Genomic DNA, 71,150 nt, shown 5'->3' with positions numbered 1-71,150 from the left:
AACATGATGACACCATATTAGTTAATCACATGGTTGAGTTAGAAATATGATTTTTTTAAATAAAATAAAATTATGTTCTAGAGCTCAAACATGCTGACACCCCTTCGGTTAATCACATGGATGAGATGAGACTTTGAAAGCAAATGTTTTTTTTACGTGTCCACATCCCACAGATAGACACCTTTTTTTTTTTTTTTAATAAAGAAATCAAAGTGATAAATACTAATTGATTAAATTATTCCTTACACCCCAACGGATATGGGATGAATTTTAATTGATAAGATTTGTCATAAATTATATTTATAAATTCTTAAATGTTATTGAAAGAATTAATGGCTAAAAGAACCTAGTTTTAATGCATATATTATATGTGTTGTGTTTTACAAAGAGATGGTAAACTCCACTGGTTCTTTGAATATGGATAATATCATGAAAATTTGTATACTTTTGAGAATCAGTTATGCAGAGTGGAAATATAGGGTTGATTTGTACATGCGGGTTTTTTTTTTTTTTTTAAATTTTCTTTTAAATTAGAGTGTCCACTTAAGCCCAATGAGGAATCTGTTGAGTCGGATGAAATCTCCTATAGTAAATGGATTGAGGTGGATAACATAATGAAAATTTTGATGCTAGGATATATGGTTGATTCATTGATGGTTAGCTATATGAATTACCCTAGTGCTAATTCCATAGATGATAGCCTGGAAGTGAAGTTTGGAAAGAAGTCTAGCGCTTAGGAAAAATTCATTACATCTAAATTATCAAAATGAGAAGATGTTCATCAACATATGATTAATATGATTGCCTTAGCTAATGAATTAACCCTTCAAGAAAGATCGATAGATGATCAAAACAAAAATTTCTAAACTTGATGACCCCTTATCAAAGGTCATGACTCAAGCTGATGCAAAATTGAGAGTTAACAAATTTTCAGTTAACATTTGGACAAAAAGAGTTTGTTCCTAAAGGAAGCTAAAGGTTTAAGAAGAAAAGAAAATTCAAAAGTCATAGAAGTGATTGAAAAAGTAACAAGAGCGCCAATGTTAAGCCTAATGTCAAGATCAAAACAAAACAAATCTTTTTCTATTACTGCAAGAAACCATATCATAAAAGATCTAAATGTAATTGTGTTTTGAGATCCCGTTAGAGGCAACCTAAAGGTTTTTCGTAGTCTAATTTTCAAGGAAATTAATACCACTATTATTAAGCTTGAATTTTGGTGGGCCAATTTAAAAGTTATTGCTCATACTTCTAATATATACCTTTAAGGAGCCATTGAAAATAGATTGTATAAGTTAAATTTATATTGGAAAGGATGAAACAAGATTGAAGGTATTGAAGTTATTTTTTTGGAAATAAATCTAAATAATGAATCTAATTTTTTAAGTTAGTTGATTAGAGTTTTAGGATAAATTTATTATAGGTTTATATGCTAGAAAAGCTTGATTATGATTTTTATTTAGGAAATGAATGGTTCTTATGAAGAAAAATGATGTAGTAGTACTATATGAATTTTGAAATAATTTCAAGTTCATCTATATGGCAGCAGAGTGTAATGTTTATGTTTTTGTGAAAGATAATACAACTTATTTTTGGCACTTAAAATTGGGATATGTTAGTAAACTAAGTTAAAAAAAAATTAAGTTGGATTTTGTTAAGTGATGTCACATTAGAATATTATCCAACATGTGAAAGTTGCATTGACGGAAAAATGACTAAAAGAGATCACTTTTCTTAATTTTTGGAGTGGGTTGATACTAATATTTATGGAGCTATGAATATAATTGTTGGAGGAGGATATCATTATTAATTTTATTAATTATTTATCTAGATATGATAATTGCATATTTGATAAAACAAAAATTGGAGGCTTTAGAGAAGTTTATCACTAAAATATTTGATATTGAAAAATGTACAAACAATGTGATAAATCTATTAATTTAAATAGAGGTGGTGAGAATGTCTCAAGTGATTTTCAATTTATTGTGCTAATAAAATTTGTCTCAAATACTCCATAAAAAAGGTTAGATCTATAATAGAAATAGCATATTTGCGAACTTCATTTTGGTGTGAATTTATTATAGTTGTTATGAATATCCTAAATAGAAGTCTCACTAAAGCCTTAGGGAAAACACCTTATGAGTTGTGTATTGGTAAGAGCTAGCTTATTTCATATAAGGATGTATTGCTTATGGTTCATTTTTTATTCTAATAAGGATAAACTATTATATGAAAAAAAAAAAAGGAGTGTTATGGCAAGTGTGGGGGGTAAAAGGACCCAAGTGGGCATATGGGCCTTTGAACTGTAGCATGGAGGGCCGACCTGCTCCAGAATTAAACTCTACGAATTGGCCCATACGCCGAGGACCCGAGGGTACAGCCGAGAACGAGCTTCTCCTCAGACAAAACTTCATTATGAAGGTCAGGGCATAACTCTGGAAAGACTAATGGTTAAAAGGGGACACCCTGAACCTTCTAGATGCACCAGCGTTAGAGAAAATATCAAGTGCAAAGGCTGCCACCTCCGCATTAAAGGCTCTGCACCTACCTCCCTAGCCGCATTAATGAGGAAGTGACCCCTGAACAGTAAGACTGAAGCTTCTAGTCACTCTCCCAAATGTATCAGGGAATGAAGTATTTAAGGGGGTGGAGGTCAGAAAAAGGGGGGATCAGCAACAAAGAAAGAGACTAAGAATTGTAACTTTTAAGGAAGAAATAGCAATAATACAGAAGTAGTCCTCGGCTAACGTCCGAGGAGGCCTATTTTCAGTTATCTTTTGTTATCTACCTGTGTTTGTAACTCCTAGCCCGTTATTAAGTTCTCAGCATTTCTAATCTAGGTTTCAAACCCACGCTCTACAAATTTTATTGTCTAAGGCTCATTGGGCCTGAGCCCGTAGTTGTTTTTGGGTCCAGGTGCAATTGTGCACTTACAATTGGCGCCATCTGTGGGAAATCTAGTCTGGAAGGAGTTGGGATACTATGGCAGGCTTGGGTTCTCACCATGCAGAGTCACAGGGATCACAGCCGGAGGATCTTTTCGAGCGTCTCGAGCATCGAAGGGATCGTGAGGGAAGTGTCCATACAGAACACCCCGGGGCTAGCCATACTCATGGTGGGGGTAGCACCACCCATGAGGATGGTGCTAAAGCCATGCAGAAGGAAATTAATCGTTTGAAGAGAAAGCTACGCCGCGCCAGACGCAGGTCTTCACCATCCTCATCTGATCCTTCCTCAGAGGAGGTACGGGGAGGTAGCTACAGCTCAAGGTCATGCTCACCCCCCGGTGCAATGTCCTCTGGTGAGGAGGACGACCGGCCAGCCTGCAGATGCAAGAATCTTCCTTCTAGGGGCTCAGGGAACGATGCTATGAGTCGGGCGTTGCACCAACTCTCCAAATCTCCGTTTTCACGGAGGATTGAGAAGGGGAGGCTTCCCAGGAGGTTTACTCAATCCACCTTTACCATCTACAATGGCCGGACTGATCCGGTGGAGCACGTGAGTCACTTTAACCAGAGGATGGCGGTGCACTCTCACAACGAGACCCTGATGTGTAAAGTTTTCCCCTCTAGCTTGGGACCTGTTGCTATGAGGTGGTTCAACGGCCTTAAATCGGGGTCTATAGGTTCATTCGGGAAGCTTACTAGAGCATTCGCTTCGCGGTTCATTACGTGTAGCAGAGTACCTTAGCCATTGGACTCGCTGTTATCCATGACCATGAGGGAAGGTGAGACGTTGAAAGCATACTCCGACCGTTACTGGGAGATGTTTAATGAAATAGATGGCGACTTTGATGAGGTGGCGCTCAATACCTTTAAAGTAGGTCTTCCTACTGATCACGACCTGAGAAAGTCTTTGACTAAAAAGCCCGTCCGCAGCGTACGTCGCCTCATGGACCGTATTGACGAGTACAAGAGGGTGGAGGAAGACCAACAGCAAGGAAAGGGTAAGGAAAAGGTTATCCCGCAGGAGAGAAGGGATTTCAGGTCGGACAGGTACCACAATAACAAGCCGAGGAGAGATTACGTTGGGCAGTCCGGCTCGGCAGCACCTCAGGCAGTGAACATTGTGTTCCGAGAACCAGTACATCAGTTGCTGGAAAAAGTTCGTAAGGAGCCCTTCTTCAAGTGGCCTAGCAAGATGGCAGGAGATCCTACAAAGAGGAATCAGAACCTCTTCTACCAATACCATTAGGATGTGGGCCATATTACCGAGAACTGTCGGACCCTTTAGAACCACTTGGAGCAGCTTGTCAGTGAAGGAAAACTGAAGCAGCACTTGTGCCATCCTAGCGGGCAGGGCAGTCAATCTGGCTCAAACAATCAGAGGAATATTTCATCTCGGCCGGCGTTAGGAATAATTAATGTTATTTTTGCTGCACCTGGCAGGACCAGCTCAGGTCCCACCAGGGTGATGGCAGTTTCACATCCTCAAGCCGAGGAGTCGGGCTGCAGGCCGAAGAGGTTGAAGCTAAATTTTCCCGTCTTGGGATTTTTCGAGGAGGATAAGGTAGGGACTATCCAACCCCACGACGATGCTCTTGTAGTTACGCTTAGGATATGGAACTATGATGTGAGGAGGGTGGTGATAGATCAGGGCAGCGGTGCAGATATCATGTACCCTGATCTATTTAAGGGGTTAAGATTGAAGCTGGAAGATCTTACTCCTTATGACTCGCCACTTATAAGCTTCGAAGGGAGAGCCGTTGTGCCGAAGGGACAGATCCGTTTGCCCGTTCAATCCGGCTCAGAAACGGTTGAGGTGGATTTCATTATGGTTGACGCGTACTCTCCATATACAGCCATCCTCGCCAGGCCATGGCTGCACGCTCTTGGAGTTGTCTCCTCTACCTTGCATGTTAAGGTTAAGTTCCCCTCGGGGGAATGTGTTGAAGAGGTCCTCGGCAGCCAATCGGTGGCCAGGCAATGCATATTGGCTGCAGTGCTGCACCAGACGGAAGCCGAGTCTTTGGCTCTGATCAGCAAAGACTTATAGCAGTTAACAGCTCCTGATGCACCTGGAATGGTGACAGGAGAGGAGGTTCATTGTGAGGAATTAGAGAAGTTTCTGATATCCGATGATCCAAAGAGGTTCTTCCAAGTAGGCATACGTTTGCCACACCAGGAGAAGATGGAGTTGTTGGCATTTCTGAAGGACAATATTGATGTTTTTGCATGGGACCCTTATGAGGCTCCAGGCGTAGATCCGAACTTCATTTGTCATCGTTTGAATGTCAACCCTGCCATTGTGCCGAGAAGGCAACCACCTCGACGTTCGTCCAAAGAGCATGCCGAGGCTGTAAAGGAAGAGGTGCTCAAACTCAAGAGGGCTGGGGCTATTAAAGAAATTTTCTACCCCGAATGGTTGGCGCATACGGTTGTGGTTAAAAAGAAGAATGGAACGTGGAGAGTATGTGTGGACTTCACAGATTTGAATAAGGCCTGCCCCAAGGATTCGTTCCCAATGTCGCGTATTGATCAACTGGTGGATGCCACTGTCGGACATCCTCGAATGAGTTTTTTGGACGCCTTCCAGGGTTACCATTAGATTCCACTAGCATTGGAGGATCAGGAGAAAACTGCTTTCATTACTCCAACAGGAAACTACCACTATAAGGTCATGCCATTCGGGTTGAAGAATGCTGAGGCTACCTACCAGAGAATGATGACTAGAATGTTTGAACAACAACTAGAGAAGACCATTGAGGTGTATGTAGATGATATGGTGGTGAAGAGTAAAATAATACCTTCACACGTCAAAGATCTAGACGACACCTTCCAGGTGCTAAGAAGGTACAAGCTGCGCCTTAACGCCTCAAAGTGCTCTTTTGGCGTGGGGTCCGGAAAGTTTTTGGGGTACATGATTACTCACAGAGGCATAGAGGTGAACCCAGCGCAGGTCAAGGCTATTCAGGATTTGCAGCCGCCTCGGAACCCAAAAGAGATCCAGAAATTGACCGAAATGATTGCCGCATTGAATAGGTTTATTTCTCGGTCCGCTGACCGATGCCGTCCTTTCTTCCAATTGTTGAATAAATGGAAAGGGTTTCAATGGACCGAGGATTGCGTGTTAGCTTTTCAGCAGCTTGAGCAATATCTTTCTCGGCCACCCATCTTGTCTCGCCCTGAGGTGAACGAGGTCTTGTTTACTTATCTGGCAGTGGCTGTCCATGCGGTCAGCCTGGTCCTTATAAGGAATGAAAGCGGGGTGCAAAGACCGGTCTACTACGTCAGTAAGTCTTTAAATGAGGTCGAGGTGTGCTATTTGCTCTTGGAGAAAGCGCTTCGGGCCATAGTTCACGCCACGCGCAAGCTTCCTCATTATTTCCAGTCTCACACCGTAGTGGTTCTGACTCAATTGCCTCTCAAGGCGGTGTTACGCAGCGCCGATTACTCTGGTAGGGTGGCAAAGTGGGGAACCATTTTAGGGGCTTTTGACGTTAAATACAAGCCTTGCACCTCGGTGAAGGGCCAGGTCCTCACTGACTTGGTGGCAGAGTTTACTGAACCATTGCTAGAAGAAACTCTAAAAGAAGCACACACGGATGGAAAATCAGTTGGTGTGATCACGGCCGCAGTGCCTTCGACTTGGAAAATGTACGTGGATGGGGCTGCTAATCAGAGAGGGTCTGGTGTTGGACTTGTTCTAATGTCCCCTGAGGGAATTGTCTTCGAAAAATCTTTGAGATTGGCATTCTCGGCTACTAACAATGAGGCCGAGTATGAAGTAGTCTTGGTGGGCATGCAAATGGTACGTAGGATGGGTGGAAAGGAAATCCATGTGTTCTCGGACTCTCAATTAGTGGTCGGCCAAGTCATGGGGACCATGGAGGCTAGAGACCCCAGAATGCAGGAACATTTGGCCTAGGTCAAGCGTCAGCAAGCTGAATTTGACTCCTTCGTCCTAACTCACATCTCTAGAAGTGGAAACACCCATGCCGATTCATTGGCTACGTTAGCAACGTCCTCGGCTCATGGCTTGCCCAGGATTGTCCTTGTGGAGGATTTGCTGGAGCCAACTCTTACCCCCGCCAAGGCCGCCTGCATCCATCTAATAAGGCCTGGACCTAGTTGGATTGACCCGGTCATATCTTTTCTTAGGAATGATATCCTTCCTGAAGACAAGTCTGAAGCAAATAAGATACGTCGAAAGGTGCCACGTTTTTTGTTGTCCGAGGACCAAAAACTGTACAAACGATCCTTCTCAGGACCGTACTTGTTGTGTGTGCACCCTGAATCAACGGAAGCACTTCTGGAGGAACTGCATGAAGGGATTTGTGGAAGCCACACTGGGGGAAGGTCCTTAGCCCATAGGGCCTTGACTCAGGGTTATTGGTAGCCCAATATGCAGAGAGAGGCTCAAGACTATGCCTGTGATCAATGCCAGAGGTTCGCCCCTAATATTCATCAACCTGGAGGGGTTCTCAATCCTCTCTCCAGTCCTTGGCCTTTTGCGCATTGGGGATTGGACATAGTGGGGCCGTTTCCAAGAGCTGCAGGAAACAAAAGATGGCTTCTTGTGGGAACAGACTATTTCACTAAATGGGTTGAGGCCGAGCCCTTAGCAAATATCAGAGATGTTGATTCCAAGAAGTTTGTCTGGAAAAATATTGTCACTAGATTCGGTATACCACACACACTTATCTCAGACAATGGCGTTCAATTTGACAGCAAGGCCTTTAGGCAATATTGTGGTGACATGGGTATCATAAATAGATACTCCACCCCAACTTATCCTCAGGGAAATGGGCAAGCCGAGGCCGTTAACAAGGTCATAGTCAGTGGGCTTAAGAAAAGGTTGGACGATGCGAAAGGCAGATGGGTAGAAGAGCTCCCTCATGTTCTGTGGACGTATCGGACCACACCGCGCAGGTCCACGGGAGAAACGCCATTCTCTATGATTTACGGAGCCGAGGCGGTGATACCTCTGGAATCTAGTTTTTCCACCCTAAAGACGAGCTCTTTTAGCCTGGAGAATAACAATGGACTCTTGGAGAAAGATCTTGATTTACTTGAGGAACGACGCGAGGTAGCTATGGTCCAAATGGCCTATTATCAACAGAAGCTAAAACGGGGATATGATGCTCACGTGAAGCTAAGGCCGCTCGCAATTGGTGATCTTGTACTGAGGAAAGTTGTGGGCACTTCTAAGAACCCAGCTTGGGGTAAGTTAGGTCCCAACTGGGAAGGCCCCTATCGCATTGTTTCAGTAGCAGGCATAGGGTCATATCGGCTAGCTGACTTAGATGAAAGAATTGTACCACGCCCATGGAATGTAAATAACCTTAGAAGGTATTATTATTAATAAAATGTGCTTTTGTTAGTTAACATTTCAAAGGTTATAAGTACCTCTTACGTTTGAAATTACTATTCTTAAGAATCAAACAGAAACTTGGTTAAGTGTAGTCCTCGGACCACAAACCTTGTGGAAATTGATGTCTTCTCATTTGTTAAACAGAACCTTAGTTATGCCGGGTCCTCGGACCTCCTACTTTGGGAAAATTGACGTTTGAAATTACTATTCTTAAGAATCAAACAGAAACTTGGTTAAGTGTAGTCCTCGGACCACAAACCTTGTGAAAATTGATGTCTTGTCATTTGTTAAACAGAACCTTAGTTATGCCGGGTCCTCGGACCTCCTACTTTGGGAAAATTGACATTTGAAATTACTATTCTTAAGAATCAAACAGAAACTTGGTTAAGTGTAGTCCTCGGACCACAAACCTTGTGGAAATTGATATCTTGTCATTTGTTAAACAGAACCTTAGTTATGCCGGGTCCTCGGACCTCCTACTTTGGGGAAATTAACATTTGAAGTTACAGATCTTAAGAATCAAACAAAAACTTGGTTAAGTGTAGTCCTCGGACCACAAACCTTGTGGAAATTGATGTCTTGTCATTTGTTAAACAGAACCTTAGTTATGTCGGGTCATCGGACCTCCTACTTTGGGGAAATTAACATTTGAAGTTACAGTTCTTAAAAATCAAACAGAAACTTGGTTAAGTGTAGTCCTCGGACCACAAACCTTGTCACTGTTCTTACTCTTATCACCCGTTTTGTGGAAATCATTATCTCACCATTCATTAATTTGGATCTCAAGTTCTTCATTTTTTAAGTGTTAAACAAATTTTTGTGAGGAATGGTCTTCGGACCTTACATCCTACTGAAAGCAATATGTCAGATTACAACGGTTTAGCTGTCATGTGAGTTGTCTAACTGTGACATTATTTGATGTCTAAATTAAGTTATGTGGCTGTTTTGAAGTCATAGTGGTTTGCATGGTGGAGTTATACTTATTTATTCTGTTTTCCCTTTAACTATTTGTTATTGAAAACTTTCATGGCAAGCACAAAAAGAATAAAGTAAAATGAAGACAACATGAACGAAAGTTGAATAAAAATGTTCTTCATTAATTATATACAAAGAAGGAGAGTACAGAAAGTTCCTATACTAGGCCCTAAACTAGGGAAGGGGGGTCTTGAAGGGAGCTGCTGCCAGCCTCAGTACTCTTCAATTCCAGCTCAAAGGTGGACAAGGCTTGTTTCCCTTTGTCTGTTGAAGGAATATGGGGCTCCATGCTTTAGATCTGCTCCTTCTCGGCACCACTGCACTCGTCCTTCTCTTTATGGGAACCTTCAGGTTCTGTAGGAGCAGGAACGAGCTCTTGCACCACAGGAGGAAGGGCAGGAGAGGCAGCAACAGGAGGGTCTTCAATCTCCTGTATGTCTAGGGGAAGCCAGATGTTCTCGGGCTTCCTCAGCTCGGAAGCTTGAGGAACCCCTGCTGCATTCATGGCCTCTCCCTAGACCTGCTGACAATACTCTCGGCACAAGGCCTCAAAAGCCTCTGTCAGCTCTTCTTGCGTTCTAGCCACCCCCTCCTGATAACTGGCCTTCTTCGCGGCCTCCAGGGTGTGCTTGTGGGCGCGAGCTTCCTCCTTCGCCCGCGTAAGCTCCTTTTCCAGGTCAGAGCGTGCTTGTTGGACTTGGGCAAGCTCGTCATCCTTTTGGCGGAGAAGCTTACGCTGCCCCTCCACTTGGCTCTCCATCGTCTTCAAGCTGGCCTTGTCACCATCTCTTTCTCTTTTCAAGTCGGCCAGCTGTGACGTGAGCTTCCCGTTTTCTGCTAGGGCCTGGTCTAGGGACCTTTCTGCCTCTTGTCTTAGCTCCTGCTCCATCCCAGCGCGCTTCCGAGAGTCATCCACGAACTTCTCGGCCGTGAAAACCTCTTGGATGGACTGCAAAAATGTTAGGAGGTTAAATGCAGTGAAGTGTTTACAAATAAAAATAGAATATGAGTGTAAGATGGAACTTACCAGAGCTAAACCCCTCTTTAACGAGAGGAACAACTGCGGCTGGCCCATCTTCTCCAAGGATTCCATATCCTTGGGCAGCAGAAGAGGACGCTCCAACACTTCGGCTAAGTGGTGTGCGTGGCCCTGTTGGACTGCCCTAATGCTGGAGTGGCAGGGAATTGGCGCGCCGTCCAGCCTCAAGTCAGGAGACCAAGTGGCTGGTGCTCGGTGCACCTCGGCCACGTCCCTGATCTCCCCACTCTCAACTGAGCGGGCGCGCCCTTTGCCCTTGTCCAGCTTCTGCTGCTGGGCCGGCGGTGGCTGTTGTTTCAGCTTCTTTGGCTTCTCGCCACCAGCCCCCTCGACATCCACTTTTCTTTTCTTCTTAGAATCGTCAGTGGGAGATTTTGGCTCGGCTGGAGGAAGGGGTGGTGGCAAGGCAGGGGGAGCTTGGGACCCTCTTGCTCCTTTCTTTGCCACTCGGGCGCCTCTATCAGTCATAAGGTCCTTTATCTTGTCCATCTCTTCTTCAATGGAACTATCGTCTGGACGCGCTATCACTAGACCCGCGATCCCAGAGGCCTCGGCTTCTTCTTCTTCCTCGTCGGAAAGGATGACAAATGGGTTTCCGCGAGGTCGTGGGGAGTCCTCGAGCCGAAACTGGTCTATCTCCTCGTCCAATGTGTTCGAGGAAGACACTCGCTCCTCTGGGACAGCAATTGCCTGAGAGTGCACGGCGAGTGGGATGGCCGCGATGGGCTGTGTGTACAATACGGTGTTTGGGGCGTCTGGGATGTCGTGATCGGCCAAAAAGTGAGGTCTGGCTACGTTGATTCTCCTACGCCTTCGGTCACCCGCGATTATTGCGTTCTCGATCTCCTGGAAGTCCGAGGAGACGGGATCATACCCCAGAATCAAGTGGGCCGCCCTAAGTTGTAAGTCTCTGCTGACGAACATCTCGGAACGTAGCACTCTGTTCAAATCTGCAACGTTGCAGTGGCTCAAGCGAGGGCGTACGTTTTGCTTATCTGCAAAGAAAAACATCCAAATAAACAAACATGGTCAGAGGTGCAGAACATATAAAAAATTAAAGGTAGACGCTTAAGTAAATGCAAATGCATATTCCTAGATGATTTAGGGAGTTATGGGATGGGAAGTTAAATCCTAAGGTGTAGCACCTGGAACTCCCCACTCAACTGGGCAGTGGGGGCCGTCGTGCCAGTTGCCAGAAACGATGAGGTAGTCATCCTTCATGCCTTTATTGGACTTGGGCAAACAGGAGATCAACCTAACTACGCTGGAGCGGGATTTGATGTAGTAACCTACTCCAGTGAGTTTGTGGCATTCGTACATGAAGACGACATCATGCCAGGTGAGGTTCAGACCCATTTGCTCGTTTAGAGCGTCGACGCTACCCAAAACTCTAAAAACGTTTGGGGCGCATTGATCGGGACACAACCGGTGGTTGCGGAGGCACTCCCTGGTTACAGGCTTCATTGGGAGGGTCATCCCACCTTCTACGAAGGCTACCATTGGGATGATAACCTCTCGAGTCTTCCTAGAACCGGCCACAGCTTTCGCCGGGCAATATTCTAAACCTACGTCGCTGGGAATACGATACTTGGCTCTAAAGCCTTCCATCCCAGCGGCGGTATCAACTAAACATTTAAACTTTCCCATTAGAAAGGAATGAAAAACTAAGTTCTAAGAGGGAGAACTGTTATAAGGGGAGCCGAGGACAGGGTCCGAGGAGAAAGGGTTAAGAGAAAAGAAATGAGAACTTACAAATTTCAAGTTGTGCAAATTTCCACGGATTTCTGCAGACAAAAGGTGATTGTTGATGTTTTGATGGGATTAGCCTCTGGAAAAATAAATGAAGGCGCAGGTTCCCAAAGCGTCACGACGTGTGGGAAGCGGCCTCGAAATTGTATTTGTCCCGCCCAAATTTTCGTGGAGTAACAAGGACCGTTGGATGCTCATGTAGACGACTAAATTTCTTAGTTCGAAATAAATCAAACAAGTAAAATAGTTTCGCAAATACGAATTTGTATTGATAAATGTGTGGTACAATTCTCTGTAATTACAAAAGAGTGATCCTCTGATTCGATCTCCTTGAAAGATTTTTGATTGGAATTGTGGTAATGTGATTTTGATTTGAACATAAGATATTCTTCAATTTGGCTGAGGAATGGATCGAAGATCTTTGAAACGGAATTACAATGAATCTCTAGCTATGAGCTTGTTAGAAATTCTTTGTTCTTCGTGTTCTTCGTGTTCTTCGTGTGTTCTTCGTGTTCTTCGTGTGTTCTTCGTGTTTGAAGGTTTGTGGTGGAAGTTCTTCGGTGCTTTAGAGGCTTGATTCCGTAGAGCTTCGTTGATTTATGGTTTGTTGAGGTTTCTGGAGGCTTTTGAGCTTGATTCCAGTGAACTTTGAGATTTAGGAATATGATTTGGATGATTCCTCTTTGATTGTTCTTCGTATTTGAAGGTTTGTGGTGGAAGTTCTTCGAGGCTTTGGAGGCTTGAATCCGTAGAGCTTCACCAATTTGTGGTTTGTTGAGGTTTCCGGAGGCTTTTAAGCTTGATTCCAGTGGACTTTGAGATCTGGACGAGTAGTTTGGATGATTTTGCTTCGAATGTTGTTTGTATTCGAGGTTGAAGTTCTTGAAGTTCTTGGAGGCTTCGGGGTTTGATTCCGGCAGAGCTTCTGGATTTCTGAACTCAAGATATCTTCTTCCTTCGTCTCTCGTCCTCTCTGTCCTCTCTGTGTTGTCTCCGTTCGTGTCCGTCCGTGTGTTTGTTCTCTGTCTCTCGTCCTCTCTGTCCTCTGTGTTGTCTCCGTTCTGTGTCCGTCTGTGTGTTTGTTCTCTGTCTCTGTCCTGTCTGTCTGTTCTGTGTCCGTCCTAAATGTCTTAGGAAGGCTTCTATTTATAGGAGTTTAGGGGTAGGTGAGCGACACGTGGCGGAGTTTGATTGGTCCGCTTATGTCATCGCTTACACGTGCTGAGTGCTTGTGTCACTGCTTACACGTGCGAGGCTGCCTGTGTCATCGCTTACATGTGCTGAGTGCTGAGTGCTTGTGTCACTGCTTACACGTGCGAGACTGCCTGTGTCATCGCTTACATGTGCTGAGTGCTTGTGTCACTGCTTACACGTGCGGAGCTGCTTGTGTCATTGCTTACACCTGCTGATGCAGTTTCATGCCTTTATTTCAATGACACTTGGCAAATTTCTATTGGTTTCTGAATAGCGATGGCAAAACCTAGCAGCAGTACGTAGCGCTTTGTAATTGGTTGTATTTTGTGGACTTTGGTAGTATGATGTGTCAGCTTGTGATAGGTCGGGAATTTTCCCTCTCTACAAATGCCCCCTCGAGACTCGTTCATGCACACAGTTTTTTTTAGAGTGTGGTGAATGAATGAGTCTTGAAAGAAAGTGGATTCCTTTTTATACTTGACTCTTCTAGTGAAATAGCTGAAGGTGGTGGAGCTTTTAGCAGGATGAAGTAATTGCAGAAGAGTAGACCCACCCATATGAAAGGTTTTGATGAGACTGAGAAGGGGTCTGCCCGTATTTGAATGTACTCGTGTGACCGAGCTTTCTGAGCAAAGGTTAAGTTAAAGTAATTTCAGAAGAGTATTCAATGGTACTTGGAGTGGGTTGGTGGGGCTGAAAGTTATTTGCAAGAAGTTGGATGTACTTGCAAGATTGAAACATTTCGGTAGATGTTAAGCTGAGGTAATTTCGGAAGAGTATTTTGGATTGTTGGTGGCGATCACAGGGTGTTGAAGATAGAGAAGAGGTGAGTATGTTGGCATACAGCATGCAGAGCTCTGGAGCTAGCCTCTTATTTTTAAGGACTTCTGGTGAAGTTATATCTGAAGGGTATACTTCGGATTACAGAAAGAACATGTGGGAGTGTGGTTGAATGTGCTTGTGTCATCACATCACTCTGGTTAAGTTGAGGTAATTTCAGAAGGGATTTTGGGCATGTTGTTGTTGATGGTGAAAGAAGATGGTGATGAAGCGAAGTGAATGGGTGAGACATATGACACCATGGCCCTGACCCTGCATGTTGGGGACTCTCTGGCGTAGATGTCTCTGGGAAGTACACCTTCGGATGTGGGACTGGCTGCATGCTGAATGATGTCCGTCAGCAAGTCGTTGAATGCGCCTGTGTAACTGGACCATACTAACAGACATTAAGTTGAAGTAATTTCAGAAGTATATTTTCTGAAATTCTTCAAGCTGATCTTAAGTTGGAGTAATTCCAGAAAGTGTGTTTTGTGGTACCAGCAATGATGACCTTTGGACCCCATGATGGCGGAAACATGGGATGAGGCTTTGGGGACCCTTCACCGACACCAAAGGCTAATTTCTGATGAGCTGGTACCTTGGAGGTCATCACAAGTGTTGGATGGGAGACAATTTGTAGGATACCCCAACACTTCTTACCATCTTCACTTGATGCATTTTTATTGGGAAAGCATAACAAATGAAAGATGGAGCTAACTTGTGATCTTGGTTTTGGAAACCAGCCAAGCTGCTGTTTGTTCCGAACCACCGCTTCTATTGGGAGACCAAACAGTTGAAAAGAGACTACGGAAGCCCTGGTCTTAGGAACGGGTGTCTCTGCTGGACTTGGATTTCCTGGTGAACCAAATCCAAGAAAGCATGGAACAACGATGCCGACCTTGTTATGAATAACTCTATGAACAAACGTGGTCATTATGTGAGGAAACAAAATTTGTTTGAATCCTAAAACAGTGATGATGTTGTGAGACGGGTTGCTACTGAACCATGAAGGGGTTGATTTCAAACTGATCATGAAGTGATCTTGGTTGCTCGGTATTGAGAATGACGAGACCATAGTGAGAACTGGCTGTGGGAAGGAGGATTTGAAAATTTGAAAGAAGCAAATCTTCATTTCATGACTCAGTGTATGTGTTTTTTTTTTTCTTGATGGATTTAACGGATCCGGCCCTCCTATTTATAGTGAAGAGATGAAGAATGGTAGCTGGGTGGTTTAAGAATGGCGGATGAGACTTTTCGGTGGGAACGGTGGATGAGAATGGTAGGCGCCGAATGGGAACGGTGGATGAGAATGGTAGGCACCGACGGAAATAATAGGTTGAAGCAGTGACCCAATGTAATTTCAATTTTGAGACATACTTGTGAGAGTTCGTCTGTTTTTGAGAGGGGAGCCTTGATCAAGTCTGGAGGATAATTTTGAGGGAATCCGGACCAAATGGATGGATCTCAAATTATGATCTTGAGAGCTTAAATCTTGGATACTGCTAGTACTTTGGAGAAGCGGGTGTAGTTTTTAAGTCCAAAACAAATACCTGGATTTCAAAATCAAAGTCTTTGCGAAGACCTGATAGGACAAGGTTTTGCTTGAATATCTTGATCTTTGGTCAAAGTTTACACCAAAGCCAATAGTTGTAGACTCCCACTATTTGAGCAATTTTGGATTCTCAAATGAATAAACAGGCCCAAAATTTGGAAAGTACACGAAAAATTGAACAAGACAGGTCAATCTTAAAAATTTTGACTTTTGGTCAAAATTTGTGCAAAAGTCAATTTTTTTAGAAATTGGACTGTTGTGCAATTTTCGAGTCTCGGTTGGAGAAACAGACCCCAAAATTGGAAAGTACGCGAAAAATTGAGTGGGACAGGTCCGTTTTGAAAATTTTGACTTTTTGGTCAAAGTCCAAGTTAAATACTTAATTTGCCAAGTTTTTTTTTTTTTTTTTTTTTTTTTTTTTTTTTTTTTTTCAGGCGGTCCGGATCCGGTTCGGGTTTCGTCGGTCCGGCTTGAACCGGTTTGTGTATGATGACGTCATCAGTGACGTCACCTGATTCCACCTGGCGCGTGCACGCGCGTGTGACGCGTGTGACGTGCGCGGGACAAACCGGCGCGTATAGCGCGTGGAAATTCAGATCCAGCGCGTGTAGGCGCGTATAGGAGGAGAGTGGCGCGTGGGGGCGCGTGTGCCTTCGTCGGAGCTTCTGGCGGCGCGTGGAGGCGCGTGGCCCATCTTTTGGGCTTGAAATTTTCACATATTGTAGCTATTAGGCCGTAGAAGACTGCTATGTGGTCGGTTTTGTGAAATTGTGCACAGATTTGCACAGTTTTGATGGACTAAACCGGTGGTCATCGAGAGCTTGTGGCGGCGCGTGGTGGCGCGTGCGTCATTTTTTGGACTTGAGATTTTTGGGTTTTGTCGATCTGGGGCCGCTGGATCGAATGGTAATGCTGCTTTCCTGAAATTAAGTCTGGGTTTGTATAAATATGGAGGTGTAGGCTGCGACCCCTTTGTAGCTTGTGGAGGCGCGTGGATGCGCGTGGCTTGGCATCTGGGCCTGAAACTTTCAGGTTTGGCGGATCGAAGATTGTAGAAGACTCCTGTGGTGTCAGATTTGTGAAATAAGGTCTGAATTTTCACAAATTTGGACGAGAAAGTCGTGGGTCTTTGTTGGACTTATAGCTTTCTTTTTCTCTGGTCTAATTTTGTGGTGGCCGCCCTGACAGGATGCAGAAATTCTGGTGGCGGCCCTGACAGGATGAAGACATTATGGAGGCTGCCGAATGTTGATTCTTTGGGTCATCTTTGTCAGAGAACTTTGAAAATTTGGAAGAGAAGCAGCATTGTTGGACTTCTCCTCTCTTTTTTTTTTTTGTCTCATTTCAGAAATTTTTCTATATAAAGCCATACGGGCATACATACATTTATTCAAAGTGTAATCTTCTGAATAAAAGTGTAGAGATTTTTTTTTTTTTTTTTTTTTTTTTTTTTTTTTTTTATTCATTATTTATTTGTTTATTATTATTAAAATTTTCACTGATTTTTTTTTTTTTTTTTTTTTAGGGAATCATGATGCTTTATTTCAAGGATGCAAGAACCAGCCTTCAGTCTTCTTCTCCAGCTTTTAATATTTTTTTTTTTTTTTTTTTTTTTCTTTTATCCTTTGTTTAGCCATGCAATGAGATTTTCTTCTGACTTTTTTTTGTTGTTGCTTGTTTTTGTTTTGCAGCTCAGTTTCCTTGATCTTTGGGTTTTGACATCAAACTTCACGCTGACGTTCTCATAGAAGTGTTTGCCTTCATTTGGTGACTTTGTATTTCATTGATAGCAACGTTGCAAGAACGTATGCCTTCATGTTGTTACATTCTTTTCTTGCATCAACAATCTTTTAGTGATATTCGTCTTTGCAACGACGTTTCCATAAGGATATTCAGCTAGGTAATAATGCTATCGCCCATAAAGCTACGTCAACACTTCATTTGCACAAAAGCTATGCCAACATTCGTCTTTCCCATGAAGCTACGTCAACACTTTATTTGCACAGAAGCCATGCCAGCATTTATCTTTGCTATGAAGCTACGTCAACACTTCATTTGCATAAAAGCCATGCCAACATTCATCTTTGCCATGAAACTACGTCAACACTTCATTTGCATCGAAGCTGGGCCAATAGTTCATCTATATTGAAGTCGTGCCGACATCCATTTTTGTCATGCAGTCGTGTCAACACTCCATTTGCACAGAAGCCATGCCAACATTCATCTTTGCTATGAAGCTACGTCAACACTTTATTTGCACAGAAGCTATGCCAACATTCATCTTTGCCATGAAGTCGTGTCAACACCCCATTTGCACAGAAGCTATGCCAACATTCATTTTTGCCATGAAGCTACGTCAACACTTCATTTGCACAGAAGCTATACTAACATTCATCTTTGCCATGAAGCTACGTCAACACTTCATTTGCACAGAAGCTATGCCAACATTCATCTTTGCCATGAAATCGTGTCAACACTCCATTTGCACAGAAGCTATACTAATATTGGCCTTTATAATGAAGTTTGAAGTATCAAGAAGCTCCCATCAAGACTTTGAGGATGCAAAGAGATGCCAATAAAACCTTGAAGATGTGAGAAGAATGCCGCCATGATTTTGACATTGCACGAACATGCCCTTAGAGGAGCGATGATGCAACATCAACTTCAGATGTTGGAGGAAGGTGACATTGTCCAGATTTTAGAGACATGATGTGAAACAACACCACTCAGAAGGGAGATGATGTGGTTCAAATTTCAGAGTTGTGAAGTGGCACATCCTAGAAGAGAGACAATATAGCCTAGACTTGAAAGGTACAAAAAAGATGCCCCCAGGAGATAAGTGATGCAAAGTATACTTCAGAGACGTGGGAATATATCCACAAAAGATGAGCAATGCCATGCAGACTCCATTCCTTGCAACAGAGGTTGAAGATTTTATTTTACTCCACAACCGAGAATCAAGTTATCATTATTTCAAGGAAAGCTACGTAACACCAATTCTTTGCAGCTATCACTTTCTACCACAATGATCTTTGAACATCATATAGTGAGCAATTGATTGATCTTAAGCGACGCCTTGCCAATCAAAGGGTTCTTGAAAGCATGTTGACGACCTTTGGACAAATTCTTCAAGCTAGACTGGCAGTCCTTCTTCTTTTTATGTGACTGAACTTAGTGAAAAGTACTAAGCTGCCTACGTACCCTGGAGAGGGATCAAGTCATTTACGTAGTTCAACCAAATTTTTTTTTTTTCTTTTGCTTTGTTTTTGATGATTTTTTTTTTTTTTTTCTTTTGTTTTGTTTTTGATGATTTTTTTTTCTTTTGTTTTGTTTTTGATGATTTTTTTTTTCTTTTGTTTTGTTTTTTGTTTTTTTTTGTTTTTTTTTTTTTTTGTTTCTTTTTTTTTGTTTCTTTTTTACAAAAAGGGAGGGCTCACGTGTGTAATCCTTGCCCTACACCCCACGGCATTTCATGGGTACCAATTGTGCAATAGTGGGTATCATCTCTAATCGAACCCGAGACCTTGGCCTCAAGGGTGACATGGACATCCAACCACTACGCCACACTCACAAATGGTGACATAAAGTGGGATTAATTTCTCCTTATTGGTGCACTTTCAAAGGTAATGGAAAAACATCATGTACTCTTGTAGTGCTGCAGTGGGTAGTTTAAGCTCTTACCGAGGAGCAATTCTTGATTTTCAAGCATAGAAGCGTTTGAGGAACTTCCCATTGATGGGGCCGATCCTTACACCCTCCTGGTCAATCAACTTGTAAGCTCCATTGGTGTTTGCCCCCTGCCAGAGAGTTGGAAGTACATCACAAGCAATGGTCACATGGTTTGACCCGACAACTTTATCAAGGTCTAGATCAATCTTGTTTTCTTTGGCAAGCTTCATGATTTGTTCTTTGAAGACGAAGCATTTTTGAATTGGGTGGCCAATGATGCGATGATATTTGCAATAGTTAGGGTCATCAACTTTCCCTATGTCTTCTGGTCGCTTGCATTCTGGCAATTCAACCAGCTGTAATTGTAATAGTTGTTCTAAGATGTTTGGCACATCTTCATTGGGGAACGGATATGATTTTTGCTCACGTTCCTTAAAGGTCAGACGACGCACTTCGTTCTTTTGCCATCCTCCAAGTTGTTTTTCATTTGTCTTTGCTCCTCTCCTTGGAACCTTAACTATGGTAGTGTTAACAGTTATTGGGTCTTTGAGATTGCCTTTTGCATTCCTGTCATTCATCTTTACTTCCTTTCTGCTTTCCTCAGGTATGGGAGGTTTTGTATTTTCATGGCAAGAGATACTCAATTCCATGTCGTGCGCACGAGTTGCCAATTCTTCGAATGTTCGGGGTTTTACCCCTTGTAGGATGTACAGCAGTCCCCAATGCATGCCTTGGATGCACATTTCTACAGCAGATATTTCAGATAGTCTATCCTTACAATCTAAACTCAAAGAACGCCACCGACTGATGTAGTCAACAACGGGTTCATCTTTCCACTGCTTAGTATTGGTAAGCTCCATCATGCTTACCGTGCGGCGCGTGCTGTAAAACCGGTTAAGGAACTCCCTTTCCAACTGATCCCAACTATTAATCGACTCAGGTTCCAAGTCTGTATACCAATCAAAGGCGTTTCCTTTCAGTGAACGAACAAACTGCTTTACAAAGAGGCCTCCTTGAGTCCCTGCGTTCTCACAGGTTTCTACAAAGTGAGCAATGTGTTGCTTAGGGTTTCCCTTGCCATCGAATTGCAAGAACTTGGGGGGTTGATACCCATTTGGCATTCTCATATTGTCAATGCGCTTCGTATAAGGTTTTGAATACATGAGAGAATGTGTGGAAGAACCTCCATATTGTGCTCGTATGGTATTTGTTATCATGTCCTGCAGTTGTTGGACAGATATTGAGGCCATTGAGGTGGATTGTTCTTGTCGGGGAGTGTTTTTAATTTCTTTCCCTTCATCATCCTTTGCAGATGCGAATTTATGACCATGGCTTGATTCACCAAGATCTTGTACTTCGAGTTTGTTCATTAAAGTTGCAATTTGGAGGTCCTTATCTTCAAGTGCTTTTGTGAGAATGACGACCCTTTGTTCCATTTCAGCCATCTTTTCTTCAATGGTAGAGGTGTTAGTCATCATGACTGACACAACTTCCACAGATGATGGAGAAGGAAGTGAATTGAAGTGAGCACGTGAAATCTCATCTTTTGGGTTCCCTTTGATGAGAGAGAAATCGTGTGACCAGCTTCTTGTGGAGGAAGAAGGGGATTTGCCCTCATACTTGAGGTGTTCCAAGATGGAGATGTCCTTGTTGATGACCTTGTTTCTTTTAAGAGGGTTTAAGGAGATGATTGTCTGGACCTTGGCTTCATTGGTTGATTGAGATTGAAGCTTATGGTGAGCTTTAGGTTGGCTACAATTGATTGCTTCAATGCAACTGTCGGTGGTAGCCGTACCAAGTTTAATTGAAGTAGCTATTGTAGAAGCTTGAATGTTCTTGCTAGAGGCCATTGAAGTTGGTAGCAAGATGATGAAATCTTTTTTTTTTTCTTTGAAGAAGAATGAGATGAGAGGCAGAGATGTCCCACCGGGCGTGCCAGAATTTGTAGACGACTAAATTTCTTAGTTCGAAATAAATCAAACAAGTAAAATAGTTTCGCAAATACGAATTTGTATTGATAAATGTGTGGTACAATTCTCTGTAATTACAAAAGAGTGATCCTCTGATTCGATCTCCTTGAAAGATTTTTGATTGGAATTGTGGTAATGTGATTTTGATTTGAACATAAGATATTCTTCAATTTGGCTGAGGAATGGATCGAAGATCTTTGAAACGGAATTACAATGAATCTCTAGCTATGAGCTTGTTAGAAATTCTTTGTTCTTCGTGTTCTTCGTGTTCTTCGTGTGTTCTTCGTGTTCTTCGTGTGTTCTTCGTGTTTGAAGGTTTGTGGTGGAAGTTCTTCGGTGCTTTAGAGGCTTGATTCCGTAGAGCTTCGTTGATTTATGGTTTGTTGAGGTTTCTGGAGGCTTTTGAGCTTGATTCCAGTGAACTTTGAGATTTAGGAATATGATTTGGATGATTCCTCTTTGATTGTTCTTCGTATTTGAAGGTTTGTGGTGGAAGTTCTTCGAGGCTTTGGAGGCTTGAATCCGTAGAGCTTCACCAATTTGTGGTTTGTTGAGGTTTCTGGAGGCTTTTAAGCTTGATTCCAGTGGACTTTGAGATCTGGACGAGTAGTTTGGATGATTTTGCTTCGAATGTTGTTTGTATTCGAGGTTGAAGTTCTTGAAGTTCTTGGAGGCTTCGGGGTTTGATTCCGGCAGAGCTTCTGGATTTCTGAACTCAAGATATCTTCTTCCTTCTGTCTCTGTCCTCTCTGTCCTCTGTGTTGTCTCCGTTCTGTGTCCGTCTGTGTGTTTGTTCTCTGTCTCTGTCCTCTCTGTCCTCTGTGTTGTCTCCGTTCTGTGTCCGTCTGTGTGTTTGTTCTCTGTCTCTGTCCTGTCTGTCTGTTCTGTGTCCGTCCTAAATGTCTTAGGAAGGCTTCTATTTATAGGAGTTTAGGGGTAGGTGAGCGACACGTGGCGGAGTTTGATTGGTCCGCTTATGTCATCGCTTACACGTGCTGAGTGCTTGTGTCACTGCTTACACGTGCGAGGCTGCCTGTGTCATCGCTTACATGTGCTGAGTGCTTGTGTCACTGCTTACACGTGCGAGACTGCCTGTGTCATCGCTTACATGTGCTGAGTGCTTGTGTCACTGCTTACACGTGCGGAGCTGCTTGTGTCATTGCTTACACCTGCTGATGCAGTTTCATGCCTTTATTTCAATGACACTTGGCAAATTTCTATTGGTTTCTGAATAGCGATGGCAAAACCTAGCAGCAGTACGTAGCGCTTTGTAATTGGTTGTATTTTGTGGACTTTGGTAGTATGATGTGTCAGCTTGTGATAGGTCGGGAATTTTCCCTCTCTACAGCTCATCTTACCGTTGAACGTGGGGGACAAGGTATAACTTACGGTAATAAATGCGCGCGTTTTTGAAAATAAAACCGCCAAGTGGCATCCTCTGGAACGCGAAACGGTCTTCACACGCGTTATTATTTGCAGAACGTGTGGGGAGAGTTTTCGTTGGATCAAAACCCTATTTTTCTCCTCGGATGATGAAAAATAGAGTTTTGAGGGGCTATTGTGGGGGGTAAAAGGACCCAAGTGGGCATATGGGCCTTTGGACTGTAGCATGGAGGGTCAACCTGCTCCAGAATTAAACTCTACGAATTGGCCCATACGCCGAGGACCCGAGGGTACAGCTGAGAACGAGCTTCTTCTCGGACAAATCTAAGAGAACTCAAAACTTCATTATGAAGGTCAGGGCATAACTCTGGAAAGACTAATGGTTAAAAGGGGACACCCTGAACCTTCTAGATGCACCAGCGTTAGAGAAAATATCAAGTGCAAAGGCTGCCACCTCCGAATTAAAGGCTCTGCACCTACCTCCCTGGCCGCATTAATGGGGAAGTGACCCCTGAACAGTAAGACTGAAGCTTCTAGTCACTCTCCCAAATGTATCAGGGAATGAAGTATTTAAGGGGGTGGAGGTCAGAAAAAGTGGGGATCAGCAACAAAGAAAGAGACTAAGAATTGTAACTTTTAAGGAAGAAATAGCAATAATACAGAAGTAGTCCTCGGCTAACGTCCGAGGAGGCCTATTTTCAGTTATCTTTTGTTATCTACCTGTGTTTGTAACTCCTAGCCCGTTATTAAGTTCTCAGCATTTCTAATCTAGGTTTCAAACCCACGCTCTACAAATTTTATTGTCTAAGGCTCATTGGGCCTGAGCCCGTAGTTGTTTTTGGGTCCAGGTGCAATTATGCACTTACAGCAAGTTACTCACAAAGGTCTAGAGGATTTAGGTTTATATGATCTCAAACGTTGAGTTATTTTGGAAATGTAAAATTGTTGGAGGATCATTTTGAAATTAAGGGTATCAATGATTTTCAAAAGAAATTTTTGGAAGAACGAAGAGAATAGAGTTGATAATGGTAATAGCTATAGATTCAATGCCTTTGAAAGGAAGTACTCGAATTTCTATGGAATCTAATATGTCTAATTATCATCTTTATAATAGTGAAAACTATAAGAAGACACAAAGGAATGAAAGTTGTTAGAGGCAAATGAATTTTAAAATAAAGAAAGATGTTTCAGGAAAAGTGGAAAGATTTAAAGCCAGATTTGTGGCCAAGGGTTATACTCGAGATGAGAATTGGGTATGCACGTCAAAAAATTATATGGGTTGAAAGAATCTTGTTATATGTGAAGAAAATTTCTGATATTCTTGATATTCCTACACCATATGTGGATATATTCTTTCAATGGTAATTGATATTGAGATGCTTGTTGTCAAACAATGGCTATTCAAATTTTGAAATGAAGGACCTCAATGAAGCATCGCATATTCTGGGTATTAAAATTAAACGAGATTAGATGAATAAATATTTTAGTTTCTCCCAAGAAAAATATATCAACACGAAAAATATTATATGGTTGACTATTTAAGTGTGAGATTTCCCTATCATAATTTTCAGTCATTTTGTTTTGAAATAGTCAGCAAAACAAAATTTGGTTGACCCTTTTTTCCAAAGGCTTTCCTTTTTTGTTATTAAAAGCACATGAATTGAGAATGAGGCCATGTTAGGCCAAGTGGGAGACTGTTAGAATAATGTGGCCCAACATGATATTTTATGATGTCTCTATTATCAATAATTAATTATTCAAAATTTCTTGTGAAATTTTGCAATATTTTTATGATGTAAAATATTGGAATATTGAAACATGTCTACTTGATATTGTAGACTAAGATTATGAATTATTTCATTATAGTCCTTGGCTTGACCATATCCATCATGATGTAGCCTATTCTAATAGGTACATTGTTGGACCATGATGGAAAGGAGATGCAAGTTAAAATTGCTCAAGCTATGGAAGACAATAAGGGGCTAGTCTTTCAATGGTTAGTGCATAATAATCTCGAAAGTCCTTCTATAATAAGATTCATGCAAGTTGAGTGTTGACCTTAATAAATCTATCGTGTCATTGCCAGTAACTTGGCCTTTTATAAGATGTGCTGTCATTATAGTGATTCTGGATATGAACGATAGATGAATCCATGTGTTAGTGTGGAGTTACAAAAGTAATGACATGTTAATGAACTTATTCATTAATGAATCTAATTAATAAAGTTGTTTATTAATGAATGTAACATATCTGTTACATGAATTGTTATTACGATAGAAAGGATTTTAAGGTTGGTCATGTCTTTTTTGAATATTATAAATATTGTAAAGGTCACACTTGCAAGGGGTGTGAGAAGAGAAAAGAAAGCTCTTATTAATCCTGACCAGCTGGGGAGAGTATCCTAATTGCTTGTAAGGTCCTTGAATAATACAATTTAGTATGTAAATTTCTCGCATCTTATTGTTGATTTTTATTACATATGCACATGATATAATTGTTAATTGATAGATGTATTATATTTGTTTCTCTTGAATTATTACTTTTTAAGTATAATTCCTACAAAAAATTCCTTGTTCCATTTAATCTACCTTGCCCTGCATGAGAGATGTTATTACGAAGTTTTCATAGGGCCAAGTTTTGCTTTCCTAGCCATGTCTTGCATCACCAAGCCATGAATATGTATACATGACAAGTAGTGTAAAATAGTTGTCCATAAAGTGACTGTCATTACTAAGAACAACCATCATTATTAAGGACGATCGTAAGCACACATTAATGTTAAGATATAAATTATTCACTTAAATGGCATAAGTGTAACGGATGCACAACCTTTCTAGATACCAGCTCACAACTGTTACAACTACCTCAAGTTGACCATTGCATTGCCGTTATAGGACATTGAATTGGGAATTTAAATGATTGTTAAATGAGTTATTTAACTCTCCAGCTTAACCATAACTGATGGATAGCAATAACATGCTGCCAATACTTACAAATCGTCCATGTTAATGACAAGCGAAAGAATGGACGAGCATAAGCGCATTATTTCCAGATAGCATTTAATGTCCAAATGATAAATGAGCACAGAGCTGTTATTGCCGTCCAATTATGCACATTTAATGGCCATTACAGACATTAAAGGCTGAGAATAAATGATCATTATTAGGCCATAAATCCTCCAGCTGTGGTATAACATTAGAAATGCCAGTAGATTGAACATTTACTCACACAAAGGCTATAAAAAGCCAGGAGAGACAGGTAAATGATTCATGTTGAACACACACACAAATTACTCTACGAATTATAAATTTCTAAAGAGTTTAAACTAATTTAAGTATCAAAGGGTCCTTGGCAGGCCCCAAACCGATGTCATTATCTGCTTAGTGCTTTCTTTGGTATAGGATCTCTAGGTCGTTCATCATACTGACAAGCTCCAGGTCGTCCATCGTACTGACGAGGAACATATTGACGAGGCAAAATCATGCTTCATCAATACATATTTTTATTTAATTTTTTTTCCATGCATACCCTAATTATAATTTAAAAAAAAAATCTTTTATTACCATCTCTAAAGCACTTTTTTTATCTGTCACTCTTAGCAATCTCACGATTGTCCCTCATTTTTTTCTTTCATCTCTAGCTTATTAATATTGAAGTTACCTCATTAAGAATGACAAAATACCTCCAACTTACCCTGCCACAAAAGCACATTTCTCTTGCCATGTATAGGTTTTTCTCACTGAAAAGAACAGACAAAGTGGGAATGAGGCACCATCAATCTAATCCTGCCCCACCTAGCGGCCTTGTTGCCATCCTTATCTAGAATTTACATACTAATTAATATAATATTATGATAGTTCTAATTTGTCTCTCTATTTTTAGAGTCTAAATTTAAAATTAGATATATATATATATATATATATATATATAGAAGTTAGCCAACAATAAAAATTAAGATAAAATTTTCCTTTCAACTAGTTTGAAAAAATTTACTCCAATCTATATTAAAACCAACTTGGAAAAATCTTCTCCAACTTACAAAATCTAGGGTTAATTTGAGGAAAAAGTAACCCTATATTTTGTCGTAGGTAAGGAATTCCTAAAATTAACCATATATTTCTCATAAAAAAAAATTATCTTTATTATTTGTCATACGTAAGGAATGAATTGGCTCATGCAGAGATGGAAAAAAGAAAAAGAAAAGATTATGGTAAATTTTTATGATAAAATTAGAAGGGTATGTATGTACCTTGCAATTACATTAAATTATGTACTATATTATACTTTACAACCTAAACTTTTTAAATGCATGTTTTGCACCCTAAACTATAATAATTATTATTACACTTTGCATCCAGATGTTAAGTTTGTCATTAACTTGGATGAAAATATAAAATGTAGAGTGCAAAGTGTAATTAAAAGTATAGTTTAGAGTGGTAAAATGTAATTTTTCCTTTATTTTGAATAGATTGAGAAAATGTTCAATTGAGACATTTCACATGATGTCATACTTTTTTATCCAAGTTATTAGCAAATTTATGATATGCTTGGATACCACTTATTTTGCTGAAATTGAAAAATTATTGCTGAAAGTACTGTAGATAAAGACAAAAGTTAGTTGAAATAGTACAATGTGACCATAAATAGTGCCAAAAAGTGCAGTGAGGTCATAAATAATAGCAAAAATAAGCTGAATAGTAAAATAATTTTAATTTTTAATCATAAGCCAAACACACACTTAGGGTCTACTTAGCCGAATGCCCTTAGGGCATTGGTTAACCATCTATTTTAGGAAAGTTTTAATACAACTTTTATGGAAAGTGAAAAAAGCTGTCAAAATATTAATTGTTTTATTTCATTTTCCCATAAAATATTTCTTTAAATGGATTATTAATCAATGTCCTTAAGGCATTCGTTAGCATTTTTCTTTATTAAAAACTAAAAACTTATTGCTGAAAACACTATAACAAATTAATTTTTTATAAACAAAACACTGTAGCAAAATGTAAAGGCTGCGTTTTTCCATTCTGAGTGGTTTGTGTACAGTACTCATGGAATCTATTAAAAAAATGCGAAACATTGATAAACAAACGCACGCTTAAGGTGCAAAACTTAACGAGAGTCATAGTTTAAAATATAAAATATTCGTTTGAAAAGATTACGGTGAAAAGTAAAATATGGGACTTAGCAAAATATAATTCCTCTGCTTTTAAAAGGTGCAGACCGTGCAGGGAAGTAAATACAGGGATAAAACTTCAAAACACTAGAGAAATGGTGAAATACACCCCGCTTCATTTATGATTTACCCCCCGCGCCAAGTACAAAGTGACGCAAAAAGTACATGCAAAATCTCTGAAAGGCTCAACTCTCCAAGCTGCTGGTTTCAGTTTTCACTCACACAAATCGGTACACACAGTTTTTTACAGTCACGCTCACGCCACAACACTCAACACTCACATGATTTCCCTTTCCCATTCAATTATTTATCTTTTCTTTTACGCTTCGTCTTCTTCTTCTTCTTCTTCTTCTTTTTCTTCTCTCTCTCTCTCTCTCTCTCTCTTTCTCTGTCGTCCTGACTCTGACTCGTGTTGGCTTCTCCTTCTTGTTCTTTCTTGTGTTGTCTTCTATTCTCACACCTCACCTCTATATTCCATTATTCCTTTTTTTTTTTTTTTTTATAGCTTTCATGCCCCTCTAAAAAAACCGGCCTCTTTTCAAGTTTCTAAGAATACCCATTACCGGTAAGCCTTCAAAGTCTTCATTTTTTTTTTTTTTTTTTTTTCATTTGTGCGTTTAACTCTCTTCATTTTCCTTTTTCTAGTACTACTTTTGTTGTTCGTGTACACATGCATGCTGTTGATGAACACAGACTCAGAAACAGTGTTACTTTTATTAATCTTTGGATTTGCTTGGATGTTTTGCCTTTATGTCAAGTATTCCACTTCCAATTGGGTGTTTTTTTTTTTTTAATTAACTCGTGCTTTCATTTTAGTATGGCTCACCTTTACAGTTCCTTCACTAATTTGATTAGAATTTTTTTTTTTTGGGGGCAAAACTGAACACTTGGGCGTGTTAAATTTTTTTGTTTATTCGACTCTTATTGAAAGTTAAGTTGTAACTTTCCTTTGGTTAATTGTACCTATCAACATTTATATGTGTATTTTCTAAAAAAGGTACCTATACCAACCTGAAATAGTCATTTGCTATGTACGCTTTAAACTTTATTTTTTTGGGCAAAAAACACGAGATTAACTTGCAACCCCACTATCCAAATTCCAAAATCAATATTGAAATTAATAAATTATTGTACTTCTTGGGGTTGAAATTGCAAATTAATAAGAATTAATCTATTAATTATGACATATTAGTGAACCTCACCTCCCAACCAACTCACTTATCTGATAATTTTAATATAATTTTGGATATGGGTGACACTGCAAATTAATCTTGAATTAAGATGTTGATTGCAAAATGTTGTAGTTTAAAGTTGACACTGTAAATAACCCCATATTTTATGGTGGATAGCTTTAAATTTAATTAACCATTTTTCTTTTGACCCGTTCAAAATCAGGTTATTTGGAAATGGAGTTTGTCAATCCTGTAGAATTTGCTTCCTTTCTGGGTATGGATCGTTAAGCATGTTGCTTGAGAGAGGAATTTGCTTGATTTGCTTCCCTGCCTTCTTTCAGTCTTCTTACATGGAAATGACTGGAAGAAGGTAAAGGAAGTTCCTTGATTTGCATCACTATTCTTTTTCCTGTTTTCTCAAATTATTTCTCTTTTCTAGTTTTTAACCTTGTAATGATGATTATAGTAGCAATGGTGGGTTTTTTTTATGTTACTATGTTTCCTGATATATCCCAACAAAAAACCCTGAAGACCATAATTTGGGAATCCATTTTATGATCAATCTTTATAATGGCAGGATCAAAGGGAAACTAGATGGAGGAGGACTGTAAGTTTCGACACTGGGATGAGCTAATCCCTGATGCACTTGGGCTAATATTCAAAAATCTTTCACTTCAAGAGATTCTTACTGTGATCCCAAGGGTTTGCAAGTCATGGGGTAAAGCTGTTAGAGGGCCTTACTGCTGGCAGGAGATAGACATTGAGCAATGGAGCGAACTTTGCCGCCCTGAGACCCTGGATCGAATGCTTCAGATGCTTATCACAAGAAGTTCTGGTTCACTCCGCAAGCTATGTGTCTCTGGCCTCCCTTGTGATCAGAGTCTTTCCTTCATTGCAGATCAGTGAGTAGTCTTTCCTTCATTGCAGATCAGTTAGTATAACAATATCATGTCATAATTAGTTTCCCCTGTTAGGAATACTGTGCTAAATCTTTTTGAAGAATCTTGTATAGAAATGGTATTTTGGTTTGTGAAGTCTGAATTATGTGAGGAGAATATATAAAAGAACGGTCCTGTTGTTAATAGGAGGGAATCCCATGATTGGTGGGACACTGGTAGTGAGACATCAACTACATCATGATCATAGGAGGAGATAAAGTTGGCCTAATTATGTAATATGATTTGTTTAGTGTTACAGTGATGGTAGCTGCAATCAATTAGGTCAGGAAGTGAATGTATTCAATATTAACTTCTTTTACGGATAAATTGATCCATGAATTTATTGATGTTGGATTTTATCCAGTAATCTTGGTTTACTCTTTCCCGGTACATACACAAGGATAAAACTGGCTATTGCTTTCTGGAGCAATATGTTGGATGAGGCAGGACAAATTTGCAAGAGAATTGCACCTTTAGTGACGAATTTTTATTTTATTTTATTTTATTTTAATTTTGAACTTCCTTAAATCTTAATCAAGTTCCTTGATTTCTTAAAGAATTTTGAGGTTTTAACTCCCAAATTAGTGAGGTTAAACCAGTTCTGATATTCAAAGTTTCTCATTTAGCAACCACTTTTTATATTGAATTTTAAATAGAATAATTAGCTCAACTTTCATAATATTTCTGTTCATGTAGCTTTTTTTTTTCCCTCATGAATTTGATGCTTTGGTCATTTTGATAGTTTCAATCCTCTTTTTTTCTTGGTTGATAGTGCCAAATCTCTTCAGACTTTGCAGCTGCCACGAAGTGCAATAGGCAATGAGATAGTGGAACAGGTTGCTTGGAGGCTCTCTACCATCACTTTTTTGGATATAAGCCACTGCAGAAACATTGGAGCACCTGCCCTTGAGGCAATCGGAAAGCACTGTAAATCTCTGACTAGATTGCGGAGAACGATGCACCCATTAGAGCTAATTGACAAGCTCAGTCAAGATGAGGAGGCCCTTGTAATAGCAGCCACAATGCCAAAACTCAGGCATCTTGAAGTGGCTTATCTGCTAATCAGTACAGAAAGTGTGCTCAAGATACTCTCAAGCTGTCCTGAGCTTGAGTTGTTGGATGTACGTGGGTGTTGGAATGTAATACTTGATGAGAAGATTGTCAAAAAATTCTCTGGGGTAAAGGTGATTGGACCACCTCCCATAGACTGTTGTAAGATGACTGGCTGGGATGATTGTTCAAATTCAGGTTCCTCTCGCTATTTGTCGTGGGACTTTGTGGCCGGTGAAATAGATGATGATTATTATGAAGATATGTCAGATGCAGCTTGGGAAGACGACCAAAGTATGGAAGAGGTAGAATTGATGTTCTATGATGGTTTCGATTTCAATAATGCTTTGTTTGATTGGCCACGGTCTCCTTGAGGTTTGCTTGTGTGAAAGTGCTTGATGGAGTTTTTTTTTTTTTTTTTATAATTTTTTTTTAATTTTATGGCATTTAAAATCTCTACCATTACTCTGGATTATGCTGTAAGAACTGTTGCTGTTACTATCACTTCGCTGCTACTTTTATTCTGAATGAAACTTTTATGTGCATCTAAGGTTTTTATGCATAATAATCCAAGTGAAACTGTGTGGCCTTCTATCCATTGCGTTTTTTCTCTTAGTTTATAAACATTGTAAGGTCTTTTCGACTTTTCCTTTCGGTTGAATACCGAGTAAGCATCTTTTATCATGTGGTGACATTTTGGATGCCCTAGTGCATGCTGGTTGCTGTTACAACTATCGCACTTAGGTTGCCTAACTTGAACCTGGGATCTAATTTATGAAACCTCTCTCTCTCTCTCTCTCTCTCTCTCTCTCACACACACACACACACACACACACACACACACACGACAAACTTAAATATGACATACAGGATGAATGGAGTGTGTGGATTCTATAGATGGTTTTAACTGGTATGTTAAGTGGAGAGAGAAAATGAAATCATTACAAAACAATGACAACTTTTTCTATAAAATATTGTTGATTTGATTCATCTATTCGAGTATACTTTGTTGAGTTTTATGTTGTTTTGTATTTAATTAATTCTTGAGAGATTCTATTGGGGCGTCACATATGTTCCTTACATCATATACTCTCTTATTTGTATTCTTAATAGCAATGCATTTTGACACTATTTGAGGATTGGGCGTGTTAGGTTCGCTCTAAAACTTGGATAACTAGTTCAAATCATATCAGCATGTTGAAATTGGACTAACTTGTTAAATCCCAAATTGCACCATAATTTTAGAACAATTTGATTTACATCATATACTCTCATTTTGTTCTCTTAATAGTAATGCATTCTGACACTAATTGAGGACTGAGCTGTCAGATCGGTTCTAAAACTTGGATAATTACTTAATTAGTTCAAATGTTATCAACATGTTCCCCAAATTGCACCAGAATTTTAAAGCCTAATTGCAGTCTTTTTCAAACGTACATTGATTTTGCAGTCTCCAAAACAGATTGATTTTATTAAATGAGCGTTTGGATAGCATTAGGAATCCTGCGTTTGGCTTTTTTTTTTTTTTTTTAATGCACACATTTCAGCTTTTTGGAGACAGTGCACTGTTTATGTACTGTTCACGAGATTCGCAATCACTTTATTCAGAAAAAAAATATTAAAAATAAGTCTCACGTTATTATTAACATGTTTAAAAATTATTTTACTACAATATTTTTAATTTTTAGCAGCAAAATAAATTGTATACAAACGGATAATTTCAGGGTTATTCTCATAATTAAGTGGAAATCAGAATTTCAGTTCCCCTTTTTCTACATGTGAAATTTCACTCACTGAGAAGCTTCCCTGTTGTACACTTTTTTTTTTTTGAGTTACTGTTGTACACTTTTGTTTCTTGGTTTATCTGGGTCCCAAATCAGATGCCTTTCGGATAGGAGTCAGTGAGTCATCGTACAAAGGGAATAATAACTTTAACTTTTGGTTTGACACTTCTTATCTACTTCATACCTAAGAAGAATGTGAAATATTTTAAGTTGTGCATTGTTTTGTTTCTAGCTTTGCCTTTTTCCTCTTTTTTATTACTATTATTTTTTTATGGGGGCTGAGAATTATCTTTTGGACCAGTTATATGTAACAGTTGTCTTGTAGTCACAGCATGCCCACAGGGCCACAGTCACAGATACGTGAGGCTCATGTTGTGAGACACCCGTTACATATTGATATAGCAGGTGCATAAGACACCCAGAGGTGTTTGGTTGTCGTAATAAACTCAAGCAGGTCCATTTTATAAAGACTAAAACATGTGCGCACACACACTTTCATACACGTCCGTACACAAACGTTAGAAACAACTGCAATCGTGTCTTGAAAATGCGATTTTAAACTGTACAGACGTGTAATTAACACTGCCCTTTTATAAAGGGGGCGAATCCTTTTACATGATATAAGACATTTCAAGAATAGAAAAGACAAAGGCACACCCGACTAAAGGCAAATGACCGTTCAAAGAACCAGAAAGATTGTAAAAAGTTAAAGTATGTTCAGTCCTCTTCCAACTGGACCTTTGTTTTTTTCCTGAGTATAATATACTCTTTATAAATTGTTTTCCTTTCTGTTTTTGTTAAGAACTATAAATTAGTTAAAAGGCAAGGAACTACCAGACTTAGTATTAGCACAAACTTCTTTATGTCTCCTACAAATGACAATCATTTTATTGTCGTCCCCTGCTTATTCAGTCATTTATGATGAGCCTATGATGAGCCAAATTAAGAAATTCTTAGGTATTTTACTTTCTTTGGCTAAATCCAGACAACCATTGCATTAAATGGGGGCCAGTGATGTGCAAATGGTTTTTACAAGAACTACCCATAAATCAGAGTAGAAATAAGAGGACAAAAATATAACATAATATGGACACAGAATGGTTAAAATTGCACGTTGCATCGATCAAATGGTTAAAATCAATAGATTTCAAACCTCTTTTTATTCAACCATATGTCAAGTGTCAACCAGATACCTCTATTCATTTAGAATTTTGGAAATTAGATCGATATAATTCCTCATCTACAATCACAGGCGGTATGCTCCACATTCCAAGTATATGTCCAGAAATCTTCCCACCTAAAGAAGATTAAAGTTGCAGATAAATCATGTTCACAAAGGGGAAATTTGATAAATTTTATATTATAAAAAGCCTTCAGAGTCGCAATCCACCTTCTTTAGTGGCTTCTTCACATCTTTTCTGGTAATTCAAGGATAGTTGGGGATCCAAGGTTTTCAGTAAACTCTCATACTTCTGCTCAGCCTCAGTAATGTATCTTGCCTGTGGAGAGAATATATATGTAAGTTTACCCAAAAGATTGCTATCATTGAAGAGTTACAACATGAATTCACTTGGTAGAATCATTCACTTGATAATAAATGGTTCCAAAAAAAAAGGACAGTTACATTATTACCAATAATATACATATACATATACATATACATACATACATACATACATATATATATATATATATTAAAATGATAAAACTACATTCTCTGATCAGTCCAATCAAGCATCTAGTGTCATCTCTAGGGAAACCCACTTAAAAGTAATGGATATATTTAGGATATGTGGACCAAATGGCATAGGTATACTTGAGTTGTACTTATTTATAAAAATAGAAAATAAAAGGAAGAGGAAAAGAAAGAAAGAAAAATCAGAACTAGGGCCATCCCTTTCAGCAAATTTTAGAAATGTATTAGAGCACATCACTAACTTCTGTTAGTTGTTCTTTTGATTAAGATATGCAAATTTTTTTTCAAAAAAAATTACTTTTCAAACGAACAAGGGGGAAAAGCAAGGGTGGGGGGAAAGAAAAAAGAGAAAGGAACAGCTCAATTCCAGTGAAGAGTTTAAAAAGCTTCCTGATCACAATTCTACAAATAAAGTTTTTGGAGATAACTAGAGCAACATGAGAAAGTTACAGAAACATCCAGGCAGTAAATCAGCAATCAACCAAGAGAGAGAGAGAAAAAAAGAAAAAGAAAAAGGGCCTTCTTGGAACAAGATGATAACTGCTTTTCTTGGTAGGAATCATAGGTAATTTATTATTCAAGAAATAAGTAAAGTCAAGTATGTTGATCACCTCTAGAGAACCTAGCTCATTTTTAACATAATGCATTGTAAATAAAAATCAAGGTTGATGATTGAGAAATAATCTCTATGCTCTATGAGTTCATAACTTGGGTGGAAAATATTAAAAGAAAATTATAGACAAGCATGATGCTCCATGTCGCAACAAAGTACGTAGCTGAATTGCCTGGCATACTCACCAGCATAATTGGGGCTCTTGAAGCTCCATATATTCTGACAAACATGCGCAAAACATTGAAACTATTCTCTAATACATCATCCTACATGGAAAACCATAGTTTATCAAGTAAGATTTGGATTAATTAAAATGAGATCAGGTAATAGTCGGGAACCATGATGATGATAAATGAACTGACCTCATAGTCAAACCTACACATTTTGTGTCACCTCAGTATTGAGTAAAACAGGCATCTTGCTTGCCACAATAATTTCAACATAGAAAAGTAATAGTATTAGTCATCTCAATGAAAACAAAATAAATAAGCATTTGCCCAATAAAGCAGTAAATCCTTGAATACTCAACACTGCGTGAGCAACCTCAATAGATTAAAAGCATATGCAGATTCACATGTAGGCATGTAGCCAGGCATGAGCAGAACCACATAGAAGCTTGTGGGGGCCATCCCCCGCCCCTCCCAAACTTCCCAAGAATTAGATTTTCACCCGACTTTACTTAGAATTTTCAAAATATATATGGTTGCCCCCTGGTCCTCCAAACTCTTCATATTTCTTGTATGACACTTTTAAATTGGTTAAGTTCTATATTTTTTTGTTATTTTGCCCCCATATTTCTGCCTCTGGCCAGGCACAGTTCCTGCATCCCACACCTCAAGCAATGTACTGTTCTTTGATTCAGAAATACGAGGTGGTTTAAGGTGTTTCGGATGCGTGCATCCTCACACTCACATGAGGGTGGGCCCCACAAGTGTGAGTGGAATGATGCATGCATCTGAAACACCATGTATTTTCTCCAGAAATACAGATCATTTAGAAAAGAGAAAGACCTGGTACCAATTACTAGGTGAAATATTGACCACTAAAACATTGTGTAGAATTAGAACAAATGAATGGAAAGAAATGATAAGAGAAGTACTTACAGATCATCAGATACCTCCACTAGGAATTCTGACACACAGAGAAATTCCATATGCAAATCATTGACCTTCAAAACAGCTTCAAAGAAAACACAATTTAACCCATGATTCTTGCTACAAAGACTAGAAGAAAAATGAAAGACATATTATGTCAAAAGTGCAAGAACTGCATCATACTGTTACACTACAACAATTACAGGAAAATATCACTGTTAAATTTAGAATTTGAGTCTGATTTTTGGTGCACAAAAATTGAAGGTGAAGACTGAAGGGTAACCACATAGCTTAAGCATTTTGTCAAATATTTCAGTTATTGAGAGATTCTAAAAGACCTGACAAAAACTTGGTTGTTATATATTGACATCATGCCATGGTCACTTCAAAAGTCTAAACAAAGGAGGACCAAAAAAAAGCTCCTAACTTACATCTTAGGAAGGAAAATATTAAGATTGTTATTACTTTATTCTATGTAAGCATGGAAGGGTAACAAAGTGTAACTTACATCTCAGGAAGGAGAAGAGGTACAATTATTTTGGTTTCTAAATTGTAGATGAAAAAAAGAAGACAGAAGACAAGTATATGAACAAGTTAACAATAATTCACCTTTTCTCCTCTCAACTGATATAGAAGAAGATTTAGAACTCGATAATCAAATGATTTTAGGTGAATCGCCCTTATCACATCTTCAACAGAGATCTGAGTAGCAAAAATTCAATCAAACTCTAAAATGAAAATTCTGGTCATGCCTATTATCCATTGCATAATAATTCCCTTGAATTAGAGAAAGAATTCTAAGAAAGAAATTTAAAGAGTTTAGAAATTTGAAATTACTACTCAATGCCTCATATTAATGTGAGGAGACAAAACATGAGAAATTGCATAACAATTTCCTTCCACGAGGAGCTAACTAAAGCTATAACAAATACAAACAAAATAAATGAAATTGCAAATTCACAGTAGATATAGTCTCCATTAACTCACAGAAAAAACAATATATTATATATATATATATATTTTTTTTTTGGTTTTTAGCATGGATATTTATTTCTGGTCCAAGTGTATCTTGTTTGTACTCCAAATTATTTTCTAAGAAGCACGGGTGCGTTTCAAGATTCGGGTGTGGGTACGGGTGCGAGACTCGGCAATTTTTGAAAAAATAGGGTGCGGCGGGGTGCGGCAATTAAAAAAATAATTAAAAATATTTTTATTTATATTTTTCATATATTTTTACTATTAAAATATTCTTAAAAAACACATTACTATGGCTGAGCTGGGAGGGAAACCAGGAGGAACAAAAGCATTGTTGCCACTCATACTCCTTTTTGAACTATTTGAATCTCTTTGACAATCTGCAACACCCTTTGCTACATCTTTCTTCCCCAATTTTCTAACAGGGCCATCATCAGAAGTAGAAGATGAAAGATATTCAAAATGTCTGAACGAATTCCCAACTTCACCATGCTGTTTTCCCTAGCTATTCGTAAATTTCTTATGCTTGTCAGTAAATTTCATCCTTTTTGCAATGGTTAGCCCATCTTCATTGTTAGGACATATGTGATTGGATGTTAGGAACATATGTCAACATTTTATGTATTGGCTAATCTTTTGACAAAATGCACTTTACTTGTATTTGGGTAGATCTAGGATGTGTTTAATATTTCAAGAAACAAGGTTTCAAGTTTAAGTGTTAAAACCATACAAGTGTGTCCAAGAATCAAGTGAGAAAGTGTTGGATTTTAAAACTCGACAGCTAGTATTTATTGAGGCTTAAAAGCTACTGAAGCTCGTGGCTCGACAACTTGCTCGATAGATGGCTATCTATCGAGGTTTATGAAACTCAGTTTTTTAGAACTGTTTTTCATCCAATCCGTGACTATGTCTTTGGGCTTTCTTTTCTCACACCCCTAAACATCTATAAAGATTATTTTAAGGGGCCGTATCAGGTGGCACAGGCAAGAACACAATTGCACAAGAACATAATTCCACAAGTGTAACCGGAAACCTAGTTTGCCCTAGTTCTTGAAGAAGCTGCTGGGCTTGTATACCATAGGGTTTTGTGACCAAGCAACTTCGTGATCTTCATCAGTTAAAAAACAGAAGAACTTTGCAGCCAACATCCTTCTCAAGTTGGTAATAAAGTTGAGTATTGGGATCCGCGCATCTTTTGGTTAGTCACGTACTGGGAGCCGTGCAATACAAGGAGAGATTGTTACTACAGAACAAGTTCAATTGAGTATTAGAGTAAGGGCTCAACTGTAAGTTGGTATAAGGTACTGGGATTCCTTTACATTGTAACCGTTTGTTTTGATAATAATAGATTCTCAGGAGTGGTAATCTTAAAATCACCCGGTAGGGTTTTTGCCGTGTAGGTTTTTCCCATTCATAAACAAATCACCATGTCATTTAATTTTCGCTGCATATTTAGCTATTTGGTGATTTGTTTGTGCTACCATGCTCATCGCATGTAATTGAACCTAATTAATTCACTTGACTAATTAATTGGTTAATTCATCACAAGGAGTCAATACATTTTTGGCCCGTCATTCATCATTACAATTCTCCACTCCCACCCAATTAAACTTGAGAGAAAAACCAAGAGTAATGTGAAGATCCGATAGAGGTTTTCCATTACACAAATTCCATTCCCAACTCCACTATTAACGTCACAAGATCTCAACAGTTCCTTCACTGTTAATTTATCTTCCTCATCAGAGTCTTCTATATGAATCCTAATACATTTGGGAGGGAAACCAAGAGGAACAGAGTCATCGTTGCCACTCATACTCCCTTTCCATCATCACGAAGATCAGCTAAGACAACAGATTTCGGCTGTTCCGGCATGATTCAAGGCCGATTTTGGCCTTTTTTGGCCGTTGGCCAAAACGATCCAATTTGGCGCAAATCCCAAAAAAAAACTCAGACGCAACACTGAAGTGCGGGTAGCGGCGTTGGTGACTGCACCCCGCGTTGGAGGCCGGTGCAGCACCCTCCTAGCCGCGTCGGTGCTCCCTAGATTATTTTCCTTGGTTAACAGTAATTGTAGTTTTGCCAATATTTAGGGGGTTCTTTAATTGATACAGTTCCCTTTGCATTAAATGCACCAGATTTCAATGTCATTGGTGCTAATACATTAATGAAACCATATTTCTTTTATTTCATTAAAGATCTCATTTTATTAATCACAAAGTTCTCAAAACAGTGTCCAATTTAATTTATACATTCTCTAAAATTGTTGGTAAGTAGATTTCAGCAGCAGACATAGTTTTTGAATAAATATAATTGATATGGATAGCAATCTGCTATTCACTTTTGTGTGTCCCAAACAAATCTCTTTTGTTCTGTAGGTCTTCAACTATAAATTGAGGTATTGATATAATTGAATTAAAAATATAATACTTGATTGAAAGCTTAGCAATAGTATACAATGTTCAAAGTTGTCCACTTATGGAATTATAATTGTCATCTTTTTTGGCTCTTTCCATTCCAATGATTACCTTCTTCAAGCTACTCTCCCCCCACCAACCTTCTTTATTTGAAGCATTATTGTGTGTGTAATTTTAATAAATTTCTTGGCAGTCCAATGGTTTCTTATAAAAAAAATTCCTTGTTCTCTTATTCTTAACCTTCAAACTCCTAAGGAAATATAGAATTAATTGGTAACAGACAATCCAAGTTTCATACACTTAAGGTAATTCCCTCACACCAATATACTAAATGAAGATAAGGGAATTATCCTTCTTCCCACCCCCCCACCCCCATCCCCCTCCCTCCCTCCCTCCCTCCCTCCCTTCATTTGATTTTTATTGACCTAGAGAAAGCATATGATAGGGTCCCTAAAGAGGTTATGTGGGGGGTTTTGGAAAAGAAAGTAGTCCCTCTAAATAACATTAAGTTGATTAAGGATATATAAGACAAAGATGTAACTAGAGTGAAAACAAGTGGAGGCATCACAAGTGAGTTTACTATCGCTATAGTCTATATAGGTTTGATCAAGGACCAGCATTAAGCCCTAATCTCTTTGCATTGGTGATGGATAAACTCACTAAATTGATTCAAGAGAAATTCCCTTGGTTTATGTTTTTTGCAAGTGATATAGTTTTAATGGATGAAAGTCATGAAACTAGTAGTGGACTTAATGCCAAGTTAAAAATTTGGCGAGGCAATCTAGAACTTAAAGGCTTTTAATTAACTAGGATTAAGACAAAGCACATGGAATGTAAGTTTAGTAAAAGTATAAAGGGATTGTAAGATTCGATGGTCAAGAGATACCAAAGAGAGAGCTTTTGAAATCTTGAATCAATACTTCATAAAGATTGAGAGATTGGAGAGGATGTAAATTGTAAGGACCAAAAACTCAAAAACCAGCCAAAGAAGCTCAATGCTAATTCTTTGAATAAAGATCCGATTACAATATATTTGGTAGAGAGGATCCAACAACAAAAGTCCCCCCTCTGTATCTTCCGGTTCCTATTTATATCCCTGGCTCCTATCATCTCAACCCTACACCTTGCAATCTATTAAGCTTCTTCCCCCGACACCTGTCCGTCGGTAATGGAGCAAAGCCTTAACTTTGCGTTCCGCACTGTTCAGGTCACGTCTACATTAATGCAGCGGATAAAGTTGATACTTTCTAATTAATGCGGCCAGAAAGGTTGGTGCCGGACATTTAATGCAACCTTCTAAGTTATCCTGCCACCTTCAGCTAGTTGCAATACGTCCCCTATACCATCAATGCCCGTGCCACTTCATCCTCGGGTATCTCGGGCAAGTTTCTTTATTCCTTTATTCTTCCTTGCTTACTAAGTCTCGAGCTTTCCTTCCTCGGGTCCTCGGGTTCTTGGGTCTTCGGCACCCCACATAAATCATAGTTTAAAAGTGGGATAGATGAAGTGAAGAAGCGCATTAGTCACTTGAAATGGTTTGGTTATATATATATATATATATATATATATATATATATATATATATATATATATATTAAATAATTGTAATTTATTAAATTTGGAAAAGTGTATACAGGAAGTATACAAAGATTTGAACAATAGAAAGAAACAAAAGGTAAGTCTTGGTTGTTGTTGTTGTTGTTGTTCGTTCATATTTTGATGAGTAAAAATGAAATTAAATAGGTAAAGCAAACCAAAAGGTGTTTGGTCATAAAACCATCTAGGGGCACAAAATAGGCAAATTGATTGAACTGCTACTTATGCCGGAAAACCTTATATGTTCATGCAAGAATTAGCAGTTTCACAAAGAGACCAAATTTGCAGATGGAGCCCATTTTCTTAGGGCCAAGGGCATAATTTACTATGGATACCAGATTTTTTAAAAAGCTCCTTGTGTCTAGAGGAGTCTTAGAAAATAATGCCTCTAGTTCACTGTTGAGTTCTATAATCTATACCCCACATTATCCAAAAAGTATAATATAAAAAATAAGAATTAATAGAGTTACTGGTTTGCTTAAGTACAAAAATGATAGACTTCATAAACTCAAATAATAAGTAACTTGAGGCACCATCTTATGTTTGCAAATGACTTCCCCCAAGTTATTATTAAAATAAAAATAAATTTAAATTAAGAATTTTTTTCTTCCATTTTCATTAAAATGTCTGTCAATTTCCAAAAACATTTTAGGATCATACAAAAGCAACATACTACTTAGTTAATAATAATAATAATAATGACTATATTAATTTAGGCAAAAAGGACCATGATGATAGACGAACCTTCTCTTGGCTCATTAGTGCACAACAGAGCTTTCTTTCTAGAGCCCAATACTCTTCTCCACACTTCAATTCATCTCTTATCCTACAAATTAATCAGAAATTGAAACAAAATATTTCAAATCAAACTTCAAGGGTATGTTTGGAATGGAGGGAGATGGATGAGGAGAGGGGAAGGTAGCTGAAATATACTAAAAATTAGCACATTCCAGCCACCTTCCACTCTCCTCTGCTCTCTGTACATCACCCTCCATCCAAACATAAGGGAAACGTTCTTCATTTGTTTAAATAAAATTGTGTAGCAAGAAAGCAAGTGTACCTCTCTGTCAAAATACCGAGACACTCAAGTAGGCCCACAAGTGGTCTGAAAGGGTCCCTTTTAAATGCATCTGTGAAATGAGTAATCAACCTCTGATGTCCATCCTGAATCTCAAATTGAATTACATTGGCCAAGTGAAAGTTAATTCAAATGATAGAAGATGCTTTTAGTGAGGTTCCAAAGAGTTAGTTGACATATCACCTTGCATCCTCTTTCTGAAACAGAGGCTTCACTGGTTGGTAGATGCAACATCTTTTCATTCAAACTATCCAGCTGCATCATCAAAACCATTAATGTTAAGGAAGAAAACAAAGCAAATAGACAATAGCTAAAGTTTAAAGACTAACTCATCACAATAATGCAGATCACACTGTGATTCAATCACATTTGAACATGTTCTAAGGTAATTTCATTACTCCAAAAGGTTACTATTTTCTGAAAGCAAGTATTGACTGGGAAGAAACAGAAGCGGAAAGACTCATTCCCGATTTTTGTTTCCTTGTGCAAGTAACTTCATTGTTTTAGATGCCCCATTAACCAGTTCAACAAAATTTAAAAAAATTTCTTTAATGTTTCCCCTCTTCAAAAGATATCTGAACGTCATATTTCTTCCAGAGTGTTACCTGATAAATAAAACTTTCTGTGAATGAAAGCACAGGTAAATGTTTGAATAATGACTGTGGCTTGTTTACGTCCATCCCATGAAACATAAAATAGGATCTGCACTGCAAAATGGATATGCATTACCTCAAAAAACAATTAGATATGTATTAATTTTTCCAGCAGGTGTACAGGTATATTTTTCGAATAAAAGAAGGGAGACACGGGGCATTTATCCACAAGATTGTGTGTTCAAGTGTACATTACAGACAATAATAACCAATAAGGATGGTAAATAATATAATAACATTGTTTTGCTTTTCATTAACATTACAAACTAATGAAGTCAAGATTTCCACCTGTGATAGGTGATTAAATCAAAGAAATGATGTAACAACAGAAAAGCCTTTTGTGAAGAATTAAAAGTTTCATTAAATGAATATAACCATGGAAAGCACTAGAGCACCTCTCATTTCACTTTTGTCAATGACTTGGTATTTTTTATTTATTTTTTAATTTCTCTTTCAACGAGTCTATACAAGCTAGTAACTTAACAGATTATGAACTATTTACAAACTTGGCTATATTATTTGAACCTTTAAAACACTCAAGCTCACCCGCATAATTGTACGTGTAGGAGAATTAAACTAAAGGATAGCTATGAGGTGGGGCACGATAAAATCACGCCCCATAAAGAGAGAAAAAATAATGCATGTTTTAGGAAGCATTTCAAACAAAGTTAATTGAGTAGCATAAGAACATAACAAGAAAGTATTTGAAGCTGAATGTAAACTACAACCTTAGCCTGCAAAGTAATAAACAAGTACTTACAAAATCCTCAAGGGTAGAATTTGCTCGCTGCATTGCATCCAACCCAACCATAGCCGTGCCTTCAAAATTAGTTTGCAACATACCAGAATACGTCTCATTCTCACAATCAAGCTGCATAGAATTATCAACAACATTTTGAAAAGGGCCTGCAAAGACAAGTGGAAACTTTAATCAACATATGAATTTATATGAAACCAATGTCACAAAGATATTCAATTTTTCATACATAGATAAAACACTGAAATTTATCATTGTTATTAAACATCTCAGCTGATATTCCAAGGTCAAAAAATCATATAGAGTCTGCAGGGGCAAGGATATGGTGCCACAAGTTTATGTTCTCCATTTGGTTGAGTTAAATAAATAACATGCTCGAAAACGAAAATGAAAATGGCATCAATTTTCCATATTCCTAAGAACCAAAAGCAGGGATAATGCAAAATATATTTTTTTTAACCCATTGTAAGTTTTCAAAGACCCTTTCGGTATATAATAACAAGTCAAACAAATACAGATTTTCAAATAGATCCTTAGTGGATAAGCTGTAAAATAAACGTTTGTAAAAAAAAGTTACGAGGAGTTGCTGTTGCAAAACAGAGTTTTGGGTTTTAAAAACGTGCTTTTAAGCCCCCCAAAACGCCTAACCAAACAGACCCCTATATGGAAAGCAATTAAGCATTCACATAAAGTATATCCATAACATGAACAAACCATTACGCTCATCTTCTGCTTCTGTTATGCTTTCCTGAGTAATCAAGAGCTTAGCTTCCTCAAGAAATGCAACCGAAATCTGGCAATGTGCGTTTGGATTAGCATTTTCTTGATAAATAAATTAAAAAAATTGTGGAAAAGTTAACAAAAGTAGAATTGTAACTAGAAAAAGAAGTTTGTGCATAAACAAATAAAGTAAAAGCTTAGGTAATCGAAACTCAAAAAAACAGAGCAGTGACTCACCTTTGGCATATGCGTGTAGACCAAAGTGCACTTGCTGTCCATATCAAGTTCTCCACACGGTTGTGCCTTGAATCATCGGGATATTTATTATACAGTGTATTGTGTTAGCTTCGAGAAAAGAAAAAGAAAGCGAATTTGGGAAGCGAAACAAACCTAGAAGTTGAGTGTGAGATTGAGATTGAGATTGAGAAGGAGATTACCAAGAGGAGAATGAGATTGGCGAGGAAGCGACTGGAGTCGGGATCGGAAGAGGTCGATATAGCACGAGACTCCATGAATTTGAGCGTTCTCTGTACTTGTTCTAGCTTCCTTAGTTCTTCCATTTTTTTATTTTTTGGTGGTTTGGTTGCACTTGCACAATGCAAACTGCTACTTGCGAATGCAAGTGTTGTTCTAACTATCTCTTTTTTTGGAAGAAAAAGAAACAAGAAAAAAGAAAAATAATTGTTGTGAAATACTTGGCACTTCAAATTAAAAATTGAAATGAACAAATTTGGGTTTGATCTAGGAGTGGATCGTTATTTGAACTGCGTGTAACTCAATGCAAACATATGGATGTATTTAAAATTAAACAAAATTTTATTATAAAATTATAAATAATTAAACAAATTAATTTTTTTTAAAGCATATAACACATTCATTTGTGCATATACATTTAAAATTAAACACAATTTGTATCATAAAATATTAGTCAAATTATTTTTTTTTAAGTAAACGTAATTAGTCATGTATTAAAATTCTTACATAAATTTAATATTACTTATGATAATTTTTTTTCTAATTTCTAATAAAATAGAACGTATGGTGATTTTTTTTATGTAGTGATTTTTTTTTTTTTTTAGAAACATGTGATTTTTTTTTAATTTTATAGTTCTTTAATATTATATTCTTGGTATTTTGCACTCATTAACTCACTTGATACAAAGATTAAAAAATTTAAGTAAACACATGGTACAAGCTTAAGTGGATAACTATGGTGTAATTCCCACATAAATTTAGACACAAAATTAAGTTATAATTTCAAATTCTAATTCAATTTTTTTTTTTTTGATGACTATGTGTTTTTATGGTTTATTATATTAGACTCTTCATTTTCTACACCAAATTAACTAATGTATGGGGTTTTTTTTAAAAAAAAAAAAAAGAAAAGAAAGTAGTACATAGGCCCAAGTAAGAAAGTACAGATCATGAGCCTGATGCTTTATACTTTAATGGACTGGGCTTGGTTCACCACAGCTAAATTAAATTGATTTCGAACCAAGTGGTACATAGGGCATAAATTCTGCAACATATACATTGTCCTACAACACATACATTGCTAACATACAAAGAGTATACATATTGGGAGGTACTAAAGGGCTGACCCCTGGTCTTTCCTTTTCCAAGGCTTCTAGAATCCACTTTTCAAACTCATCTTTTGGCTGCTTTCCCCTTTGTCATTTTTTCAAAGTGAGCTGATTCCTTCCTGACAAGCTAAAAGATCCCCAGCCACCTTCTTTCATGGTTCTTCTCCCTGTGTTCCCTGAGATACTAAACCCTTGCTCATGAGTTGTTGGTTCCCCAAGTCTTTTGATCCATTTTCTGCATCATTGGGTGGCTGATAAGGACATACCTATTCTTGTTCTTTGTGTCTCTTGGCATACCCTATTAACCTATCTTAATCCCATTGTAGCCTTGCTACATGTCCCGAGGATTACAGGCTCTTGGGAATCCCCAGGTATCTTGGCCTAGTCCTCTTCCTAGGCTCCCAGTGATTTTTCTGACCTTTGAGGGCTATGTTTCTTTCTTCCCTTTGTTTCATGAGGTTCGAAACTTGCCCATTCATGGATTTGAGTTCCTCCTTATGACCATTGATGGTGTGGGTCTCTCCTCCCTTTTCTTTATTGCAGGCCCAAATATTTTATTTCTTAGATTTCAATCATTTGTGTTGTTTTAGGCCTTGGTGCAATGTTGTGATTTTTTAGACCTCAACAACTAATTTGGCACAAAATTTTAAAAATTTAGATTAGATGGGACACGTGGCACAAAATTAAATTCTAATTGAAATTAAATTTTTACACTAAATTAACTCACTTGGCACAAAATTCTAAAATTTAGATTAGATGATACACATGACGCAAAATTAGACTCTAATTGAATTCTAATTTAAAATTTAATTGAATTTTTTCTCTACTTTACCTATTATTATATATATAAATTTAGGAGAAATCACACTTTATTGTCTTAAACTATACTCTATATTGCACTTTGTACCATAAATTATTTCAAATGCATGTTTTGCAATTTGCACTCTAAACTATGACCTTTGTTACATTTTGCACCTGATGTTAAGTTTTCTGTTAATTTGGATAGAAATTCAAAATTTAGAGTGCAAAGTGTAATCAGGAGTATAATTTAGGGTGATAAAGTGTAGTTTATCTTTTGCTTTTAAAGCATTGAGAAGAGGGACAATTATGTTTTTTCACATAGTGCCATATTTTTCCATCCAAGTTAACAAAAAACTTAACTTAGTGGTGTCAAGTGTAATAAAGGTCATAGTTTAGGGTGTAAAACGTGCATTTGAAAAGTTTAGTCTGAAAAGTGTAATCAAAGGTATAGTTTAAGCGGTAAATTGTAATTTTCCTTTGAATTTTCCCTCGGCTGACTTATATTTATGTGTGGGTTGGACCAGGTGTTTATTGAGGTTTGATTGTAAAAGGGCTTGGGCTAGGCATTTCCAGATTGGACCTTTTTAAGAGAGTGAGCTGAGTGTTGAAGTACATTTGGGCCAGCTGGGTGCTAATTGTGAGTGGGCTTGAGAGTTGGATTTGAATGAAAACGGACTAGCTGGGTTTGTGTGATGGACTTAAGACTAGCATGGTCCAACCAGGTATGGGCTTGACAGAAGGGTAGAGTGTCAACTAAAACGGGTCGGATCAGATACGACCCACATATCTCCCTCCCTTCTAGACCCGAGCCTCATCTCTCTGTAGCTCTGCTCATGGCTGACCAACAGGGTCTTTTTGTTGGTTTTTCTGGTTTGATTTTGATACTTGTGTGTGTTTTGTTATTTATTTATTTTTAATTTAGATGCTGATGTGGCATTTTAAAATGTCAAATAAATTTTATTACTAATATTTGAGTTGCCACATAAGCTTTTTATGTGTTAACAATGCACATGGTTTATTTCCTAGGCGTTTTCTGTTAATAAATTAATAATAGGAACCAAATTGATTGCAAGTTAAGAGTAATAGGAACCAAATTAACGATTACCAAAATATGTGAACCAAATTAAATGTAGGGACCAAAATAATGTCACCTCTAAAATAATGGACCAAATTACAATTTACCACTCAACTTGTGATATGTGTTTCCTCTAAAAAAAAAAAAAACTTGTGATATGTGTCTCTAAATTTTTTTTCCTATTTTTAATATTGCTAACATTTTTTTTTTTGATGAATAACGTCTCTTTTATTGAGTAAGAGAGCACTTACATAACTGATTATATAATAACAAAAATGTGTAAAATTGTTTTGCTTGAAAATAACCTACATCAATATGTGTATAATTGTGTAAATTTAATAATATGCTATAATAACTATGTAAATTTACACTGATATTATTTATTTTGCGTTTTTTTTTACATATCCTGAGGAAGAAGGAAAAAAGTGGACGATGGTGGTTGTGTATTGTACGTGCAAGTTAGATTTGAGTTTATTTATGAGAGTGAAATAAGTTATCTAATAGTACATCTACATGAAAAAACTCAAAAAATATGCAAGTTTTGACATGACACTCAAACAATAAATAAAGAAAGTGATGGTAGGATATGAAAAAGACGCACATTTAAACAAGAAGAAGAAGTTGATTATCAAAACAACACAAGATATACATGGAAAACCCTAGAGAAGGGATAAAAAACAATGATTTGAGCAATAACATAACATTCTTGCTCGACTCAGCTTGTATTATGTATCAGAAAGAGATTAGTCTACAATGAAGTTGTCTTTCTTTCCTACCAACTCTTCACTTTCATCTCAAAATATCTATTTGGGTTTTTGCCCTAGAAGCATAGCTACATATACCTTTTATATTCTAAGGAATATGGCTGAGTACAAAGGACAGGTGTCAAGTCATCATATTCTCTTTTTTGGATCTTTTTACAGCTGTGATATTATCTGCAGCTAAGGGATAAGAACTGCGCCAACGTGGCACTGGGACCAGTAGGTAGGTAGCTTTGCCACTGTTTGGGAGACAAGTCTTGGTCATCAAGAGGGACATTAGGAATACCGTGATTGGTACATGTGTCTCCAAGGTGACTCATTGTGGATTCAACCAAATTGTGGATTCAACCAATAAGGGGTGTCCTCATAGCCTTTAACCCTAGAAAGTAATTGTCCCTTTTTGGCGATTACTTGAATACCGTGTCAGATGTAAATTTTACTTCATTCCCAAGGTAGTCACGCATTTAGCATTGACCAAGACAAAATCTTTTAGCCATCACCTACTCTCCTTTCCCTCACAGCTGCTCCACATGTAAAGTCTGGATTCAACCAGTTATGCATTCTCTCATGCTTTAGCGGTGTTATGTACACGTATAGTAAAAACACGCAATTCTCTCACGTGTGTTATTGAATACCGTTTATGGATTGAATAGTAAATAACATTTAATTGACATGTGTTTTGAGAATATAAAAAACACGCAATTCAACGGTTAGATTTTCAAAATATATAACCATGTGAATTTGTTTAGTGAGAATTGTAGTCTCAGGCTAAAACTAAGTTTGTAGTCAAACTGTGCGCTTAAACTTTGGCCACTTTAACAATATATTAGGTCCTTACAAACAAAAAGAAAAAACCCTAAAAAAATTATTTAAATAAAATTTTGATTGAGATGTAGTTTGTAGTATTGATAATAAGACTATCATACAACAATTTCAAAATAAGAAAATTCGTAGAAGGAAATTGTAAGATTTTATGTATTTGCGTATTTTTTTTTATCAATATATTAAAAATTTTTATTAGATTTTGTATAATTTAAGTTTCTTAATAACCACCCTGAAGAAAATTCCTGAAGCCGCCATTGCTCTCTCTCTCTCTCTAGCTCTAGTCGCTTGTATTTGCCATGTAGTGGATGATTTTGATAGTTAGCTTGTGAAATTCTCATGTTGGAGTTTGTGACAATCTTTTATTATTTATGGCCTGTTTGGAAGTTTAGAGAAGGAGGAGAGTAATGGGGACTTGGGAGGAGAGTAGAGGGGAATGGTTATCCTCCACTTTGTTTGGATGTTTTTAAAATTAAGAAAGGGGGAGGGGAGTAATTAGCTCCTCTTTTTGTTTAGATGTTTTAAAAATTAGGATGGAAATGAGAGGAAATTATTAAATATTTTTAAATAGACAAATTTACCCATATTTAAAAATGGACTTGCAACATTAATCTATGATTAATTTTGTTAATACAGTAAGGGTAAGTTGAGTAATTCATTTGGTTAATAATTTATGTACTCTACGCTCTCTTCAAATCTCTCTAATTTGGGAGAATTAAAAATGAGAAGTTAAAAGTAGTTAAAAACCCTCCAAATCTCCGCTCTTCATTCCTTAAAAAACTTCTAAACAAAGTAATTTAATTACTCTTCCTCCTTCTACTCTACTCCCCTCCTTTCTCTAACATCCAAACAGAGCATTAGAGTTGTAAAGAAATGGGCAAAATGTTGTAGCAAGCAGTTGCCCATCAGCCCGATATTTTATTTGATGAGGTTTTTGTTCTCTAAAACTTGTTTGTCTTTAATTTGCTTTTGCAAATCCTCTGCTTCCATCTACTTGAAAGAGATTAGAGTTGAATCCTGGGGGAAAAAAAATTAAAAGAGATTAACACAAAAGGGTTTAAATCAGAGTTTTTAATACTGTTTTGGATTGGTCATTAAAATAATAATTTGATTACTATTTGGAATATATATATATATTTCAACTAGACCCATGTTCTATTCTGGGCTAAAATAGAGTTTTCAAATGGAATGGTTGGAAAAGGCCGAAATGTCCAAAACACCATGGCATGGTCCTGTAGGGTATTTCAGCCTATATGGAACAGGGAGTTACAATGCACCGAATTATGCACTGGTAAGGTACATACCAGTTGGAAATGAACATAATTAAAAAACATGGATTAAAATCGCAGGTTACATCAATCAGATGGTAAAAGTCTGGTCTGGAGATTTCAGCCCTTTTTATTCAACCATCTCTACCCAGATATGTCTGTTCATTTAGAATTTGTGAAATTAGAGCGGTACAATTCCTCATCTACAATCACATTTGGCATGCTCCATGTTCGAAGATCGTGTCCATGTATCTTCCCACCTAAAGAAAATTCAAATTACAGATAAATTATGGTAAGAGAAGAAAGATAGTCAGTCTAATTGATTTAATCTTATCAAAGCGTCCAGATTCACAAACCACCTTCTTCAATGACTTCATCACGTCTCTTCTGGTAATTCAAAGCTAGTTGGGGATCCAAGGTTTTCAATAAACTGTCATACTTCTGCTCAGCCTCAGTAATGTATTTCACCTGAGGGGGGAAAATGAAAGTTTACCAAAAAGATTGCTAGGAAAAAACATTTTGAATAAAACTAGAGCAACATGACCAAGGTAACATTCATAATTTAGTACTCAAGAAATAAGAGTAGCCAAGTATGTTGATCACCTAAAGACAACCTAGTAAGTTTTCAAGATAATGCACTGTAAATAAAAATCAAAGTTGATGGCAGAGATATAATCCCAATATACTGTAATTTCAAAATTGCGTGGAAATAAATATTCAAAGTGATTTATAGACAAGTGTGTTGATGCTCCATGTGGCAATGGAGTCAGTGTGCCTAGCTAAACTGCTTGGCATACTCACCAGCATAGTGGGGGCTCTTGAAGCTCCATATATTTTGACGAACATACGCAAAACATTGAAACTGTTCTTTAGTACATCATCCTGCATGGAAAACCATAGTTTATGGAGTAAGAGTTGGATTAATTAAAATGAGAACAGAATAGTTAGAAACCATGACAATGATATAAGAACTGACCTCATAGTCAATCCTACACATTTTGTGTCACCTCAGTATTGAGTAAAACTAGCATCACACTTGCCACAATATTTCAACATTGAAAAGTAATAGCATTAGTTATCACACTGAAAACATAATAAACAAGCATTTGCCTGAAAATGCAGCAAAATTCTTAGTCATCTACTCTACTTGAGCAACCTAAATAGATTGAAAGCAAATGCAGATTCAGATGTATGGAAGTAGCCGGGCATAGTTCTGTCATCTCAAGCAGTGCACTGTTCTTTGACACAGAAATAGAGATCATATAGAAAAGAGAAAGAGCTGATACCAATCATAGGGTAAAACATTGTCCACTAAAACTTTCCACAATGAATTAGAAAAAATGCATGGAAAGAAATGAAAAGAGAAGTACTTACAGGTCATCGGATACCTCCACCAGGAATTCTGTGACTGATAGAAATTCCATATGCAAATCATTAACCTTCAAAACAGCTCAAAGAAAACACAATTTTAACTTATGAAATATGCTTGCCCCAAAGACTTGAAGGACAATGGAAGACATATTACATCAGAAGTGTAATAGTTGCATCACACTAAAAATTACAGGATAATATCAATTTTGTTGGACAGAAATTAGAAGGGCAACCACACTGCTTTAAGCATTTTGGAAAATATTTCAGCAATTGAGAGATCGTAACCCGTGAATATATATATAAAGAAAGAAGTAAATGAACAGATAATAGTTATTCACCTTTTCTGCTCTCAACTGATATAGAAGAAGATTTAGAATTCGATAATCAGATGATTTTAGATGAATTGCCCTCATCACATCTTCAATGGAGATCTGGGTAGAAAAAATTCAACCAAAATGTAAAATGAAAAACTTTGGCCATACCTATTACCCTCTGTAATATAAGTCCTTCAAATTTTAGAGAGAATTCTAAGAAAGCATTTCCACAAGTTTAGAAATTTGGAAGTATTAGATTCACAATACCTTATATTAAAGTGACAAGACAACAAGAGAAATAGCATAACAATTTCAGTCCATAGGGAACTAATTTACAGTATAATAAATACAAAAAAAAAAAAAAAAAATGAAATGGTAAATTCAGTGTATATGGACTCTATTTTCACACATAGGTGCAAGCGCACGCGCACACACATATATATACAAGACACAGTTGGACCAAAAACAATCTGTGCTAGAAAATGAAAATCTCTCTCTCTCTCTCTCTCTCCAACTGTATCTTGTTTTTACTAAGAACTTTTTCCTCTTTAATTGATAAAATTTCTCATTGCATTATATGCACCATATCTCAATGTCACTGACACAAATATATATTTGAAACCATATTTATCTCTCTCTTTTTTGCATGAAAGATCTCAGTTCGCTAATCACAAAGTTCTCAAAATATCATCCAATTTAATTTATCCATTCTCTAAAATAATTGGTATGTAATTTTGAGCAGCAGGCACATTGTTTGAATTGATATTATATGCATAGCAATCTGCTATTCACTTTTGTGTGTCCCAAACAACTCTCCTCTGTTCTATAGGCATTCAGAAATAAATTTAAGTATTAATAAAATGCGAAATTAAAATATAATACCTGATTGAAAGCTTAGCAATAGTATGAAAGTTTAAAGTTGTTTATGGAATTTTGAATTGTTAATGCCAAAGATATCTTCCCCCTTCTGTTTGTGTGTGTGTGTCTTAATTTTATAAAAAATCTTGGAAGTCCAAAGATTTCTTTGAAAAAAAATTGCCTTGTGGTTCTCTTATCCTTAACCTTTGAACTCCTCATGTAGGGCATGCACAAAATGTAAACAATTGATTTAAAATAAATAATCCAAGTTCCATACACTTAACGGTAAAGCCCTCACACCAATATCCTAAATGAAGATAAAGAAATTAACCTCTTTTTTCATTCATTCTTTCATTTTTTTTTCCTAAGTCTTTTTTTTTTTAGAATCTTTTTTCCTCAACTTTTGTACATATTTTGATGAGTAAAAACGGAATTAAGCATGTAATGCAAACTAAAAGATGTTTGTTATAAAGCCATTTAGATGCACAAAATAAGCAAATTGATTCAACCAAGAGACTAAATTTTCCAATGGAGCCCATTTCCTTAAGGGTCAAGGGTATAATCTACTATGTAGATCAGGGTTCTCATAAAACTCCTTGTGTCTAGAGGAGCCTTAGACATTATTATCACTCTAGTTCCCCCCTTGACTTCTGTAATCTGTACCTCACCTTACCCAGAAAGTATAATACAAAATATAAGAACGTATACATTTACTAATTTGCTTAAGCACAGAACTGATGGACTTCATAGATTCAAATGATGAGTAACTTGTGGTCACATTCTATGTTTGCAAATGAATTACCCAAATTATTAAATATACAGAAATTTTGTGGTAAAATGTCTGCCAATTTCCAAAAACATTTTTAGCATAATACAAAGCAACATCATAATACTAGTACTAGTACTACTAGTACTAGTAATAGTAATACTTTTTAGCCACAATAATCGCTAATGAACTCCATCTCAATTGTCACTTTCTCTCTTTACAAGTGATAGGTGGAGGGTGAGGTCACGGGTTTAAGACTCACTGTGTGCATGTCTAACTTACCAACAAAAAAGAGCCCACAATAACTATATTACTTTGGACAAAAAGGACCCCAATGATAGACAAACCTCCTCTTTGTTCATTAGTGCACTACAAAGCTTTCTTTCCAAAGGCCAATACTCTTCTGCAGACTTAAATTCTTCTCTTATCCTAAACCCATTGAACAAAAATAGAAAAAAAAAATTATATATATATATATATATATATATATATATATATATATATCAACTCAAACTTCAAGGGTATGTTTTGAAGGGAGGGAGATGAAGGGAGAGAGGAGAGGAGCGGGCTACTGCAAAATTATCACATTCCAGCCACCTTCCCCTATCCTTTCTCCCCATCTCCCTCTCTCCATAGGGTAAAGTTTTTCATTTGTATAAACAAAATATTGTCGGCAAGGAAATGTACCTCTCTGTCAAAAGACCATGAAATTCAAGTAGACCCGTAAGTGGTCTAAATGGGTTGCTTTGAAGTGCACCTGTGATCGTAGTAATCAATCTCTGATGTCCTTCCTGTATCTCAAATGGAATTATATCAGTGAAGTGAAAGCTAATTAGAAGGTTAGAAGATACTTTTAGTGATGTCCCAAAGAATTATATGTATTATCACCTTGCATCCTCTTTCTGAAACAGAAACTCCACTGGTGTGTAGATTCAGTATCTTCTCATTTAAACAATCCAGCTGCATAATCAAAACCATAAATGTTGAGGAAGAAAACAAAGCAAATAGATGATAGCTAAATATATAGATTAACTTACCACAATAACATTAGTGAAAGTTGTAAAAATGACATGTCAGTTAAGGAGAATAAGAAGGAAGATGGAAACTAATAAGTGTGGCAGACTCTATTTAGTCTATTGAGGATCTATAGTCAACCCCAAAATTTTGGAACTAAGGCTTGGTTGTTGTTGTTATCATAGTAATGCAAATCACATTTGAACATGTTCCAGGGTAATTTCATTACTCCACAACCACAAGGCAAGTATTAAATGGGAGGAAACACAAAGGGAAAGACATTCCTTTGTAAAAACAGCAATTTCTGTTTCCTTGTGCAAGTAATTTCGATAGAAAAATACCATCCTAGATATCCCATTTACCAGTTCAACAAAATCAAAATTCTTTATTGTTTCTCCACGTCAAAAATAACTGAGCATAAAATTTCTTCAAGATTGTTACCTGATAAAGAAAACTTCCTGTGAAAGAAAGCACAGGTAAATATTTGAATATTGACTGTGGTCTGTTTACGTCCATTCCGTGAAACATAAAATAGGACCTGCACTGCTACATGGATATGCTTTAGCTCATGAAACAATTAGATATAGATAAATTTTTCCAGCAGGCATACAAATATATTTGACAAATAAAAGGAACGAGACAGCACATTTATCCACAAGATTGTGCATTCAAGCTACGTTGCAGACAACATTGAACAATGAGGATGATCAATAATATAATACAATGTTTTCTATTAAGTTGGACATTACAAATAGATAAAGTCAAGGGCTGCACTTGTGATAGTTGATTCAATCAAAGAATTTTGGGAAACCCTATAATTTAGGGGGTGTAACAAATTAAACCCTGAGGTTTCAAAAAGCAGCAAAATTACTCTGATAGGTTGTGCTTTGTACTTACAAAATCCTCAAGGGTAGAATTTGCGTGTTTCATTGCATCCAACCCAACCATAGGCGTGCTTTCAAAATTAGTTGGCAACAAACCAGCATATGTCTCATTATCACAATCAAGCTGCCAAGAACTATCAACAAAATTTTGATAAGGACCTGCAAAAACAGTGGAAACTTTAATCAAAATATAAATTTATTTGAAGCCAAAGTCACAAAGATATTTTATTTTTGAGGAGGGGAAAAAAAGGCAGAATGACATAGATAAACCTCTAACACTTATCATTATCATTTAAACATCTTAGTTGATATCCCAAGGACAGATCAGAAAATGGTATGGGGTTTGCAACAGTGTCACAAGTTGATAAGCTCCATTTATTTTTTTTTGTTTTTTGAATAATTGGAGGAAAACTCTATAATTGAGTTAAAAACTATTAGAAATTTAAAATTACTAAAATTTAGGAGGCATTACAAGTTACAACAGTTTTCTGATTTTTTTTTTTTCAAGCTAATTTTTGCTGAAAATTTTTATTTTTAATAAAAAAAAATGGTTACCAGATGAAGAAAATAAGCTTTTCAATGTGGATTGAGGTCCAAACTTCCCAACAGATTTGACAGGAAGGACATTGGATCCTGCAATGGAAGCCATTGCAGCTCCAAAGAATCTCCCAACTTTTAACATTGAAGAAGAAGAAGAACGGGAAGCAAAGAGTATAGGCAATAATGGAACCCAGGCAAATGCTTTGCTGTTAGGATTTTGAGATAATTTGAAAGGGAGGAGAGGGCAGTTTAGAAAGTTTTTTTTTTTTTTTTTTTTTTTTTAAAGATTCTTTCAGTAGATTAAACAAATCAAATAAATACAGGTTGTCCTGAGTATTTATTAAACTCCATTGCAATACTAAAAGATTGTTGAATAGAGTGTTGGAGATCCACATGGCTAGTAATAATAAAATAAATATAAAAATCCAATAAACTATGATTGTGATCACAGAGTATAATCAGCAAACTAAAACTCACCTTTGGCATAAGTTGAGAGACTAAAGGGCACTTCTTGGTCATGTCAAGTTCTCCTCCTCGCGGTTGGTTGTATCTTGATTCTTGAACATTAATCAATTTCCAAAGAATGAAAGTAGAGGTAGCATGCTCGAAAATGAATAATTAAATTAGGCCTTAAGAAGGAAGCACATTATGGTTTTTCAAAATCTGATTAGTGCTTGAATTTTCCAACATACTTGATCATAGAAATAAAGTGTGAAGCACCATACAAGTATACATTATATTATGAATGGTAAATTACACATTGTTATTTACGAAGTGAAACCTAGAAGTTGGTAATGGTAGGGTAGGAGTGTGATTGAGGATATTACCAAGTCCAGTTGAAGAGGAGAATGAGATTGGCGACAAAGCGATTAGAGTCGGGATTGGATGACGAGATTCCATTATTTCTAGATAGTGTTCTCTCCGTACTTGTTCTAGCTTCTTAATAAGTTCTTCCTCTTTTCATATTTTTTTGGCGCTCACTGTTGTGGTGCTAAACGGTTATCAAACGGTACTAGCCGGTTATCAAATGGTACTAGCGTCTGAGACTGACCGTTGTTTGTACTTTGACCCTAATAGTAGTACTGGACTAGACTCAAAGAGAGATGGATCAGCCCAATTTTATGATTTTGTTTCGATTCAAGGACTATTGGTTCTCATGACGAGAGCTTAAACCGTTGGCATCGCCTATTTGAATTCCACACTTTGTGAACCCATGACATTGATTCTTCAATGGGTACGAAGTTATATTAAATTTCCAATCAGATTAGAAAGTGGAGGGGTAATCCGCTCAATCATTGATGCCATAGCATTTCCCACAATGGAATTTAAAATTATCAACTGCAAAGGTGATAGTCCAGAAATCATTAGCAAAATGTATGGTTTAGCAAATTTTCACACCACTTGGGGAAAAACCTTCCTGTAAGAATTTTTCTTGCATTAAGGATTATGGTATTGAATCCGAGTCTGTCATCACAATTATCAACTCAGTAACTAATACAAAGTAAGAACAATAGGAAGGACTCAATAGCAAATCTTTAGAACAAATGGAATGAGCTCGCAATATGATTAACGAGAGACCGAATATCACCACATATATCAATCTACGACCTCCAATAACAAATACAAGTGCGAGCAGGAAGAACCATCTCTGTATCTCATTGGTATGCCATGATAACAAAAAATATAAGTACATCTCCAATTTATTCTCCCTTTGTTGTTTTTCCTACAACCTCCATAATGGTGTTTTAAAAGACCAGGGACGTTTCCCAGGATGAAAAAAACAATGCCCCTATGACATACCTATGATCGTATCCAGCACGCCCAATCGTCTTAGGAAAATTTCCTTTAGGAATTGTTGCTTCAAAATCATAAGTTGATTACTCGCTTGTATTAAGGCTTAAATTTGTTGGGTTTCCTTCCATTTTAACCCCTCTTCAGCCAAATTGCTTGTTTCAATTGTATTTTGTTCTTCATTTTGCTCCCGTTTGCTTTCCCATAGCTTCCCTGCCTTTCCAACTGCAAGAATCAGCTCAAGTTGTTTTTGCTGCTGCTCCTACAGATCATACACAGAACTAAAGTCAAATTAAAAGCATTTTCAGCACCTAAAATTAGCTTCAAGAAATAACATACATTATGGCTGCAAGCCATTGATCTAATCATCAATGATATTGATATGCAATTTCAGACTCCAAAACATGTGCATCCGCAAATCAAGAAGAATAAACTTACAAACAAATATTCAAAGGACTTGGAGATAAACAAACAATCCACCAATATTGATATCAAATCTTGCATATCTCTAGTTCATTTACAATTTCTAGTTTTCTACTACCCCAAATCTCTACTAGTAAACTTCCCCTTACTCATTACAATATTAAGCAAATATCATATCCTCATTGTTAACATGCGTGTGTGCGTGTGTGCGTGTGTTGTTACATATACCTGCATAGCCAGAAGCACCTTTTGAATTTCAACAAGCTCCTTTTCTAGAATGTCTTCTTGCACTGCTAATGCTCGAGTGGCCTCTGAATTCTTTTGAGCTAGAGCTGCAGTCTTTAAGATTTAAACAAATGGTTAGAAGTTGTGACAAATGAGTTGAGTTGAGTTGAGTTGAGTCAGAAGTTACAGCAAATGAGAATCTGGAGAATTGAAGTAGTAAAATAAGTTACCACCAAACAAGTTTGGAATATAATATTTTGTCATTACCCACAGTTCCTTACACCAATTATATGGGTTAGCATCCTCAACAAGCCAACCAGTCAAAAAGCCATGCCTGGTACAAAAGGCCAGGTCCCTTATATGCCATTATGCCTTCTTCAGTTCCATCCAAGTTTAACTTCAACCATCAACTCCCAAAGACTCACATTGTCCTAGGCTCAGTACTGCCTCTTTAAATACTCCAAAACCAACTAAATCAATGCTCGGTTGTTTAGGCACCAACTGGAATACGCCGTGAAAACTTCTTGTTTAGTACTGTGAACAGCAAACATGAATTCTAGTGCCTGAAGTTCTATACCCAGTGTAACTCTGGGAACAAACACCAACTAAAGCCTCATATAATATTACACGATATCCTCTCTATATGGAACTAATATTATGAAATATTTATTTCTTGGTAGTCAAATTATGCACCAGGAAAGCATGTCTGATCTTACTAGAATTATACCGCCAGTCTGATAGATCTATTGCCAACATTCTCACATATCTACATCCCCAATCTTAAATCAGCCACTATATAATGTGTGCACAATTCAGGATAATAAAAATTAACCTACACAAAAGCAGCATACCTGGAATACGAAATATTTAAGATATGCAAAAAAAAAAAAAAATTGTTTTGAAATAATCAAATGCCTGTGTTTTTATAAATATAACTTTGCAAGTTTGCACATATAATTCTTGCCTTCTTCAGCACCAAAAGTTGTAGGGCCTAACATTCGCTATGTTCGGAAACAATTTTCACCCTACAAGAGTTACATGACACTCATACTTATCTCCACTTCAATCTTCAGAGGGACAAGGATCAAAATAGAATTTAAGCTTCAAACTCTGTCAATAAACAGAGCTTAAAGCAAGCGTAAGGAAAATCATAGATAAAGTTGTGCAAATAGCACCCCCAGGATTCAAACCAATAACAGTGAAGATCCAAGAAAAAAAAAAAAAAAAATCAATCAACAATAACACAAAGAACACCAGAATTAATGTGGTTTGACTATATGCCAACGTCCATGGGTGGCGACAAAGAGAGAGTAAGAGAATGGGCTGCTGTATATATGTATACTAAGAGTCGGCAATGCTTCTGACTTTTAGACATGGTGCATAAACTAAGAATCCAATGGAAGAATAGAATTCCAAAGTCGGTGTATTATTGATCTGTTCAAATTGGCTAAGACTGGCTTTTATGTAGGTGTAATGTGATGCACCTCAATTGAACTTCGTGCATCTTATGCAAGCCACATCAACAGATAGCATCAATCTAAAAACGGTGACCCACATGTGCATTAACAGTTGCAACATGCTGATAGTGAGGTGATGATCAAAATCATGTTGGTTTACACCTAAGCACTGCAACAAGGTAAAGTCATCCATAATGTAATTTTATGAATTAAGGTTCTACTTTGGCCGCTGCAAGGTTTAGATTTAAATGATTGAAGATAAGAACAAGTATTCACCAGACATTCAGCCACAATTATGCAATTTATAGGCTTCGACATGAGTTGAATTTTGTATAACTACTATTACCTAGTGTCGGTCTTGTAAAGATCAGGGGACTTAGGAGGGGTGATGTGGATACAATAAATACTTAAGCTGCTCAATTGGAAGCATGAGTTATACTGAGTATTAAAATATAAATAGGAAACAAGTTTTAAAACCCTGTACCGTTCCCTGTGTAGACCACAAGATCCAATATCAATGTGTTTGGTCATAATTTTAAAAGCAATTCCCCGTCCTAATACTGAAGTAAGGTAGTCGTATATATAGTTACGCACTCTTTGTATGACCAAGGGGCTATAGATAACTATTTTAAAGTATTAAAAGTTCAATTAGATATAGCCAGATGCTACAAACAAAAGCATCAGAACTTATAACTGATAAATAACCAACCACAAATCAACTAATCAATCACAATAGTCACTAATCTCAAACTATGCAATCCCAAACTAATCATTGCACATTTATAACAATAAAGTTCCTGAATTTTACTCTGCCCGTCGACCTATCATAACCCTCATCCCTTTTTCCAGACTCGGGACCAAAGGTAAACAAAACCAGTCAAACTCCATTGTGAATTAACCAAGTGCCCTCAATTATTGATTCACTTTTCTTCCTTGGTTTCTTTTTCAATCTCAAGCTTACAATTTGTTACACTTTCCTATAAGTGATTAGTGGTTACATGATTCTCTTGTCTTTCATTTCATTGAATCACATAGTTTATAGTAAAAGAGCAACTCATAAATAACCACATTTTTTGTGTGTGTATTACCTCAGCAATAGGATCCTTGAGAGTCTTGCGGGTGACCCGAAACCTTATACCCAACTTCTCAAGCTGTCTAGATAAGACCCGAATTATGGTAGCGGAGCTCCGCAAGTCCTCCTCCAATTTCTCAATCCTCTCCAGCAAATTCACCTCCACCACTCCACCACCGCCGGTATTCCAAGTCTGCCTACACAACCGCCGCCACTGCCGCCTCCGAATCCACGACCCAATCGCGACTCCACCGGCCAACAACGCAATCCCCCACCACGCCCAAACCTTGTTCCCAACCAATTCCACCAGCACCGCCTTCTTCGAGCTCAAGAGCACCGCAAGATTCGCCGCGAGACCGACCAGGGAAGAAGCGAGGCAGAGGAATTCGGCGACGGAGAGGAACGAATCCAAGTTGAAATTGAAATTTCCGCCGCCGCCGACTACGACGACGTCGTCGTCGTCTTTGGTTGTGGCTCTGAGTCTGAGCGTCGGATGATGATGGTGGTGGTAGTGGTAGTGGTGGTGGTGGGGGAGGAATTGATAATGGCGGGAATGTAGAGGGGAGGTGACGTGGCGAGAGGTGATTGGGAGAGAGACGGTGGTTGTGTTTTTGGGATTGGAGGTGGTGGTGGTGGTGAAATGGAGGGTGAAACGAGAGGTGGAGTTTGAGAAGAGGTTTTGGAGAGTGAGTGACATTGTTTTGGGTTAACTGTTGTATGCGTGTGCAGTGTGGCTATATAACTAACTTTACTATAATAATAATAATAATAAGTGGGGTTAGTTTTTCAGTTGGGAAGAGTAATTGGGTTTAGAAGGTGGGATGAAGAACTGAGATTGAGTGCCCATTGGTTAGGGTTTTTGCTGGAGCTTTGGTGCTGGTACTTTTCTTACTGTAATAAGAGAGAGAGAGAGAGAGAGAGGCTTTGGCGATGGATTCGATGGTTTACGGCTTTGCGCGCGGGGATCTATCGGCTGAACAGATTGCACTTTTAATAATCTTATTAAAAATTCAGAAACATAGTTATGATTTTAAAAAATATAAAAAAAATATTCTACACGAATTAGATAATTTTTATTCTTAAAAATAAAAAAGTATGATTAAAATTTTAATTTGACATAATTTAAAAAATAAAAAAAAATTACTTGAGAAATTTTTTTTCCTAAAAATTAGTATACTCTCTATTTAAATATATATTTCATGCACATTTGATATAATTTTTTCTTAAAAACTAAGACACATTAAACCCAGTAGTTTACTCTATTTCAAACCTTAAATTTTAGTGTGTAACCTCATTAACAATAGATAAATTTACATTGAGAAATTACATTAAACTCAAAATAAATAAATGAAAGTCTCATTGCATGTGCGGAGTACGCATGATGAGGCTAGTAATTATTTACTAAGCGTAGTATTTTTAGAAAATCTTCTTAGAAATGTTGTATGCACAATATCTTTCAATTTGAGTAGTTCTTAAGTACTTTGTGAAAGGTTCTCCCTCTAGCGCCCACTCATTAAATTTACAGTAGAGTTCACTATGAATATGAGAGGAGGGAGTACAATTTTGCTATACTCTAAGAGTACCTAAGTATTTTCCTATTTTCATAACCAATCATAATATTAAGTAATAAATTCAAATTAGAACAAAAAATCACTTACTACCTATAATTTGTTATGAAAATGTTGTAAATGCAGCACTTATCAAGTTTTTATGAAGAAAAAAAAAAGAGTAATTAATTTTTTAACAATTTTTTATATTTTTCATAAAAATAATATTAAAATTTTTCTAAAATAATCTATTAAAAAATATTCTTAAAACACTTATTAGGCGGACCATATATATTTGTTGCATTTTAAAATCTCAAAATGAGTTCTATAGTTTTAACTTCCGCCACAGCAAATATGCATGAGGTGCTTAATTCGCCATAAATCAAAATTAAATAAAAAATAATAATCGATTTGGCAATAAGATTTTATTCTTCACCTTAAAATGCATACAAGGCTATTTAGAGAATCTGAAATCCATTTACGTGTTTTAGTGTTTAAGGAATTAACGAGCTAGTCTTGATCCTTGAACTTGAGGACCTGAGTTCAAGCATCATGACTAGCTCGTTAATTCCTTAAACACTAAAAGACGAAAATGGATTTCAGATGCTAAAATAATCATAACTTAAGCTAATTCTCAAATCTCACATGTCTAAATCAATTAAGCATATGCCTAAAATAATTAAGCATATGTTTTAACTTTTAAAAGATAGCTTTGATTGAATGTAAGAAATGTATGCATGTTTTAAAATGACTAGGCTATAAATGAGTCGAGTCGAGTCGAGTAGAGTATTAAAAATTTATTTATTTAATATTTTTTTGAACATGAGCAAAACTCGAATTCATCACCAAACAAGATTTTATGTTCAAAATTTAGTCATTTTTCTTGTCAAGTAAGCTTGAACTTGTTCACAAACTACTTGATTAAATTATTCTTTTCTTATATATTTATATTATAAAATCATGACTACAATTATTTATCTCTTCAAAATTATATGAATTTTACTGCAAGTAGACTATTTTTATCATCAATAATTTACAAATAATAATTTAATATCTAATGAACCTATTGATAAACTTATATAATCAAATTTCAAGTTTATATAAATATATTTTTAAACAATTATACATATAAAAAGCTTCCATATTCAAGAGTTTGTTCATGAACAAATTATTATGTTTGAGCTTGATTTTTTTTAATAATCAAATTTAAATTTAAGACTTGAACTTGACTTATTTTCTAAAGAAACGAATATAAATTAGTTTTTTCTCAAGCCGGACTTAAATTGTTCACAAACAACTTGCTCCAAATGCACTAAATCAGAGTTAAACTATTTAAACAAATAGAGAAGGATTGAAAACTTACATGATGGGCCTACAGGAATAGGGATAGTCACTAGCCTTCTTCGAACTTTCAACAAGCTCTTTAGGGTGCGTTTGTTTCGACAGTAAAGCAATTCCGGAAAATGTTTTCAGGAAAGGAAAATATTTTCGGGAAAGGAAAATATTTTTAGATGTTTGGTGGTATTTTAAAAAATACTTTGGAAAATATTTTCAAGTGTTTGGTAACATTCTGAAAATGCAAATTTTTTACTGATTTCTCACATTTTCTCAACCATTTTCTCACATTCCAAACAAATTTTATAATACAACATTACAATCCATCAACTTCTAAACAAACAAAAATCAAATAAAACACCATGGCCAAATCAAATTAAACTGAGAGAGGGAGGTGAGACAGGGAGGAGGAAGAGGGAGATCGGTGGGTCACCGATCTTGCCAGCGCGATCACGCGCGTTGATCTCGCCGGGCGCGAGCTCGACGGCGCGAGATTGCGCCTCGATCTCGCCGGGCGCGAGCTCGACGGCGGGCCTTTGGGTTGAGGACGGCGTGGTCTTGGCTTCACCGGCGATCTCCCTCTAGCTCTCTCTCTCTCTTTTCTGGTGTGGGTTGTTGCTCTCTCCCTCTCCTTCTCTTTCTCTGTTTTCCAACGGAAAACTCAATTTGAAGGTAAAATAGACATGGAAAATATTTTCCGAGTGGGGAGGGCAAATTTTACGGTCAATGGTTCCTCTTTTCCGTTTGACCAAAATTTCCGGTGTTACCAAACACCCGCAAATGCTGAAAATATTTTCCGAAATTGCTTTACTGTCGAAACAAACGCACCCTTATTTGCATCATACTATCCATTCAACAAAATAACCAACTTTTGGTCCAGCCCATTTACTCAAATAAAAAGAGAAACGGGGTGGGGATAGGCCCCAAATTGGTCACGAAGATGAGCCCAGGAGGCCTGGACACCACATTAAGCTATTTCAAGTACAACTGTCTAAGACACTTCTTAGATTAAAAAAAAAAAAAAACTCACAATATAAGAGTAAAGCCCCCACAAATTATAAAGAAAAGTGCTACATATATAGTATTTTTATAAAAAGTTATAATTAGTAAATTGTTATTGGTTCTAACTTGAATTCACAATTTAAATTACTTTTTTATTCACTCATAATACCTAATAACATCCTATCATTTAGAATTTATTATAAAAATGTTATAGCAGTATTTCTCAATTATTAAAAAGAAATAATGCTATTCAGCGGGAAAAAAAAAAAAAAAAGAAATAATGCTAAGTTGCCCCCCTTCCCTACTGTTTACTGAGTTGTCCTTTTATTTGTCTAGTTGCCATTTTCAATTGATGTGTGATGCTATCATTATGCTACAATTGATGGGTCATGCTTTCATTATGCCAAAGGAATATGCTCCCCCAAAGAGTGAACTATAAATATCATCTCAATTCTAACAAGTCTCAAATAGCTAAGTAGTTTCTTCTACTTTCTTTCTTTCTTTATTTTTTTGTAGCATACCAAAATAAATAGCTAGATAGAATTTCTATTGAATAGGAACTCTCTGACAATAATAATAATAATAAGCCTTAAAAATTTAACATCAATTATAGAAAAAAAATAAGATTTATAGGTAAAACATAAAACAAAAAAACAAAAGAAGAAAAATTCCTGTCATCTAATCTAATACCTCATATACGTATAGAAGCCTAACTTAAAGCTCCATTTGTTACTTTTGAAGTTTCCAATATATGACATGTGACTGATTATTTAGAGCATTCTTATCAAGTGTGTCAAATACTAAATATTTGGCACTTGATACACCAAACTCTAAAAAACCACTTTCATTGAGTGTTTTAAATGTTATAATATTTGACATTGATGAAAAGTGCAATCTCAAATTTGAAACTGCACTGTTCACAAATTATAAAACTTATATTATTTTTTTATTCATGTGGAACCCGCTTACTTTAAAGAGGGAGAGAGAAATAATAAAAAGAATGAATAAAATATTAAAGAAAGAATATTTAAATAAAATTGTAAAAAAAATAGAATATTTGATGTTTGATATATTGTAAAATGAAGTGTTAAAATTGTAAAAGTAGTGTTTTGAAATTGTAAATAAACAATATTACATGGCAAATGATAATTGATACACGTCATACATATTTGACACACATCAAGCCTATTGCTTCTGTATTTGAGACTCTTAATTTGCTTATAAATGTACATTATTAGCTTTTTAAATTACCACTAAATAGCCGATCGTAATTTCCGCATTAACGATTTGCTTATGATATAATATTTAGAATTATAAGGTGTATTTGATTTTAACTCATCAGTTTATATATATCATAAATTATAGATGTGACTTTAGGGCTGACTTGATATAATTTTAGGCCTGAAACAATAAATTTAAGCAAGCCATTTTTTTTATTAGTTATATTTTATTTATGACCAGTAAAAAAAAATTAAAAATAAGATCACCAATAGCAACAATCTTCACAATTTAAGACAGATTCACTTAAAATCAATTTAATAATTTTTTTTACATCAATTGTATATGTTATATAAAACATAATATGCAACAAATGAAATAAACTTATGCATCTTAAATGTTAAGTGTTAACCATGCTAAAGTTTAAGGGCATGACCGACGACAAGATATGCTTTTAAAAAAAAAATTATTAAGACATTGATAAGATATGCTTTTTGAGATATAGAAGAAGTGCTTATGTGTCATGCCTGTTTTAGAGTGACCAATTACCGAAAAAAAAAAAAAAAAAAAAGCTTTTTGGGAGAGAAAAAGAGATTAAAGATGGAAATACTTTTGTTTTTTTTGGTCAATGATGAAAATACTTATTTAAATGAGAGAGAGAGAGTATTCTTATCTTTAATTTGTACTATCAAACACTTTCTTTTTAAAAAATTCAATTAATATATTTTATTTTAGATTGTGACAAGGGTCTTTTTTGTTCAGTTTGTTTTTATCTTAATTAAAAGGGAATATACAAAATTTTAAAGTATTATATTTTTGGTGGTATAACAATAATTTTATACCTCTTATCAAAAAAATAATAATAATTTTATACCATAAACAAAATAAGTGGACTCATAAAAAAATAAACAAAATAAATTCATCCAAAACAGGGAATAAATACTAAAAGACTAAAATTATTGGACCTTATTCCAGTTTTTTTTTTTTTTTGAGAAGGAAGACATCAAATTTTATTGAAAAAAAATTAGCCGTAGTCGGCAAAAATTATAAAAATCAAGTGTGAAGAAACATCCTCTGTCCACACCGAAAAACCTCTAACATATCTAGCATGTTTAGTTATGTTATGCGTTACACTGTTGCCTGAGCGACAAACATGGGAGAAGGAAACACAACTGTCTGCCCCTATCATATCTTTTCCTGAACTGAGTATGTGACCATATGTGGATAAGGACGTCTCATCTGAACTCAAGGTGGTTATTATGTTGGCCGAATCACCTTCCAATATGAAAGAAGTGTACCCAAGGTCTTGAGCGAAGGACAGTGCTCTGGCTGCAGCCATTGCTTCTACAATGTCTGGAGAAAAAGGCATGCTAGCTTGTTCAGACAGTGATGCTATTGCTTGCCCATTATTGTCTCGGATGATTACTCCTAATCCAGCTTTCCCTATGTCCTTGAACAACGCACTGTCAAAATTGACCTTGATCTTTCCTGATGGAGGTGGTGAACATTTGACTGGGGCTGGGCGGGTGTGATTGGTCTGTTTAGGGGCGTCCGAGATAGCTTGGTGGAATGTGGCTAGAGCCTCTGAAGCGGCATGGAATACTTGTGACAATGGGTACTCTTTGGATGAGGTACGAACCTGGTTTCGACGGTGCCAAATGGTCCACATTACCATAGCCATAAACTCTACATTCCTTTGCTCCTCATGTGTGTAAACAAGCACTTTTGGGATTGATGGGAAGGTTTTTGCTTGCCTGAAGTCGAGGGAAGGGATGGAATCCCATCTGCGTAAGCTGGTTACAACTCCATAATGCATGATATGTGTCTTCCACCTCCACTTTGCAAAGTTCACATGTGTCCTCATCCAATATATGTCTCCATCTCAAGTTGTTTTTGGTAGGAATAGCGTTCAGGCAGGCCCTCCAAAGGAAATTACGAACCTTACTTGGGATAAAGAGACCCTATATCATTTTCCACAGTCCATTATTGTTAGGAGTATGACTTATTTGTTGGCTTCTACATTGCTTTGTGGCTAGGAACTTTGAACCAGACTTCACTGTGTAGCAACCTGAAGGAGTAAACGGCTAGACTACCTCGTCCTCTACCTTATTCGGACAGATGGGAATACTTCCAATTAACTCTGCCTCATGTGGAATAAATAATCCTTGCAGTAGATTTCTATCCCACTTATGTGTAGTTGAATCAATGAGGTTTGATACCCTCATGTCTTCAAAGCCTTGTACCACTTGTGAGCTGATCCGAGGCTGAGTTAGGGAGGGTAGCCATGCATCATTCCACACACTTATCTTCTCTCCACAACCAACCCTCCATCGTACACCCTTTAATAATAGATCCCGTCCTTTTAGTATACTCCTCCATGCATAGGAACCAGTGTTAGAGTACGGGGCTTCCAAAATGGAACAATGAGGAAAGAACCTTGCTTTGAAGACTCTATAGAATAAGGAATTTTTATGATGTAGCAATATCCATGCTTGTTTTGCCAAAAGTGCATCATTGAAATTAGCTAGGTCCTTGAAACCTATGCCCCCCTCGGATTTAAGTTTACAAAGAGTATCTCACTTCACCCAATGTACTTTTCTTCTATCTCCTTTTTGCCCCCACCAAAATTTCCTAGTGAGACTCTCAATGATTGCACATAGTCCCAAAGGGAGCTTAAAATAGCTCATTGTGTAAGTCGGTATTGCTTAGACCACTGCCTTGATAAGAATTTCCCTCCTTGCCTGCAACAAAAGTTTCTCCTTCCATCCCTGAAGTTTTTTCCACACCCTCTTCTTTATGAAGTTGAAGCTAGCGTTCTTGTGTCTTCCTATTAGAGATGGTAGTCCCAAATACTTCTCGTATTGCACTATCTCAGGTACCTCCAGTGTGATTTTGATGTGGTTCTTGATTTCATCAGGAGTGGATTTACTAAAGAAGATGGTGGTTTTGTTTTTGTTGACCAAAGCATTTGCCATATGTCTCAAGGATGCTCATAATCTATTAGCATTCCTGAATTGAGGCTCTGCAAAACAGTAAGCTATCATCTGCAAAAAGGAGATGCGTTAGTCTTGGGCTATTTCTACAAAGAGAAGATGCGTTAGTCGCTTTATTCCAGTTGATGGCCTTTAAACACCTATTAACAATTAATTGTTCAAATTTAGAGTCTTAAGAAGTGAAATATTTTATTCTCAAAAAAAAAGTGCGATGTTTAATTATCACTAATAATATTAAACAAAGAAAATAAACATAAATATGAAATAACTATTAATTAGGATAAATCTTTATGTTGACCACATTAAATCTTTTATATTAGCAGGAAGCCAGGAAGTGTCATTTTATGGACCTTCAATATGGTATTCATCATGGAGTTATTGTTCAATGTAACACGAGTTTTAGCAAATGTGATAAAGTTATTGTTATATGTGTTCATGTTACCATCGATCCAAAATGAATAAAAAAAATACATGGGTTATTATATGACATGGCGAAACTTACCATTAGATTTCATAAAAGACACTACCCTTTTACTAACCTATATATCACAACGTGATAAAATAAATAACACTAGAAATTGTGACCTTAATTTGACATGAGTTAATATTTAAAAGATAAAAAAAGTGACATAAGTTACTTATGAATGTCACAAAGTTACTATATATCAACCCTATTACTAATAAAGATATATATCATACTGGTAAAAAAAAAAACTATGAATATATATATTGTATAATTTTCCTTTACAATGTGTATTTCTTACATTGATTGACATTCATATATATTCAACCGCATAAAGTCCATGTCAATGGTGAATTTGACATTCATATTCAACCACAAATGACAGCGGTTCATTTCTTGTGCATGCTTTCAACCTAGTACGTAAACCTTTGTTATTTGTTTTGTGTAGGACCAATACAGAAAAGAAACAAGAACGAGATATTCGTTTAGACAATCCAAATGCTAAAAGCATTAGTCGAGAAATATTGATAGGTACTCTCACCGTGTAGTTTACAATTTTACACGGATTTTCTTCGTACATGTTTAACATTTTTTTAGAATTAATGTTAGTACAGCTGCATCGTTCCCACGCTATTATATAATGATAATGCATATATTATATGTAAGGTTCAGGTTTGCTTAACTCATATTTTAGTTTGATAATAAAGAACAATTATTATAAAGTGGATAATATAAGCTAAATTTTTGTTGTATTTATAAAAAGATGGGTCTGATTAATATATGATTATACATTTTTAAAACCTTTTATTAAAAATTGAAAAAGCTGTAAAAAATAATAACAAAATACATCTTTTATATATATATATATATATATATATATATATATATATATATATAAGATATGATCATTTTACCTTTAAAAATAATTATCTTTTCTTTTTTGGTAAAAAAAAAAAAAGAAAACAAAACTTATATACAATATTTTAGGTGTTGTTCTTTAGGTTTTTTCTTAAAATTTAACCATGTGGCTACTTTACTAAAAAATACACTTTCATCTCATGAAAAAAAATTCATATGGTAAAATCTTAAAGGGAAGATTTAAGAAATAACAGTACCTAAGTCTTGCTAAAAAAAAAAAAATCATATTTCGTACTTAAAAAAGAGTACTGTACTTTCCTTTAAAAAATA

The 71,150-nt window shown here is 36.9% G+C and overlaps 5 protein-coding genes across 14 annotated transcripts; 1 reads left to right on the top strand and 4 right to left on the bottom strand.

Moving 5' to 3' along the window:
* Positions 1-28,012: 28,012 nt before the first annotated feature.
* LOC142623141 (F-box protein FBW2-like) lies at positions 28,013-31,593 on the top strand. Of its 4 annotated transcripts, none has more exons than XM_075796545.1 (4): positions 28,013-28,404; positions 29,235-29,381; positions 29,589-29,913; positions 30,722-31,593. In XM_075796545.1, exons 3-4 carry the CDS (start codon positions 29,606-29,608, stop codon positions 31,371-31,373), a joined length of 960 nt encoding a protein of 319 aa, XP_075652660.1. In that variant the 5' UTR covers positions 28,013-28,404; positions 29,235-29,381; positions 29,589-29,605; the 3' UTR covers positions 31,374-31,593. The 4 variants fall into 4 exon arrangements, with proteins under 4 accessions (XP_075652660.1, XP_075652658.1, XP_075652659.1 ...); XM_075796543.1 differs by having other exon boundaries at positions 28,014-28,404; positions 29,235-29,285; XM_075796544.1 differs by lacking the exon at positions 29,235-29,381 and having other exon boundaries at positions 28,014-28,404; positions 29,543-29,913.
* A 2,311-nt stretch (positions 31,594-33,904) lies between these two features.
* LOC142623830 (uncharacterized) lies at positions 33,905-44,948 on the bottom strand. Of its 4 annotated transcripts, none has more exons than XM_075797293.1 (14): positions 44,817-44,948; positions 44,617-44,682; positions 44,374-44,452; positions 43,663-43,808; positions 42,855-42,956; positions 42,433-42,504; positions 42,232-42,335; positions 41,916-41,997; positions 36,796-36,888; positions 36,196-36,260; positions 35,455-35,467; positions 35,278-35,358; positions 34,174-34,282; positions 33,905-34,080 (listed from the first exon to the last, which is right to left on the bottom strand). In XM_075797293.1, the coding sequence occupies exons 1-14, from the start codon at positions 44,937-44,939 to the stop codon at positions 33,983-33,985; spliced, it is 1,233 nt and encodes a 410-aa protein (XP_075653408.1). In that variant the 5' UTR covers positions 44,940-44,948; the 3' UTR covers positions 33,905-33,982. The 4 variants fall into 4 exon arrangements, with proteins under 4 accessions (XP_075653408.1, XP_075653410.1, XP_075653409.1 ...); XM_075797295.1 differs by having other exon boundaries at positions 42,232-42,323; XM_075797294.1 differs by having other exon boundaries at positions 44,380-44,452.
* Positions 44,949-50,574: 5,626 nt separating this feature from the next.
* On the bottom strand, positions 50,575-56,992 carry LOC142623994 (uncharacterized). Of its 4 annotated transcripts, none has more exons than XM_075797486.1 (12): positions 56,914-56,992; positions 55,910-56,055; positions 55,454-55,558; positions 54,887-54,958; positions 54,686-54,789; positions 54,346-54,427; positions 52,399-52,491; positions 52,065-52,128; positions 51,666-51,685; positions 51,491-51,571; positions 51,049-51,157; positions 50,575-50,949 (listed from the first exon to the last, which is right to left on the bottom strand). In XM_075797486.1, exons 2-12 carry the CDS (start codon positions 55,958-55,960, stop codon positions 50,852-50,854), a joined length of 879 nt encoding a protein of 292 aa, XP_075653601.1. In that variant the 5' UTR covers positions 55,961-56,055; positions 56,914-56,992; the 3' UTR covers positions 50,575-50,851. The 4 variants fall into 4 exon arrangements, with proteins under 4 accessions (XP_075653601.1, XP_075653599.1, XP_075653597.1 ...); XM_075797484.1 differs by lacking the exon at positions 56,914-56,992 and adding an exon at positions 56,452-56,710 and having other exon boundaries at positions 51,666-51,678; positions 52,064-52,128; XM_075797482.1 differs by lacking the exon at positions 56,914-56,992 and adding an exon at positions 56,452-56,710.
* A 978-nt stretch (positions 56,993-57,970) lies between these two features.
* On the bottom strand, positions 57,971-62,365 carry LOC142626506 (uncharacterized). The gene is made up of 3 exons (XM_075800344.1): positions 61,421-62,365; positions 58,879-58,989; positions 57,971-58,489 (listed from the first exon to the last, which is right to left on the bottom strand). The coding sequence occupies exons 1-3, from the start codon at positions 62,099-62,101 to the stop codon at positions 58,334-58,336; spliced, it is 948 nt and encodes a 315-aa protein (XP_075656459.1). The 5' UTR covers positions 62,102-62,365; the 3' UTR covers positions 57,971-58,333.
* A 5,165-nt stretch (positions 62,366-67,530) lies between these two features.
* On the bottom strand, positions 67,531-68,322 carry LOC142625472 (uncharacterized). The gene has a single exon (XM_075799121.1). It carries the CDS (start codon positions 68,320-68,322, stop codon positions 67,531-67,533), a length of 792 nt encoding a protein of 263 aa, XP_075655236.1.
* Positions 68,323-71,150: the final 2,828 nt, after the last annotated feature.

This window comes from Castanea sativa, chromosome 2 (genome assembly GCF_040712315.1).
Source record: "Castanea sativa cultivar Marrone di Chiusa Pesio chromosome 2, ASM4071231v1".
Lineage (NCBI taxonomy): Eukaryota > Viridiplantae > Streptophyta > Magnoliopsida > Fagales > Fagaceae > Castanea > Castanea sativa.
Note: the sequence above shows the minus strand (reverse complement) of the source record. Positions and strands in the feature narration are given on the sequence as shown.

Bases quoted from the DNA above. Each gene is read 5' to 3' on its own strand.
- LOC142623994 (XM_075797482.1), bottom strand. From the start codon at position 56,578: ATGTTAAAAGTTGGGAGATTCTTTGGAGCTGCAATGGCTTCCATTGCA. The intron at 55,559-55,909 runs GTAAGTACAAAG...ATATCCATGTAG, and splicing joins ATTCTACCCTTGAGGATTTT to CAGTGCAGGTCCTATTTTAT. The intron at 52,129-52,398 runs GTGAATAACTAT...GCTGTTTTGAAG, and splicing joins ATCAGTTGAGAGCAGAAAAG to GTTAATGATTTGCATATGGA.
- LOC142625472 (XM_075799121.1), bottom strand. From the start codon at position 68,322: ATGCATTATGGAGTTGTAACCAGCTTACGCAGATGGGATTCCATCCCT.
- LOC142623141 (XM_075796545.1), top strand. From the start codon at position 29,606: ATGGAGGAGGACTGTAAGTTTCGACACTGGGATGAGCTAATCCCTGAT. The intron at 29,914-30,721 runs GTGAGTAGTCTT...CTTGGTTGATAG, and splicing joins CTTTCCTTCATTGCAGATCA to TGCCAAATCTCTTCAGACTT.
- LOC142626506 (XM_075800344.1), bottom strand. From the start codon at position 62,101: ATGTCACTCACTCTCCAAAACCTCTTCTCAAACTCCACCTCTCGTTTC. The intron at 58,990-61,420 runs GTAATACACACA...TAAATCTTAAAG, and splicing joins TCAAGGATCCTATTGCTGAG to ACTGCAGCTCTAGCTCAAAA. The intron at 58,490-58,878 runs GTATATGTAACA...TATGATCTGTAG, and splicing joins AGGTGCTTCTGGCTATGCAG to GAGCAGCAGCAAAAACAACT.
- LOC142623830 (XM_075797293.1), bottom strand. From the start codon at position 44,939: ATGGAAGAACTAAGGAAGCTAGAACAAGTACAGAGAACGCTCAAATTC. The intron at 36,261-36,795 runs GTGAATTATTGT...GCTGTTTTGAAG, and splicing joins ATCAGTTGAGAGGAGAAAAG to GTCAATGATTTGCATATGGA. The intron at 34,283-35,277 runs GTGAGTATGCCA...TTCTCTCCACAG, and splicing joins CAAGAGCCCCAATTATGCTG to GCAAGATACATTACTGAGGC.